We start from the raw sequence: 72,089 nt of genomic DNA, 5'->3' as shown, positions 1-72,089 counted from the left end.
ATCAAGCTTATATGCAAATTTCAGTCATTTTAGTTAAAAAGCGACGACCTTTAAATCTTAATAAATGCACGACCGGGCATCCGATTGACGAACGGTCTGAACCCCAATGACTAGGACAACCTCCCGGACAAAAAAAAATTCGCCCCCCGGGGTGGTCCGGTACGTAAATCGAGGCGGGCGTCCCAAATTTGGGTATCCCGTCCAATATTTGGGCCGTACACACTTACTAGGGTGCCCGTACGATGGCCACCCAAGAACCAAAGGACGATCGCCCACTGTATGGTCCACATGTACCCCTACGTGGACACCCATGCCGCCCCAGACCAGATAAGGTACATGCGTACCACTCCTTTCTCGGACAACTGACACCGTACCTTTCCCCTAGACCCACGCAGGCCACTGATCCATAGCCTTTGACGGTACACCATCCTTTCTTCCTTGCTTTGCGCAGCGCCCGTACCTGTACCCCTCAGCTATATAAACCCCCGGGGTGCTCCACAGGCGACACGCATTTTCTGTGCAACGTATGCCCTGTTGTGCCATCGTCCGTCCGTACCGCCGTCCATCCCTATGCAGCGTACTTGCTGCAGTACAGCCGCCCCTTGCAGCCGTCCCTCTCACACCCCCTCATTTGCCTCTTTTCAGATAAGCTGATTTTCCTCCATCCCCCTCTTGCTGAGAGGAGGTAGTGTCCTTAACTCTTCTCTCCTCCCCCGTGTGAATAGACTTACAGCAGCCCTCATAGCCCTCCTCCACGTTTTTGGTCTTAAGGACATCTCACAATCCTCCCCCCCATTTGCGTAGACTTTAATAAGGGATTTTTGCCTTCCTCACAGCCCTCCTCCACGTTTTTGGTCTTAAGGACATCTCACAATCCCCCCCCCCATTTGCGTAGACTTTAATAAGGGATTTTTGCCTTTAGATAGAGTTCATACGCTATAGTCTTTTGCTCATACGGTGAGCAAACAATCTCAGAATTGAGATCCGACTGAAGCGTTTCGACCGCAACAACGAGCCCTACAAGTTGACGTCCAAGATGGCCCCATCCCAAAAATGTCAGAATATTGCCCCGAGAGGAGCACGCAACAACGAAATTAGGGAAGATGCTCTCAATGCGGCTTCAACCCTCCCTCTTCAAGCTCCTCAAGGAAATGGTGGCCAGGTTAGATTGGTTATATTTTAAAGAAAAGTTTTTGTTATATATATTGCTAATAAATGTGTATCTTTTCCTTTTTGAAATAATGACATAAAATTGTATGAAGTTACGAATTGTGTGATGCTATATTTAATAAATTGCATTGAAATTGTTATCTTTAAAGAGTGCAAGTTTTCTTGGCTTCAACGCTAACTCCGTTCCGTGCTTGTGTAGCTGGGCGACGTCGTTAGCAAAGCCCGGGAATGGCCTAAGGTATCCCTCGTACCATGAGAAGAATAAGCGTACCATGAGAAGAATAAGGTTCGCCGATTGAGGCGAGAGGTTATGATGCTGCCTAGTTCTGAGGGCCCAGGCTAGTGTGGTAAATAAGTCCACCCTAGTATACAGACATCCCTCCAAGAGACGGGAGGATCGAGCGATGGAGCCTAAGAGGGCGACAGGCCGGCTTGAGTCCTCGCCAGCGATTTTGAAAAGGGTCGTAATTAAGGAACATGTTTATTTATGTCAAACAGTGTGGTAGGATTAATTAGAAAACAAATTGACGCGTGAGTAGGGTGGAAAGTGGGAGGATGGAATGCCCCGATGGCACCATCCTACGTGTTGAGATATCGAGCTCGTCTAGTGAGGCGGTGGCCACTGCCGCTTGGGGGATAGGCCCCACACTTACACCACTGGCATGATTGGTGAGATCTTGGGTGATATGCGGCCAGTGGGATGACAGGCTGTGTGACAGCCACTCTAGAGACTGGCATAGTTATAGCGCCAGCTCATTTAGTCGGGTTCACACTATAGAGAACCCGTGTATGTATTTGGTTGAGTACCTTTCATATTGTGTGTACTCTTATTCTTGTATATGGTGTGTTGAGTGTTGAGTAGAGAAGAAGAAGATTTTCAGCCTCTCATCTTGTGTGTTCTCTATTAGGGTTTTGTGAGTGTGTGTGTGTGCTTGCAAGAGCTCAAGCTCTCTTCCCCCCTGCATCTTTTCATGGTATCAGAGCCTGGTTCGTGCTAAGGGCTGAGCTGCAAGCAAGAGAACCACAGGAAGCGGTACGAGAGGGTAAGAGCTTCAACTACTCTTCCCTACTGTGTTGGTGACTATACCCTTGTCAGGAGCTCTACGGGAGGCACCGGCAAACGATCTCCGATTGAGGAGCTTTCTTCGCGGGAGTGAAGCTATAGGGCAACTATACAGTCCTTCGGACTACAATTTCCGGGCCGAAAACGCGTTTCGGGCGCGTCTGGACCTCCATTTTTCAGAAAGCAGGCGATTTCGAGTACTGCGGGTAAGTCATCAATTCTCTGCAGAACTCTGTTTTACGAACTGCAGGAAGACAGATTGACTGTGCAGACACTGTGGGTGCTGCAAAGAGGTCTACAGTTGCCATTAGGTGTATGTATGTGCATTTAGGTCACTGGTTGTGACATTTGAGAGTACGACAGTACCGCTATGCAGAAAATACAGCAGTTGTGCAGGAAAACCAGAGTGCAGTTTCTGGTAAAATTGTGTGTTTGGCAAGATGTCTAATGATGGCATAACACAGATTGTGGCTGAGAAGCTGGATAAGAATAACTTCCATGCTTGGAGGTTCAGGTTGACTAATTTCCTGATGGGAAAAGGCTATTGGGACTACATAGAAGGTGAACATGAAGAGACACCAGAGATACCGGACATAAATCCTACTGCTGCAGATGTGAAAGAGTTTAAAGACTGGAACCAAGGAGCCAGGAAGGTTATGTATTGGCTATCCATTAGTATACAGGACACCATGATTGGGCACATTCAGGATGCCAAGTCCCCCAAGGAGGCGTGGGACACCTTGGTAAAGCTTTATGAAACAAATACCAAGGCACGTAAGATACAGTTGAAGAATGAACTTCATACTATGGAGAAAAAGAGCATGTCTGTGAATGACTATGCATTGAAGATAAAGGGTATTGTGGAATCCCTTGCATCTATTGGTGTGTCAGTAGATGATGATGACAAGGTGGAAGTCTGTCTACCTGGTCTCGGGCCACAATACAAGGCGTTTAAGACGTCTATTCAGACTCGGGAAAACATTCCCAACTTTACAGATTTGGTGTCTATGCTGATTATCGAAGAGAAGAACTTGGGTGAAGACCAACAGTCTTCACAAAGCAAAAACAGTTCAGAGCAACAGGCCTTCTACACGAGTTCAGGAAGAGGACGAGGTAGAGGAGGCCGTGGACGCGGTCAAGGAGGTGGCCGAACAGGTAATCAGAATTATGGTCAGCAGAGCAGCAGCAACAACAACAGTCCCAGAATCAACAACAACAACAACACACAGGTGGAAGAGGCAAATTCAGAGGCAGGGGGAGTCAAAGAGGCCGTGGAAATTGGCAAAGGCAGTACAATGATGCACGTGAATGCTATTATTGTGGTAAGACTGGACATGTGCAGGCAGAATGTTATAAGAAGCAAGCTGACATGCAAAATGGGAAAGTGCAGCAAAACAACTATGCATCCTCAAGCAGAAATAATGAGGATAATGAAAGGTTGTTTGTTATGCAGTATGTTGTGAATGCCATGTCTGAAAATGTTGATGCAGCACAAAAAGATAATGTATGGTATGTGGATTCAGGCGCTTCGAACCACATGACGAGTCATGGGGAGTGGTTCAAGGAGATGAAAAACCCGGAAAGACCAGGTTTTGTGGAAACAGGGGATAACACTGCTCATCCAATTGCCCACGTTGGAGATGTGCCATTGTCTATGCAGGATGGCAAAGTGAAGTACCTTGCAGATGTACTTCATGTACCGAACATAACAAAGAATCTGGTTTCAGTTAGCCAAATGATTGAGCAGGGGTTACAGGTTCGGTTTAACCCTGATGGGTGTTATGTTGAAGATTTCAAAGACAAGTGCAGGTTGGTTGCAAAAGGCAACAGAGTGGGCATAATGTTTACGTTGGATGTAGACATGCCTGAAATGAGTGCTGCGATGTTTGCAAATGGTTCAGGAGTTGTTGCAGACACAGACATATGGCATAAAAGAATTGGACATGTAAATGTGCAGAGATTGAAGTCTATGCAGACAAAAGGAATTGTGACAGGGCTGCCAAAATTTAAAGTGGAAGGTATGCATAAAATCTGTGAAGCATGCCAATTTGGGAAGCAAACAAAGCATGTGTTTCCACGTAACAGATATGTGAGCAGAAATGCACTAGATGTTGTGCATTCAGATGTATGGGGTCCTACGAAGACCGTGTCTATGGGAGGCTGTAGGTACTATGTCACTTTCATTGATGACCACACAAGGAAAGTGTGGGTATATTTCATGAAGGAGAAGAGTGAGGTGTTCACTCACTTTCAGAATTTCAGAGTTTTGGTTGAAAAGCAAACAGGGAAATATGTTAAGTGCCTAAGGTCAGATGGAGAGGGAGAATACTTCTCCAATGAGTTCTCTGAATTTTTGAAGACGAATGGTATTCGGAGACAGTATACATGCAGATACACTCCGCAGCAAAATGGAGTTGCTGAGCGGAAAAACAGGCACATTGCTGAGATTGCGCGAGCATTGATGGAAGAGATGAATATGCCGCATTGCTATTGGGCTGAGGCTGTTTCTACAGCAGTATACATCATGAACAGGACTCCAACTGCAGCCATACATGATGTAACTCCAGAGGAGAGGTTTTGTTGCATGACAAATGAAGATTAATACAAGGATGCAACAAAAAAGATACTTAGGGCTCTTGTAAAGAGTTCCACTTTGTAGATGAATGTGGGAGAGGGCTTGACAATAATCCCACATGGGAACTTTTGGGAGTTCTAGAATTTTTGTATAAAAGGTGGCTCATTTGAGAGCATGGACACATTGGGCAAACTCATGTTTGAGCTCTCTTGAGACTAGCTCTCCCTCTTCTTCCATAGAGGTGCAAGCTCTTCTCTCTCCCCATCTACATTGTTGTAAGTTCTATTCTTTTGTTAATTCAATGCAATGAGTTGATATTTGTCTCTCTTCTCTTGTCAATTCTCTAGTATGCATGTTTCTTATTGATAGCTTCAAGAGTTGTGTGCATGCTAGGGAAATGAGTATTTGAGAATGAAGAATGCTTTGATCTTGTGTAAGCAATAGCTAGGCTTTCTTCTTGTTTGGATGTATGGATGAGTGGAATGTGGAGTTGAGTGAGCAATAGCAAGATTGAGCTTGAGTGTGTGTTGAGTCTATGTCAATAGTAGTAGTTTTCTTAACATTCTCTCCATCAAATGGATAAGCTTTTGTGCACCGGTACGGGTTGAATCCCTAGCTCCGAAAGGGATGCAAATCCCATTGGATTGAGCTAAGTGTGGATCATACTACTCTTGCTACAAGTGAGAGAGTTTTTCCGTCTCTCCATTGGCGCCGCTGCCGGGGAGAAGACTCAAAACCGGTTGAGAAGCTTGCATTACTACCACTATTTCTTTTTGTTTTGAGGTTTAGGGCATTGAGTGTGTGATCTCAAGGGCGCCTTGTGTGTTTTCGTTTTTTTGATGAGAAGCAAGAAAAAAATTTAAACCCCATTGCGGTTGAGTAATCCCGTTTAAGTACTTTCTGTTTTTGTATTTTTGTTGCAAGTTGGCGAGAGATAGGTAGGAAGTAGTGAATCGGCTTTCTTTCCTTTACTGTTTTGTTGTTTTGTAGTTTTGTGGGGAGTCGTCGCAGCAAAGAAATAAAAATATATATATATATAAATATATATTTATTCGCAGAAGCGTTGTAGCTGTGGGTGGCTGGCTTATACCTTGCAGTGCGGGTGGCCGGCTGAATGGGAAGACTGAAGGTGAAGTAAAGGGGCACAAAGGCCGGTGTGATGTTGACTGGCCGGCTGCAAAGGTTGGTCAGCAGTGGATCTGACGTGGCCGGCTGCTGCTGCAGCTAAAGGCCGGAGGCCGTGAAGGAGAAAAAGGTGGCGGGGGTTGTGGTGAAGAAGAAGGGGCGTCGATCAGCAAGTGCTGGAGATGGGGACTGGCTGAGGCGCTGGGCAGGAGCATGGAGGGAGCGGGTCGGGGCCGGTCCGCAGTCCCGTTCGGGGTCGTGACGAAAGAGGTGACTGGCGAAAGGCAGGGGTGGCGCCACATGGTCACGTCCGCGACCGCCCTTTGCCACAGCTAGCGGGTAGGCGAGAACTCACGACGGCCGCGCAGGGCTCGACTGCACGAAAGTCTTCACCAAAACATCCAGGCACTCCAGACTCTGGCAAGCGCACAGGCAACGGTCGCCGTTGCCACGCTGCCTCGATGTCCCTCTCCTGTGTGAACTCTCTGCTCCAGGGTAGAAGAGGGTGAGAAGAGCTGGTGGCTGCAGCTGAGAGCAAGGAAGCGGTGGCTGTAGAGCTGTGAAGGAGCAAAAGGAGTGAAAGCAAGGCGTGGAGGCGACTAGTCGGCGAGAGGCGGCTCTGCAGGGCGACAGTGTGTGCAGCGTGGAGAGAAGCCGTAGGCGAAGGGCTATGGAAGGCTTGTAGCGGTGGTGGCCGTTGATGAAGGAGCTCGTGCAGATGTTGAAGGCTACCCACGCACGCCCAGCGACGAATCCGGAGCCTGCAAGCTGTGGCGGATAAGATAACTCCTGATGGATATTTGGCGAGATACATGTCCACCATGCATTGACCCTGATAGTACTCGACCAGATCATCGCGGGGGTTATAGTGCTCCTCCGTTTCAAACACATTCTAGGTACTTCTATGCTCCCTTAGGTGAAAGTTGCTGTGGGCATCACTTTGTCACATTATTCTATCAACAGCATCACCCATTTCCACATTGTCAAGAGTGTGCACGGCTTGTATTAGAAGAAGCTTCACATATTTGTTGGATATGCCGCTCTTACTTTAGACGATATGGCACGGGCTTAATGAAGCAAATTGTGGGAGTTACACCCCAATGCCATAATCTTCTTAATGTGAGAATACCAGAGAGAGGACCAAATCAACGTAGATTACCTGTGGAGGTTCAAGCACAACAATGGAGGGATACAAGCCTAAATGACTTGCAACCACCGATCTTGCAAGCCCTCCTTCCCCAAGCCTCCACATGTCAATATTGGATCAATATGAGTACCTACATTGCGCAGTTCCAAAATCGAAACTGTCTGATTAACCTTCCCATAGAACCAATGCCATACTTTAGTGAGGAAGCACTCCTTCCTCTACCACCTTCTCCAGCGGCAGGTTTTTGTGAGGGGTTGTCTCTGCATCCTGAGGAAATTGATACCATCTTTCCAGCAGACGAGGACACGGATCCACCACCAGCGCAAGGGTAAGTTCAACGACTCCACAATAAGATCGACAAGCCAGGGCACTTTTCTCCCACTGGGTTTTTCCCCTCGGCTATATTCGGTGTTTGGCACCAATGGCAAATTTTATTTTTTTTCTTTTCTTTTCGTGTTTGTTAATAAAAATTTTACAGAGATCTCCGTAAAAAACAAAAGCATCAAACACGCCCCAATAGTCCACCTATCGTGCAAACAAATTAGGAAGGGGGGAGACATGCTACGCTTACAAAGATCAAGGAGGAGTAATCTGCACAAAATCAGCAATGCATCAATGCAAACGAACAACATCAACAGGGCACTACAACAGGTGTATTCAAATCTTAATCTTTATTTCTTTATGTGCTCTTATCTTTCGAATATATGGTTTGCATGATCACACAATGTTGGCTGGTTTAAGTTTTTGATTAGTTGTTAAAATATGGTGAGTGAATTCTAGAGTCTTAGAAGACTTAGGAAAAGATATTTCTATCTAAAGACAGTGTAGGATATATACCAAGGGAATATGACAAGTTCTTATGCTTTCAAGGTATATTAGTTATCCCTAGTGGTGGCTACCTCTTAGATATGAGCTAGGTGCTAGGAGTAATAAAAATTTACGAAAATGTACCCTAAAAAAATGTATATCCAAAATAAATTGAGACATGACGTGTCTACAGCCATGAGAAATGCTTGGTAGGACCTGGGGTTGTCTTAGCACCTTGGGGCCGATGCCTTGGTTTCCATGGGGTGAACACGGACGTCTAGAAGCTTCAGAAAAAGACCTTTGAGGAATCTATCGCCTTGATGGATGTTGGTACGACTCTGGGGTACACTATGGGCCCTCGAGACCGATGCCCTCATCTTCATGGGGTACTCCTTAGGTCATAAAAGAAAGAAAAAGGGTCTATCGCCCTTGAGATACTTAGCGGTCTTTAGATTCTCTTGGCGGAGGTCTCTTGGCCATTGCTTGGGTCTCTTTGGGATAGAACCTTAATCTTTATCACCTTCTACACACATATTAAGAAAAAAGAAAAAAGAAAAAAAAAGAGTTCCAATCACCTGTGCTCATATTTAGGAGTAGGTTTGCCACTTAGGAATAACTTACATACTTGTAGGACATTGAGACTGCGGTCATAACCGGCAGTGTAAAGCACACTTGCCTTTGCATAGAATTATCTACCACTTAAGTCTCATTTGGACTAGTCTTTACTCACCTATTTTAGGACTCATTAAAACTTTAATCAGCCTTGCACTTGTATGCTCACGTGTGAAATTATCATTGCTGATTTTTCTTTTCTTTTCTTTTCTTTTCTTTTTCTTTTTTTAATAAAAGACTTTAATGTATCAATTATTTTTTGTTGCAGCTCTTGCTACTACCGCGCTCGAGGACGTGCGCAAAATAGGAAGGGGGGAGTGTTGCATGACAAATGAAGATTAATACAAGGATGCAACAAAAAAGATACTTAGGGCTCTCGTAAAGAGTTCCACTTTGTAGATGAATGTGGGAGAGGGCTTGACAATAATCCCACATGGGAACTTTTGGGAGTTCTAGAATTTTTGTATAAAAGGTGGCTCATTTGAGAGCATGGACACATTGGGCAAACTCATGTTTGAGCTCTCTTGAGACTAGCTCTTCCTCTTCTTCCATAGAGGTGCAAGCTCTTCTCTCTCCCCATCTACATTGTTGTAAGTTCTATTCTTTTGTTAATTCAATGCAATGAGTTGATATTTGTCTCTCTTCTCTTGTCAATTCTCTAGTATGCATGTTTCTTATTGATAGCTTCAAGAGTTGTGTGCATGCTAGGGAAATGAGTATTTGAGAATGAAGAATGCTTTGATCTTGTGTAAGCAATAGCTAGGCTTTCTTCTTGTTTGGATGTATAGATGAGTGGAATGTGGAGTTGAGTGAGCAATAGCAAGATTGAGCTTGAGAGTGTGTTGAGTCTATGTCAATAGTAGTAGTTTTCTTAGCATTCTCTCCATCAAATGGATAAGCTTTTGTGCACCGGTACAGGTTGAATCCCTAGCTCCGAAAGGGATGCAAATCCCATTGGATTGAGCTAAGTGTGGATCATACTACTCTTGCTACAAGTGAGAGAGTTTTTCCGTCTCTCCAGGTTTACTGGCAGAAAACCAGATTTATCTCATCTGAAAGTCTTTGGATGCATTGCATATGTGCATGTGCCAGATGAGCTGAGAACCAAGCTAGATCCGAAAGCTGAAAAATGTGTGTTTATTGGATATTCCCTTGAGCAAAAGGGATACAGGTGTTATAACCTTGCTACACGTGAGTTGAGGGTAAGCAGGGATGTTGTATTTGATGAGATGAGCAGCTGGTATGCTGCTGAAAAAGAAGCTGTTGGGACTGATGTGAGTGGAAGTGTGGTTGCACAGAATGCAGGTCAGCAATCACAGTCTTTGAGTGGACCAGGAGAGTCCTCATCTAGTGGGTCTGTTTATAGACCATGGAGTGGCAGGCTGCGTCATAATACCAGCTCTGCAAATGTGATTACTACATCACGTAAAGGAAAAGAGAAAATGGTTGAGCCCCTTGGTATGCCTGACATTTCTGCAGGGCATTCTCATGTTGATGGAGAGTCTAGTGGCTCAGATATGAGCCTTGATGAGGAGCTTGGGATCCCAGCTATGAGAACACCTGGTGTAAAGAAGGCTATGGAAGCCATGAATGAAAAGCTGCGAAGATCTGGGAGAGTGAAAAATCCTGTGCAGAGATTTACCTATGATGGTTATGTGGCACATCACTATGCATATATGGCAAAGGTTGTGCAGGTTGTAGAGCCCACATGCATTGATGAGGCTGTTGGAAATGTGTGTTGGGAGAAAGCTATGGATGAGGAGATGGATGCACTATATGGAAATGAAACTTGGGATTTAGTGCAATTGCCTGAAGGCAAGAAAGCCATTGGATACAAGTGGGTGTACAAAGTTAAACATAGCAGTGATGGAAACATAAACAGGTACAAGGCTAGATTGGTAGCCAAAGGATATGCGCAGACATATGGGATTGATTATGAGGAAACTTTCAGCCCAGTTGCCAAGATGGCAACGGTGGGAGTTGTGATAGCAGTGGCTACGTCAAAGCAATGGTCTTTACATCAGATGGATGTAAAGAATGCATTCTTGCATGGGGATTTGCAAGAAGAGGTGTATATGTTGCAGCCACCTGGTTATGAGGATGTGGGTCACCCCAAGCATGTTTGCAGGTTGAAGAAAGCCTTGTATGGCTTAAAGCAAGCACCAAGAGCATGGTCTAACAAGATTTCTGAATATCTTGTCACTATTGGCTTTCATGTAGCCAATGCAGATTTCTCATTGTATGTGAGACATGGTGATAGAGGGGTTGTGCTTGTTGTCATCTATGTAGATGACTTGATCATTACGGGGGACCATGATGCAGAGATCTTTGATGTAAAGATCTTGCTTAGACAGAAGTTTGAGATGAAGGATCTGGGGGAGCTTAGATATTTCTTGGGCATTGAGGTGATTAGGTCACCACATGGTATTGGATTACTGCAGAGACAGTATGGCTTGGACATGTTGTCCAAATATGGTATGACAGGCTGTAAGCCTATTTCTGTGCCATTGGATCAGAATGCCAAGTTGAGTGCAGATTCAGGAGAGATCTTGGAGGATCCTACTATGTACAGACGCATAGTAGGAAGTTTGATCTACATGACGATCACCAGACCAGATTTGAGCTATGCTGTTGGGTTGGTGAGTCAATTTATGCAGGTTCCACGGAAACCGCATTTGGATGCTGTGAGATGCATACTGAGGTATGTGAAGTCTACTTTACATTGTGGACTATTCTATGAGACTGGGACAGAGATATGTGTACATGGGTACACAGATGCTGATTGGGCTGGTAGTATCTCAGATAGGAGATCTACTAGTGGCTTCATGTTTTCTTTGGGGAGTGCTGCTGTGACTTGGAGCAGCAAGAAGCAGCCTACGGTTGCTCTATCGAGTACAAAGGCCGAGTACAGAGGAGCTGCTATGGCAGCATGTGAGGTAGCTTGGTTGAGAAAGCTACTTGGAGGTTTGGGTCTATCAGTGGATAGACAAGTTATCATTTTCTGTGACAACATTAGCAGTATACAGTTGGCCAGGAACCCAGTCTTTCATGCTCGTACGAAGCACATAGAGGTCCACTACCACTTCGTCAGAGAGAAGGTCTTGGCAGGAGACCTTGACCTTGTTTATGTCAGCATAGAGGATCAGGTAGCTGACATTTTCACCAAAGCATTGGGTACAGAGAAGCTCCGCAGATTCAGGGCTTCGCTTGGTGTACATGAGATGGAGTTGAGCTCGAGGGGGAGTGTTGAGATATCAAGCTCGTCTAGTGAGGCGGTGGCCACTGATGACCCGCCTGGGGGATAGGCCCCACACTTACACCACTGGCATGATTGGTGAGATCTTGGGTGATATGCGGCCAGTGGGATGACAGGCTGTGTGACAGCCACTCTAGAGACTGGCATAGTTATAGCGCCAGCTCATTTAGTCGGGTTCACACTATAGAGAACCCGTGTATGTATTTGGTTGAGTACCTTTCATATTGTGTGTACTCTTATTCTTGTATATGGTGTGTTGAGTGTTGAGTAGAGAAGAAGAAGATTTTCAGCCTCTCATCTTGTGTGTTCTCTATTAGGGTTTTGTGAGTGTGTGTGTGTGCTTGCAAGAGCTCAAGCTCTCTTCCCCCCTGCATCTTTTCACTACGGACGGGTGGACCCGATTAGTCGGGTAGCTTTCCAACAGATTAAGTGAAAGCCCTACGCTAGATAATTAGGTTCTTGGGCAACTCTATTCTAGAAGACTAGGTCAGCAGCTGTGTCTTGCATGGATGAGGAAGAAAGCGTTGCCTCTAGAAATCAAGTCTAGTGGTTGCCCAATTTATGATAAATTACCCTATGGGTGATTTGACTTTTAGAAGATCACGCTTCCCCTATGGGATAGGACTAGGTCTTACCTATGAATCGTATCCTTGAATCTCTACATGGTCAAGGTGTTGATAAATAGGAAATTTTCTCCAAGTTAAGACTTAGTGGACTATCTTAAGTGTTTCTCCTATTTTAGAAGGAGGAACCTTACAATTGGTATCAGAGCCGATCTTAGCTCTTAGGAATTGCCATTTAAGGATTGTTTTGCAATGAATGTTTTACCTAACATAATGCTAATTAGTGAAAACATCCTACTAAAACAAATAAGTTGAATTGATGTTTGAATGATTGTAGGAAGAGGAAGATGCCTACTCCAAGTTTCTAGTTTTCCAATACATCTTCGAGACTGCTAGTCACTCCTCGAATTTCGAGTTCCGTGACACCATGGTGCAGATACTAGAGAAGATGTCCCTCCCTCATTTCTCTTGTATTGAAAGAGGATGGGGTAGAGATTTCTGGAGTCGTGGGACGAGATATTTCTTCATCCAAGCAGATCGAATTGGAAACCTCACCACCGACCTTAAGCGGATTCGTTGGATTGAAAAGTTGAAGATGATCCGTTTATTTTGGTTCGTCTCGGTACCCCCCAGGACCAACACCTCCGTGACTATAGATGGGATTCGCATACCTCAGGATCGCTGGGTGTATGACAAAGTGATGTAGATCTTACCTGCTGATAGAGTAGTTGTGTTGGGATCTACCCCAATCCAGAGTCTACCACCCTTACCATCAGTTTTTAGAGTCTTAGAAACTACAGCGGAACCCCCATATTTCACCTATGTGGACCGCTCTACCCTTATGTCATAGTCAAGCCTAGGAATTTCCCTTGATAGCAAATAAGACTAATTGTATTAGTCTTAGATCTTTGTAATAAAACTTGTCCTTGTAAATATTTAGAAATAAAATAATTTCAATGTTTTACTCTCCAAAAATAAGCGTTGTGCAAATATGAATCTTGTAATCTTAAAATTGTTTTTACAATGATGGCCAGGACGATCACCCTCCACTTTCCAATGCGCTTTACACTGATACCCAGGAGAAGAAGCTCCTGCTCAAGCAAATGCAACCTCCCTCCTTTAAAGGAGAAGGTTCAAAGGTTGAGAAGGATGCTGAAGTCTGGATTGAGACGATGGATGATTATTTCTCTGCCGCCGCGATATTGGAGTAGCAAATCAGTCTATGCTTGCACGATTTCGCCTCATCGGAGATGCTAAACTCTCGTGGAAACAATGGTGCTGTGACAAGGAAGTCACCGAGCATTCTCAAACGTGGGAAGACATCAAGCAGGCAGTGAAGGAAAGATATCTTCCCCCATCCCATGAATCCATAAAGATGAATGAGTTTTTTAGTCTTAGGCAGTGCAACTTATCTCTTGAGGACTACTATTCCAAATTTATCACTCTTTGGAAGTATGCCCCAGCTATGACTACTTCCCAACAAGTGGCTCGTTTCTGCCAAGGACTAAATGAACCCTTAGATTCCCGCCTTGAAGCAATGAGGCCAAGCACATTACAGGATGCTCTCATACGAGCAAAGCCCCTTGTGAAAGAAATGAAGATTGACAAACCTAAGCATCAAAAGAGATCTTACCCCTGAGGCAAATCCTAAAGATCAACCCTACAAGAAACCCCAACAGAATTTCCCCTACTACAACAGAGGGCGACAAGGCAACTCTTTTGTCCCCCCGCTCGTATGCTGCTTCTTCCAGAGAAGGCCCTCTATGTTTTGAGTGCAATGAGCCGGGACACTTTAGAGCCAACTGTCCCAAGATGGCAACATCATTTTCCCAACGTAACAGAGGAAATCAAGGCCGTGGAACCTCTATCAACCAAGGTGCAAGAGGCGGTAGGCGTGGCAGAGGCCGTGGAGGAGTAGTTGCTAGGACCGCCTGTATTATAAGTGAAGAACCGACCTTGGAAATGGCTGAAGAAGAGCGTGCCACCGTCCATACGGCAGTAGAACACCAAGGTCCGAATAAACAATTTGGTGTAATCCAAACCCCAGCCACTCATCACAGTAAGCCATTTCAGCTTTTGATTGATTGTGGCAGTACCCATTCATTTATTTCTCCTAGGTGCTTGCAAAAATTAAACTTGAGTCAAAAAACAGCTAGAAGAATGACTGTAGAGTTAGCCAGTGGGAAAGAAGTAGTATCTCACCACTCTATAGGGAACCTTAATTTTGAGCTAGGTAATGAGTAAACTCATGGCCACTTTAGAGTCTTGCCACTAGGAATTTATGATGGAATCCTTGGGATGGATTGGTTAATTGCAAACAAAGCTAGCATTCATTGTAACCAAGGGAGTATCACTTTTGAAAATTAGCATGGCCAAGTAATATCTTTTCAGGGGATAATAGGAAAACCTAAACCTAGGGTAGTGAAGGCAAAACATCTTCTCAAGGGAACACATAAGGGTCATCAAGTTTTCTTAGTCAAGCTCAACAAAGCCATTGAACCTAGTATGGAGACAGAACCCTCTTGGCTCCAAGAATTCTCTGACATCTTCCCTGACGAGCTTACAGGGCTACCACCTCCTCGAGAAGTCGATCATGAAATCGAGGTGATCCCTGGAGCTCAAACCATCTCAAAAACGCCCTTTAAATTGTCCCTTCCTGAAGCCATTGAACTTAAAGAGCAACTTTCCCAACTCATTGAGCAAGGATTTGTACACCCCAATAGCTCTCCTTGGGGGGCACCTGTTCTTTTCCAAAAAAAGAAGGACGGAACTCTCCGCTTCTGCATAGATTATCGAGGGCTAAATCAAGTCACTGTCAAGAATAAGTATCCTATCCCTCGCATCGACGAACTTCTTGATAGGCTAAATCAAGTCACTGTCAAGAATAAGTATCCTATCCCTCGCATCGACGAACTTCTTGATAGGCTTCATGGGGCCAAAATCTTCTCAAAAACAGATTTGAGGTCTGGTTACTATCAGATCAAAGTCAAGGAAGCAGATATACCCAAGACAGCCTTCAATACCCTTTATGGCCACTATGAGTTTACTGTAATGTCATTCGCGTTAACCAATGCTCCTGCAACCTTCAACCGCCTAATGCAAGATATATTCCATCCTTACTTGGATGAATTTGTGCTTGTTTTCTTTGATGACATCTTAATCTACTCCAAATCAATAGAAAAGCATGAGGAGCATGTACGTAGAGTTCTGCAATTGTTGCGCAAACACAAACTCTATGCCAAGAGTCTCATCTCTGGAAAACTTCAACCCTTGGATATTCCCCAAATGAAGTGGGAGTGCATTAGTATGGATTTTGTCACAAGTCTCCCCAACTGTTCAAGGAGGATATGACTCCATTCTGGTAGTAGTGGACTTACTTACCAAAGTAGGAGGATATGACTCCATTCTGGTAGTAGTGGACTTACTTACCAAAGTAGCTCACCTTATACTAGCAAAGAAGACCTTCAAAGCTTCTGATGTTGCTCGAATCAATCAAGGAAGTCCTCAAACTTCATGGTCTCCCAAAAAGGATAGTAAGTGATCGTCGGGTTTCTAACTTCACTTCAAAGTTCTGGCAGTCCTTATTTCAAGCCTTGGGAACTCAACTTTGCTTTAGCACAGCTTATCATCCAGAGAAGAGATGGCCAGACTGAGAGAGTCAATCAAGTAATTGAAGACATTCTCAGAGCATACTGTGGACGGGAACCAAGAAGGTGGATTCAATACCTTCCTCTGGTAGAATTTTCCTACAATGCATCTTATCATCAAAGCATAGGAATGTCACCGTTCAAAGCACTCTATGGGCAAGAACGCTTGTCTCCTCTAAATTTCTCTGATCCGACCATAAGAGTTGAGGCATCCAGGAAAATGCTCGAAGAGATGGAGGAACAAACCAAGGCAATCCAAAAGGATATTAAAGCTGCCCAAGATCGACAAAAGCATTATGCTGACACCAAGAGGTCTGAAAGGATCTTCAAGGAAGGAGACAGAGTTCTTCTACGAGTGCGACCCAAACGAAGTTCTCTATCACTTGGGAAATATAAGAAACTCAGCCCTAGGTATTGTGGTCCCTATACAATTATCAAGTGTCTAGGTAAAAGTGCCTATAAACTCCAACTCCCAGTCCATATCAAAGTCCACAATGTATTTCATGTAAGTTTATTAAAACCATATGTACCCAGTCTCGATCATATTCTTGATGATGAACAAGTTGTCATCCCTACTCAAGGAGTCCTTAAATTACAGCCCAATAGCATCATAGATTTTAGAGAAAGGCAACTCCGAAATAGAACTCTTGTAGAACATCTAGTACAGTGGAAAGATTACCCTGAAGAAGATGCAACTTGGGAAGATAAAGCTACACTCTTAAGGGATTATCCCCAATTCATGACGAGATGAGGACATCTCGATTTCTTTAAGGGGGGAAGGATGTAACATACCCATCTTCACTAATAAAGAAATGTTCATGTAATAGATAAATTTATGAGTTTTTATGGTATAAAAATCAATGATTTTATTATTTGAGTCATTTCTACTTAGAATATTTAAATTCTGAGCCCAAATTTAGAATCTGTGCGCGATTTTACCCTAGTATAGGATTTTATAGCATCCAAAACGGACACTGAATCAAGCTTATATGCAAATTTCAGTCACGACCTTTAAATACTTAATAAATGCACGACCGGGCGTCCGATTGACGAACGGTCTGAACCCCAACGACTAGGAGAACCTCTTGGACAAAAAAAAATTACCCCCGGGGCGGTTCGGTATGCAAATCGAGGCAGGTGTCCCAAATTTGGGTACCTCGCTCCAAAATTTGGGCCGTACACACTTACTAGGGTGCCCGTACGATGGCCGCCCAAGAACCAAAGGACGACCGCCCACTGTATGGTCCACATGTACCCCTACGTGGACACCCATGCTGCCTCAGACCAGATAAGGTACATGCATACCACTCCTTTCCCGGATAACTGACACCGTACCTTTCCCCTGGACCCATGCAGGCCACTGATCCATAGCCTTTGACGGTACACCGTCCTTTCGTCCTTGCTTTGCGTAGCGCCCATACCCGTACTCCTCAGCTATATAAACCCCCGGGATGCTCCACAGGCGACACGCATTTTTTGTGCAGCATATGCCCTGTTGTACCATCGTCCGTCCGTACCGCCGTCCATCCCTATGCAGTGTACTTGTTACAGTATAGCTGCCCCTTGCAGCCGCCCCTCTCACACCCCTTCATTTGCCTCTTTTCAGATAAGCTGATTTTCCTCCATCCCCTTCTTTCTAAGAGGCAGTGTTCTTAACTCTCTCTCTCTCTCTCTCTCTCCCCCCCCGGTGTGAATAGACTTACAGCAGCCCTCACAGCCCTCCTCCACGTTTTTGGTCTTAAGGACATCTCACAATCCACCCCCTCATTTGCATAGACTTTAATAAGGGATTTTTACCTTTAGATAGAGTTCATACGCTATAGTCTTTTCCTCATACGGTGAGCAAACAATCTCAGAATTGAGATCCGACTGAAGCATTTTGACTGCAGCAGCGAGCCCTACAAGTCGACGTCCAAGATGGCCTCATCCCAGAAACATCAAAATATTGCCCCGAGAGGAGCATGCAACAACGAAATTAGGGAAGATGCTCCCAATGCGGCTCCAACCCTCCCTCTTCAAGCTCCTCAAGGAAATGGTGGCCAGGTTAGATTGGTTATATTTTAAAGAAAAGTTTTTGTTATATATATTGCTAATAAATGTGTATCTTTTCCTTTTTGAAATAATGACATAAAATTGTATGAAGTTACGAATTGTGTGATGCTGTATTTAATAAATTGCATTGAAATTGTTATCTTTAAAGAGTGCAAGTTTTCCTAGCTTCAACATTAACTCCGTTCCGTGCTTGTGTAGCCGGGCGGCGTCGTTAGCAAAGCTCGGGAATGGCCCAAGGTATCCCTCATACCATGGGAAGAATAAGGTTCACTGATTGAGGCGAGAGGTTATGATGCTGCCTAGTTCTGAGGACCCAGGCTAGTGCGGTAAATAAGCCCACCCTAGTGTGCAGACATCCCTCTGAGGGACGAGAGGATCGAGCGATGGAGCCTGAGAGGGCGACAGGTTGGCTTGAGTTCTCGCCACCAGCGACGACTGACGATGAGGTGTATGGTCCCGTAGGGTTTTGCCCGTAGTGGCTGGAAGGCCGAATTCTAGATCATTGGCAGAATAAAGGAAAAGAATAAGAGAGCCGGTTTGGCTTGTATGGAATTGATTCATGTATCAACTTTTTATATATATATCTTGTCTTTGGTATGATTGTATTGTGTAAAAAGAATGTTAAAAGGGCCGTAATTAAGAACATGTTTATTTATGTCAAACAGTGTGGTAGCAAACAAATTGACGCATGAGTAGGGTGGAAAGTGGGAGGATGGAATGCCCCGATGGCACCATCCTACGGACGGGTGGACCCGATTAGTTGGGTAGCTTTCCAACAGATTAAGTGAAAGCCCTATACTAGATAATTAGGTTCTTGGGCAACTCTATTCTAGAAGACTAGGTCAGCAGGCGGCTGTGCCTTGCATGGATGAGGAAAAAAGCGTTGCCTCTAGAAATCAAGTCTAGTGGTTGTCCAATTTATGATAAATTACCCTATGGGTGATTTGACTTTTAGAAGATCACGCTTCCCCTGTGGGATAGGACTAGGTCTTACCTATGAATCGTATCCTTGAGTCTCTACATGGTCAAGGTGTTGATAAATAGGAAATTTTCTCCAAGTTAAGACTTAGTGGACTATCTTAAGTGTTTCTCCTATTTTAGAAGGAGGAACCTTACAATGAGAGGGGAATAATTATAAGATCAGGAGGGGAGGTTCTTACACCTGCACACCTCAAAAGCTAGAGGGAGGAATCTTACACATACCTTACCAATTTGAAACTCCCTAGTATGCCGTCTAGGAAAAATGAATAAAATCCTATAGAAAAGGAATAAGATGGCCTTATCCCAGACTTTCACATACTAAAATCTGTCTCTATATACCTGAGACTACATCAAGGAATAACTCTTTTCGAGTACATCATTAGAAAAGAATTTGAATTATTAGCACCTTTCTAATGATAACTACCCAATAAACATAATAAAGGTGGGGTAGAAAAATAACCCACCTAGATACATAAGCAACTAGGTATCCAAGTTGGAATATGTACAAAAGTACAAGGAACATAGTCCAAAATTACATGCAAAAAACAAAGGTAAATGCTACCTTCAAAGCACATGAAATTATCCAAAAGATCAAAAGATTCTAATAAAACCATGGATAAAAGCATAAAAGCTTCTCAAATCCATGAAAACCATAGTTGATCATAAAAATCAATGCATGCCATCTAATGATCATTAATCATGCCAAAAGAAGCATTTAAAATTGGTGGCCAACTCATCAATTCGGAGTATATGAACGTGGTGTCGTTCAAGCAAAAATCCAAAGTAAGCAAGTGAAACACATGTGTGTAGCACTCATTAAAAAACTCCTAGACACAAGTGATCTAGGCAAAACCTGATGAGTCTAATAAAACTTGGAAAACATCCAATAAAAATCCACCAAAACAAACAGATCAACTAACCCATGATATAAATTGTCTTAGGCTTAAGAAATTAAGCATAGACCACACTTAAACAAGTGCAAAATAAATTATCATGGAAAAGTGTCAAAGGTGAGACACACTTTGAATGCAAATTATAGCCATCAAAAGTATGGAACATGTCCAAAAAGAATGACTAAATAATGGTAAAAAATCATGAAAACATCGTTCAAAAATAATCCAAATAGAAATATCTACTAATACGAGGTATAATCGTATTAATGATATGCGAATAAATCGCATCTATCTAATGTCAGCGCACGAGAAAACATACTTCAATATTAAATAACCCTCGAAAATATTAAATTCTCGAGAAAAAGAATTATCATGATTTTTTTTCAAATTTTCCTAATTTTATAGGGCCTCATAATTTTGAATTCCATCAAACCTATCTTATGGCATTCCAAACCTATATGTTTCCAGAAAATTTTTAGCAATTAGATTTGCCAAAATACCATTGATATTTTAAAAATACTAATTTTTAAGATTTTTAAAAATAATTTCTAAAAAATTTCTATTTTTTCCTGAGAATCCCATCGTTTATGAAATTTCCAATTCCACCACCGACAATTCTTAAATCCAATGAAAATTTATAATTTTAATGGATTTTTAAAATTTTTGGGTCAAAAAATATATTTTTAAAGGAATTTGAATGGTCACACGGGCGCTCGAATGGACACACCACATGCCAAACACCAACCCCACATTTTCTAGAAATTTAAAATAACCTTTGTCTAAATTTCCACTAATTTTTAAGAGTTTTTAAAAATTTTTAATTTACCCCAGACGCATTAGAATACAAATGGTCAAAAAAATCAGAATCCCAATGGTTCTCCCAGAATATACGGAAATCCAACAATTTCAGGAAAATGAAAAGACCAAAAAAATCGAAATGTGAAAGGTCAAAAGTTTTCGGAATTCGAAAGGTAAAAAGATTTCCCGAAATTCGGAAAGCCGATAGGTTTCCCGGGAATGCGAAAAGCCAAGAGTTTTTTTCCAAGCTTTGAAAAGCTTTTTTTTAAGAATGAAAAAAACTCTTTATATATATATATATTTTTAAAACACCTTACAAAAATCAATTTTGGGGGGGGGGGTGGTGATTTTTTACCCAGCACTGAAGCGCGCTCCCCCCCCCTCGCCTGTGCGAAAAAAATGAGAGAGAGAAGCCATCTCTCTCTTCTCTCCTCCTCTTCATCTCCAAATCACAGACTCTCTTTCTCCACCCCATCTTCTCTTCTCTCTATTAAGAGAGAAGAGAGCCTTAATTAAGATTACCTTAATTATAATTAAAGTTTAATTATGATTAAAATTTAATCAATTTGTGCCTAATAAGAGGCGTTCACACACGGGAGAGAAGAAATAGGAGAAAAACTTAGATTTGAGAGGCGAAGAAGATCCCATGCACACATGAGATCATTCCATGCATCAATTGACTACCCCACTCTGCATTTTAGCAGAAATTTGGCAGAAAATCGAAAGAATATTCGTGAAAAACTCGCAAAAATGCATTAAAAATACATTTTAAACCATAAAAATGCTTTAAAATTTTTTAAAAAATTAGAAAAAATTCTTAAAAATTATAGAAATTTAGAGAATCCATTCTACCAAAAATATCCATAATAAAGTATGTGATATTTTGATATAAATTTCCATTAATACTTATTTTAAACCATAAAAATAGAAAAAAATAGCATTTAAACTCACGAAACTCCCTCGCAAACGTTGATTCATCCATTGAATAGAAGAAACACACATTCCAATTGCCATATTGATGATCCGCATGATAATCATAAACACAAATCAATAAAATAATATTTTTATTTAGTAAATATTAAAATTTAGTTTAAAAAATACCAAAAATTACAATAAGAAAGAAAAAATAACAACAATTAACACTAGAGATTGCTCTGATACCACTAAAAAATCCTAAGATTGTTATGCATAAACATGCATAAATCAAGCATAATCTCATCCACTCGACCACCCCCGAGCCCAAGGGATGCATACATGAATTATAATGAAGTACATCATACCTTTACCTTGATGTCCCATACCATCAAGAGGTATGACTCCAATCCAACAACATGTAGCTATAGTGTGAAATAGTAGGAAGGTGAGTAGTTACAATCCTCTACACAAGAGAACATAACATAACCTAGCCCAGCCTAGCCTCCCTTGAGTGTGCCCGATGCCCCTATTATATAGGAGAGCCCTCAAGTGACTCTTGACTCTCCATTTTCCATGTGTGACCCTTGGATGCCTGACCCTAACCTTAACCCTTAAGGTTAGTCCTAACCCATGCTCCACTAGAGCTTTTTCCCATGCTCCCATGCTCACAAGCCTAATGTGGGTTAGCCTCCTAGTATATGCACACATAATGTGCATATAACAATTATTATGCATTCGGGGTGGTTGGGTGGGTTCTAGTTTCTTGATTGGTCTATGTGGTGCACTGAGCGAAGAGTAAGAACTTGTCTCATCCTCACTTAATGATGTACTAGAACTTGTTTTATTCTCTGACTTCCTTTGGTTTGTCATTTTTTCACTATGTTTACCCATGCGACGAGATCAAATTTCTTTTGGGTTTTTGTATCCTGTGTCGCACATATGGGTGTTGAAGTTTGTGTGGTGGTCTTTGAGGTAGATGCTTCTGCATCATGTATAGCTTTCGGTTCTGTCGTGTTTATGTACCCTTTTGGGTTTACTTCTACCAACTCCTTTTCCCCGTCTTTTACTTCGACCTTGGTTTCGACAGTTTGTTGTTCTTTATTTTTCTTGGGTTTAGAAGGTTTTGTTTTCTCTTTTGGGTTTTGTTTTCAAGCATGTTCTTCTACCCATGTTGAGGTATTGTCTTTTACGTTCTTTTTGACTGTTTGTTGTGCCTTGGCTTCTAAACGTGTAAGCAAATTCAATGGCACTATGGACAATTGCCCATTTTGTACACTTAAGATGTTAAGAATTGTATTTTATGAGATAAGTTGCATTGAAGCAACTCGTCTTGGGCAATCTTGGAACATGTGATCAATGCCACACTGTTCACACATTGGTCGCAAGGTGTCAATGACTATGGGCATGGAAGTATTCCAAACTGTGCAGTCTGCCACCTTGTGAGGTCTAGGAAAATAGAAACACTGAAGTGTCCGATTAACTGCCTCCTGAGCAGTTTCTACCCTTTGGATTGTTTCTATTTTGTGCACGAGAGGTTTTGAGTCCATCGTAGATGACACGGGAAACTTCTTAGTATCATGATCAAAGGTTCTACAATATATGTAGTATAGAAAAACAGGTGCCTTGTATGCACAATGAGGATTGGGATGGTCATAGTGATTACATTCAACACAAGGCATTTCGCTCGTCATTTTTATAAGCATTAAGGATGTTTGGTTTTGAAGGTTTTCATCCTCTCTTAGAGATGTTGGTAAGGTTTTAAGCAAGGCTGCATAAAATTCCAGAAATGTCAATTCTGAGATCAATCTTTCTTTTGCCATTGCTTCACTTGGTTTAGATGAGGAACATCTCGTAGCATGATCATCTTCTAGCATGTTATTATCTAAACGTATTGCTTCTTTGCAACATTGATCGAATGTTTCCGTATTGGACAATGATCAAGTTGTGTGTGTAAGCTGTTATTCTGTAAGTCCATCATGAAACATCTCCTCAATTGAACATCGTTTAATTTTTCCCATGACTCACAACGTGAGTCCAAGAGTTTTATCCGAAGGATAAAATCTCTAATGGATTCATGTGGTTGAAGCTCAATTGAATAGAGTTCTGTTACTGCACTCTACCGATCACCTTGTCTGGAAAAGCCATGTATAAAGGCCGATTTCAAGGTTTTGAAGTTGGTCTTGATCACCCCGCCGTCATTAATGCAATGAACCATCGACTAGCTTTTCCTTCTAAGCATAAGTTCAACTCATGTACCTTAGTGGGGCAGTTGGGATCTCCAAAGGCTTCACATCTCTGTTCAAACATTTGAATGAATTGAACAGGGTCTGTTGTTTCGTCAAATTTGCCCATAATTTTAGAAATTTGTACGGCCGTATTTCTGTATGAGTCACTGAGGTCGTATGTGAGTGATCTTGCTGGAAGAGACTCACTAAGTCCTTAGGCCAACCCCCTTCCTAGACTAGTCAGTATATTCAAGGTGTGGGCATCTAGGAAAGAGTTGGTACTTATAGGATTTGCGGGAATGTCAGGCAAAGGACCAAAGCCTAGTGGGATCGAAGTTATAAGGGATGTAAAACCTAATGACACGCTTATTATAGGCATGGTCAATGGCATGGGGAGGTGAATTGGCGGCATGGATCTCAATGGCTCGAAGATGTCAGCCACCATTGGGTTTAGTCCTTGTGTAATTGCAGACAATCTCTCTATTGTGGCCATGTCAGAGTGCCTAAATGCTCCTTAATGAGCAATCACAGTTTTTTTTTTTGCTTTTTTTGCTTTCCCATAGCCCATTACAGCCTCAAGAGGCTTGGCGTACTCTTCGTTGGATCAAATGGGTGTTTGTTTGCCTAATTAGCTTAGGCGCTAATACGCACGTGAATGACCTTAAGAGATATTTTTCTGAAAAAAGTGCTAGGAACTTCCTAGATGGAAGAGGAGGTTCTAAAACCTATTTTCCATCACTATCTCAAGATGAAAAAAAAATTCGAGAATTTTTTCCCTATTTCGCAGCACGTTTTTGAGAGTGTTCCAAAAGGAATTTTGAAAAACTCTGTATGAGGGAGTTGTATTTTTGGAGTACTACAACTTTGTTTCCCTGAGCCATCCGTGATTTTTCCGTTTAGACCCTCAAAAAGTAGCCCAAATATGGCTCATCGTCATTTTCGCACTGTTTTTTATGATTTTTATGGTTTTTGGACTGTTTTTTTGCCTCGATTTTCGGGTCGAATTTTGAGGCTGTTGGTTTTTTCCATGTAAACTGTTTTTTTGGCTGTCCGCGTTGAACTTCTGTTTTTTCTTTGGGCCGCGTGAACCTGTTTCACGCCATGAAACTCTCTTCACTCGTAATCCGAACTTTACGTGGAAATTAAATTTCAAAAAAAAAATGGCCGCATGAACTTTTGTTTCACACTGTGAAAAACTCTTCAGTATAAACTGGACTTCACGTGGATTTTTTTTTTACCACGTGAGCTTTCGTTTCACGCTGTGAAAAACTCTTCATGCGTGATCCGGACTTCACGTGGAAATTAAATTTTAATTTTTATTTATTTATTTTAAATCACCGTGTGAACTTCTATTTCACGCCGTGAAAAACTCTTCATGCATGAACCGAACTTTATGTGGAAATTAAATTTTCGATTTAAAAAAAAACCGCGTGAACTTCTATTTCACGTCGTAAAAAACTCTTTACGCATGATCCAGACTTCACGTGGAAATTAAATTTTGATTTTTTCTTCTTTTTGTCGCGTGAACTTCTATTTCACGCTGTGAAAAACTCTTCACACGTGATTCGGACTTAACGTGGAAATTAATTTTATTTTTTTAAATCGCACGTGAACTTCTTTTTCACGCTGTGAAACACTCTTCACACGTGAACTGGACTTCACGTGGGATTAAATTTTGATTTTATTTTTATTTTTATCGCGTGAACTTATGTTTCACATCATGAAAAACTCTTCACGCGTGATCCGGACTTCACGTGGAAATTAAATTTTGATTTTTTCTTTTGGAGTCTAGTGGGAAATATGAATTTTCCTTTTTGGGGGGAGTATTTTTTGAATTTAGAGTGAAAGGGATATGGGCATTTTCCCAAAAAAGGTAAATGGAATCAAAAAAGTCAACCCTTTAATGACACACCTTGCACCCTTCATAAATGACTCCCAAAATGGACAAATTGACAACTCATGAGCATCTTCTCATTGAATGCTCATTAGCCTTAATGAGTTATGTAAAAAGTGATTAAGAATTAATCTAATATTAATTCTTTCACTAATCTTTTCCTCTATTACACTAATCAAGGACTCTAATTAACCACTAATCCTTAATTAATTCACAATTGAGCACACCATTGGATAGAGCAAGGAAAAACTAATCTATGTGCATCAGCAATTGTATAAATTAATTTAAATTAGGAGATTAATTAGACTCTTAATCATAGTCTCCTTTTTTTTTAAAGGTAAAATTAAGCAAAGAGAGTCAAATTTCTCCAATTGATCAAACAATTGATGTGATTAGGTGTTTTGATGCATCTATATGCTCTCAAAACACTCAAAAATCCCAATTTCGACTACTTATATGATCAATTTAGATCTCAATTAACACATTTTCTAAATTTTTAACCTCTTGATCAAGATTAATCTCCCTTAATGACAAAAACCAGTCCATTAAGAAAAATTAGTCAAATTCAAGGGTTTTTTGATGGTTTTAAGAAATTTTTTGAGAGATTAAGCTACTCCTAATGCTTGCTAACACTCTAATCCAAAGAATTTCAGCAAAAAACACACAATTAAACTAAAATTAATCATTTTAATAGAGCTAACATTCACTAAAAAATGCATTTTCTTGCATTGTTTGATGCAATGGATGCAAACTAAGCCTAATACAAACCATGTGCAAGCCCTAAGAACATGAAAAACCACAAAAACAATAACAAAAACAACAAATTAATCTAAAAATTAAGTAAAAATCATTCTTTTCAAAAACAAAAATAAAAAACAAAAAAGAGAGCTATTCTACACTAAATCTCACACAAATCACCATCAAATCCACATCTTTTTCATGGAAAACCACTAATCAAGATAATGAGCAATGGGTTATGCGTAGATTAGAGACAAACGATGGAAAAAGCCAAGGGATGGTTCCCCGATATAGCGGCGCCAAAAATGTTAAGGCTTACCCTAACCCTCCTTGAAACACATCCAAAAAGAGATTACCTGGTGAACCGCAACTGTCGTGATGAGTAGGATCTTTCCAATGGCTGAGCTCGTAACCCTTGAGGTCTCCAAGCTCTATAACTCCTTGAGAAGCAATTCCACCGCGTCTCCCGCGAGCGTTGTCACACCGTCGCATTGTACTACGGGTCCTCGTCCCTCCTCTCATCTCACTTCACTCACACACACTCACTAGCATGCTTTAGGGAGAGATATTAGTAAGAGGATTAGCAAGAGCAAGAGTCAATTGCACAATGGGAGAGTATGTTATATTATGAGAGAAATTCACTTACATATATGGCCATAAGTGTTCACACTCACTTAAACTATGGCCGACCGGGCACTTTAGGCTCATAAGAGGCCTAAGAGGCCTAATGCTATTACAATGACTACTCTCATAATATATCCATGAATTAGATCACTTAGGACTTCATCCTAACTTGCTACCACACACTCTTGAAGCGAAAATCGCCATAAATACTCTGTCACACCATTTACGGGCACCCGTCCAAGTTGTAGCTTTGGACACTATTGCTTCATATCATGAATGTATGACCTTTTGGTGTATCTACCGTGACTCCTTGATGTAAGATAATGGTGGTAGCTCTTGTTAATCCTAGAATTAGATTAACAAATGTCACTAGTCTAGATTAAGTACGTTAAGTATTTGACCAAGTTATTAAATGTATCCCAAAGCATAAGTTCATTCGAAAATTAATATAGTTGTGTTCTTCTATGACCATTGGTATTTAAATAGCCTTTATATTTTTTTAACAAATACTGTCTTTGTCTCTCTCCTTTTCTTATGTTCTCTCTCTCTCTCTCTCTCTCTCTCTCTCTCTCTCTCTCTCTCTCTCTCTATTGCTAACTATAAAGAAGATCATGATTGTTATTGATGTGAATCTTGATTCTATTTTATGTAGATTAGACATTTTAAAGTTGACCATTGTTGATATTTGAGACTACTATTGTTGATGACAATGGGTATCCAACTTACATGCGACGAGATGATGGTAGTTTCATCCAAGTAAAGAATCATAGGGTGGACAGTCAATGGTTTGTTCCATAAAACCCTTTTCTCTTTATGAGATACAAAGTCCATATTAACATAGAAGTATGCTCTACCATTATAGCAGTGAAATATTTGTATAAGTATGTATATAAGGGACATGATAGAGCTACTATATAGAGTTGCAAGATACACATGGGGTTATTGATGAGGTTAGTCAATATCTGGATGCACGGTATGTGTCTACATAAGAGGCAAGTTGGCGCATATACCAGTATGATCTATAGGATGAAAAGCTAGATATACAAAGGTTGCATGTTCATCTCCCCTTGCAAAATCATGTTATATTTAATGACCATGATAATTTGTGCGATGTAATTGGTTGTGATAGGAACTAAAGAACTACTCTCACTAAATGGTTCAAAGCTAATTAATTACATGCAGAAGCAAATAGCTTGCTGTATGTTGATTTCCCTTGCCAGTGGGCGTGGAATTATTCTCTTTGGTCATGGAATAAAAGAAAAAAGGGAAATGTGATTGGATGTATGTATAATGTTAGCTCGAGTACAGGTGAGCAATATTATTTACGTATGCTACTCACAGTGTGTGTAAAGGCTGCAAATCTTTTGAGGAAGTACAAACAATGAATGGGCAGTTGTATCCCTATTTTAAGGCTGCATGTGAAGCAAGAGGAATGCTGGAGAGTGATGATGAGTGGTATGTGTGTCTTCAAGAAGCTACATTTCAGAAAATAGGATTCCAGTTGCGTCAGCGTTTTGTCATCATTTTGGTTTTTTGTAAGCCTATATCTCCCAGATAGCTTTGGGTCAAATTTTATGCCAAACTTTCAGATGAATTTTCCATGGCTTGTAGAGAAGGTGTGTTGACGTTGGTGTTTGTTAATCTATAGCTAAGAATCAAGCTCTGTTACACTTGTAAGATCTCTTATAACAATATGGAAAACGTCTACATGAGTTTGAAGGGTTGTCTCTTCCTGATAGATTAACTATTGCTACTATTAACAATGGGTGGTTGATGGAAGAGATGATGTTTGATGCTATTCAACAGGCTGATTTGGCTCTTTCCATGGAAAGGAGTCTTAATAGTTATCAATCTAGAGCATTCCATACCATCCTCATGGCCGTTAATATAAACAATGGTGGTGTTTTTTTCCGTGATGATGGGACCAAGCGGATCAGGCAAAACATATCTATATAATGCCTTGCTATCTCGATTACATGGAGATAATTAAGTTGCTTTGGCATGTGCATCTTCAAGAATAGTTGCATTGTTACTTTCAAATGGATGCACTACACACTCACGTTTCAAAATCCCATTGGTTTTGAATGCTTTTAGCACATGTAATATTAATAGCCTATTGGCCGAGATGTTGAAGCTTGCAAGATTGATCATTTGGGATGAGGCTCCAATGATGCATAGGTATGTATATGAAGCATTGGATAGGACATTAAAAGATATCATGCAAAGTGATATAGTTTTTGGTGGTAAAATTATGCTCTTTGGTGGTGACTTTAGGCAAATCTTACCCGTTGTTGCAAAGGGATCACGTGAGGATATTATTGATGCAACCTTGGTGCCGGTCATATATTTGGAGACACGTGAATGTTTTAAAGGCTTACTGACCGTTCCACACTCATACGACTGACCATTCCATACTAAAGCCATGGGTGTTCTCTTGTAAGTGTACAGCCATACCAAACCCAAAAAAGCTTTTTTTTCCAAAAAAAATAAAAATAAATTTCGAACAGCCGTTCCACACTTGCCGCGGCCATTTCACACTAAAGCCACTTGCCGCAGCCATTTCACACTAAAGCCACAAGCGTTCGCTTGTGTGTATGGCCGTATAAAAAAAAACTTTTTTTCCCAAAAAATATGTTAAAAAAAACAAACGGCCATTCCACACTAAAGCCATGGGTGTTCACTTGTAAGCGTACGGTTGTACCAAACCCAAATTTTTTTTAGAAAATTCAAAAAAAAAATCGAACGATCGTTCCACACTTGATACACGGCGTTCCACGCTAAAGCCACGGGTGTTTGCTTGTAAGCGTACGACCGTACCAAACCCAAAAAACCTTCTTTTAAAAAAAATAAAATTGAACGACCGCTCCACACTTGCCGCGGCTATTCCACACTAAAGCTACGGGTGTTCGCACGACAGTACTAAACTCAAAAATAAATATATTTTTTTTTGAACGACCATTTCACACTTGTCACCGCCGTTCCACACTAAAGCCATGGGCGTTCGCTTGTGAGCTTACGGTCGTACCTAAAAAAAACTTTTTTTTAAATTTTTTGATTTTTTTTCGAATGGCCGTTCCACACTTGCCGCAGTTGTTCCACACTAAAACCACGAGCGTTCGCTTGTGAGCATATGGCTGTACCCAAAAAAATGTTTTTTTCAAAAAAATAATTGAAAAAAAAAAGATTTGAACGGCCGTTCCCACACTTGCCCCCACAGGCGTTCGCTTGTAAGCGTGTGGCTATCCCAAACCCAATTTTTTTAATTTTTTAATTTTTAAAAAAAATGAAAATAAAAATTCTAAATCTTTAGAGAAGCTTTTGGTCTACCTCCCTCACTCACTAAGGTTGTTTTTACATGCATAAAATGCCTCAAAAGACCATTTTAACCTTAAAGGTGCATTAACGCGTAAGGCAAAAGCGAGCTAAAACTTCTATTTTGGGCCTACGCACGCACCATTGAAGCTTTTTTAAGCTTCCCCGCACACCATGGACACCTTTCGGTCGTGGTTGCATGCCCCCAATGCCTTCATTCCATTTGGCGGCCACCCGATCCCAATTGCACATTCACATGTGGTCGCCATGCCACACATGCTTAACCAGGAGGGAGAAACGATCTTCAAAGAGCGCTTATATAGTGGGACCCCTCTCCATACATGCATCCCAACGTGGATAGATGCTCCAAGCACATTCACATACCCTCTTCTCTATCCACCACATGGATCTATTCCCACCCCCCACCCTTCAACCACCTCCCCTTACGCCACAACTTGACATTCCAACCTTAGCACAAGCTCTAGGAAGAGGAGTGTCACAACACTTGCACCCACAAACATCACATACAAAACCTCTATGGGTGAAAAATTTCAAACTTCTCCCAAATTTCCATGGAGTTGGAGACCTCGTATTCCACATTGAGGTCTTTAACCAAATCTGTTCGGCATTTGAAATTTTCGACGATGCAACCAAAGTCCATCTCCTTGGACTCAGCCTTGAAGGCAAGGCCATGCAATGGTTCCAATCCTTCGACCCTCACCACAAAAGCGCTTTCAATGCAATGAGGGAGGCCTTCATTCTCATATTTGCACCTTACGGGCCCAAATGGAGCCCCATCATCCAACTGTTTCAATTGGAACAAAAACCTGAGCAAACATTACGTGACTACATCGCTCACATCAAGTACCTTGATTCGCATTGCGAAGAGAGGGAAAAATTGAGAGATAAGCAATTAATGGACTGTTTCCTCTTGGGCTTGCATAATCCAAGGCTTCATGACCACCTGTTGGTCAAGGACCCCTCCACTTGTGATCAAGCCTAAAAATAGGTGATCTTTCTCGATGACAACATGTGAGACAACTATTCCATGCAATTGGCCACCACGCCAATAACAACCCAAAGCTCATTTGTAACGTTACCTTCCTCCCCTCCCAGGCCCCAAACCTTATTGGTGGCAACACCACAAAATCACGACTCACACATGGCACCACCACGACCTTCTCCTGTGCCCATCTTTCCACTCCAACCGTTGCCTCTTCAGGCAAACCCCATTGCTTATGGAAAGATCCTGACCCGGTCCATAGCTAAACCTGTGGAGCCCATGCGCTCTACCATCCCCCCGAGGCACCCCTACCACCTCATCTCCCTCTGTTGGTGCCTCACATGGACCCTAAACCACTTGTGCACACTAAAGGTGCACCCACAAGGAGACCACCTCTTCTGTGTTTCCTCTTCCATGAACCCTATAGAGTGACAGACTACCCTCAAAAGAAACATCTGTCAATGCAACCACAATGTCATGGTGGCTGTGGAATGGACCATTACTATAAGGATTTCCCTTTGCAATCAGTTTCTCATTCCACAGTTGAAGACATGCCATCCCTCACAACGTGTTGAGTGTTCAACATGGGAAGATATCCACTATCCCATTGAATGTCGTGACACGGTTGTTGCAAGCCAAGCTAAAGAAGGCCACATCCCAAAAGAAACAATGCTCTAAGCACATTGGCCACCGCATGGGCTCAACAAAGACCACATCATCCTCCTTCGTGCAATGATCGTGCCGAACTACCCCTCCCCCATGTAGCCCACCAAAAACTCACTAAATGGGAAAAATGGTTAGCCACATATCCTAATGCCATCCTTGAGAAGCAACGTCTTCAAGAGGCCCAAGCACTAGTAGAGAAATAACAGTCTCAACTTGAACCGCCACCCATTTTCTTAACCTTTGACCCCATACTGGAGTGCACGTCGTCCCCCATTGAACCTGAACTTCCACATCGGGTCAGGCGGCATAGGAGCCCCCACAATTTCTTCTAGGCTAAGGAAGATCCGTTCGCCACCCAACATGATGTTGACAAATGACGATTTTTCCCCTTATGTGCCTCTTCATCCTCCTATGCCTATTCCACAAAACCAACCCAAATCCCACGTTCACATCAAACAACTCGATGCAAACACTGACATAGAGCCCGATAGAGACTCACGAGGTCTGCACACCAAATTTGCTGAGGTATTTTATCCTCCTACTGCTGCAACCACCTCTCGACCTCCACACCTGTCAAATAAGGATCAAATTGAACTTCCATATACTATTGTTGGTCCACCCTATGATCAAGGCCCGCCCCTCAAGAAGCCCCTACTCATCATCAACAAAACCTGGTCGGCCTCTCTGCCTTCCTCCTAAATCCACATGCCCATTGGAAAAGGTATTCCAAATTTATGGAATGACCTTTGGGATTGGATGGAACAAAAACTATAGGCTTATGCGGAGGAGGAAGCTCCAGATTCCTTGGATGAATCTGAGCCCCATCATTCAGACTTACTCCATCACCGCCGCCCACAACACAAAGGTGCACCAATGATTCATGTCAATGCACTGGGATAATACTTTGAAGGTAATGACACAAACCCAGCATTGCCCATTTCCTATAACGAACATGTGGTCAAAGGTATCCTGGATGGAGGTGATGGTGTAAGCATCCTCACACAAACATGTTGGGAAAAATGGGGCCAACCATGCCTTGATCCCACCAAGTTGGTGATCAAGCTTGCATACGGGAACTCTGCAAAACCCATGGGCATAGTGCACGACCTCAAGGTCAAAGTCTATGACATGAAATTCCACCTCACATTTGTGGTCATGGACTTTCGTAATGCCGTCTATGATGCCATCTTGGGCCGACCCTTTATGAGACAATCCCGTTGGCTTGTAAGTTTCCATAGGTGAAACAAAAGAAGCAGACATCCTTGGAGGAAGTTGGGTCTAGAACACTACAAGTACAATCAACTTTGCTGACAACACAGCTACCCTCCAGCTTCCCCAGGGCAAAGTAACAATGATCCTCTGGGCGGGGAGTGCTTTGACTCTGATCCTCTATCCCCACCAACTACTTTCACAAAGGGTATTCTCACACCCTCCCCAACAACTGGTAAGTCTTCCACTGCCCCTGAACTACCACCAGAATTCAACCCACTCCCGGTCTACACTAGTGCAAGCCCACAAATATCCTATGGTCCACACTAATCTCATATTCTTGGAGGCATGGAAAGCTCTTGGAAAACCCACACTAACAAAAGAAAACACTTATATTCAAATTTCACATGAAATACGTTTAATGAGTGTTGGGTCTTTCATTCCTAAAATTTCTATTGGAAATAACTAGTTGGAGTGCAGATTTCACGTCATAGATGCAGGTGCACTCCAAGGCCAGATTATCATTGGAAAAGAGTGAGTTGATGTCACTCACTGCCAAATCAATTGGCTTGAAGAAACGGCCACCATGGAAATCAATGACCAGAAGGCCACTGTCCTCTTGTGTCCCCAAGAGGAAATCATCCACAAACCCTCACCCTTGATTGCCCTTCCACCTCATGCCCCGTCCTCATCAACCGAAAGTCTCCCTTGTTCCCCCACCCCATGCCTCACCAAAGCCGGTCAATCAGCCACTGTCAACACCATCCACCAATGACAATCAAGCCTCATCTCATTGACATTGCCTCTCAACTCTACATCCTCGACCACCCACACTGCAAGCACCCCGACCTCATATCTTTATCCTCATGACAATCAATGGTGGGTGCCAAAGAATATTCTTGCCGCGCTCAAGGATTCTATGATGGATGCACAGAATTATGGATCCCCAGATGGCCATCTCTAAAACCCAAGAACAAAACACTAACTAAGACAACAACCACCAACCCTAAGACAAAGCTTCAACGTTGGCTAGTCCCCGACCACCAACCCTAAGACAACAACCACCAACCCTAAGACAAAGCTTCAACGTTGGCTAGTCCCCGACCACCTGTTACAAGTACAAGGATACTATGAAGGCAACACTCGCCTCTGGCTACCCAAGCATGCTGCTTGTGCTCATCCACCACAACTCCCCAAGAAGCCATGACAAAAGGTCCCACAACCACAAGTTCGGCAACCCCAAACATAGCGAAGCAAACAACGCTGGGTGCCTACCAATGTGCTCTAGGCATAAGGCTTCCATGAAGGCAACACACACTTGACACAATCAAAAGCCTCTTCTTCGCGTCGACAACCACCTCATAGTTTAAAGCCTTGTCGGACAAAAAATCCGGAAGCCTCGCTAACCATGGACCTTCATCACTCGGCAGTGTTGGGCTCCCAAAAGTCTTTTAGAAGCTCAAGGCTTCCATGATGGCAATTCCATCATTTGGCTTCCAAGGCATACCCCTCAGTAGTTTGCCCAAACCGCACCCACCACCTATCCAATCGACAAAGATGGTTTAGCGACGATCAATGGGTAGGCAAGTCCTCTCCTCAACAACAAAATCCTCCAATCTTGCCCACACCCCACCCATGGGCACTCCAAAGCTGAATTCACCCAACCCTTTCAACCCACGGAGCCTCCTCCCCCACGAAGATCCACCCCTCCCCTCGACTTCGTCACCATACCAAGGGGAAGTGCTACAAATGGTTGAGCTTATCCAACCACTCAAAGATACCCTCAAAGATAAGCTCACAAATCTAGCCAAATGGGCTACTCATTACAAAACCCTCTTTAGGGGTGCTGACCAATAAAAAACATGTCAAAAAAAATAAATAAATAAATAAAATGAAGAGATTCTCTAGGTGATTAGGACCACGGGCACACCTTTTGCCCTCACCCATGCACAACACCTGCAAATCTCACTGGGCTCTATCCTATGCACACACACCACATAAAGCTTCATCAGACAGCCATCCAGGTACATCTCTGGGGATGGGGGGACCATGGTGGGCGCAAGCGTAGCCCATGATACGACCCATCGCCTGGATCTTCTTAATCACCCCTACTGCACCCGAATAATTGTGCTTCATGTCTAATCAATCCTACCCAAAACTTATTCGGCACAACATCTATGAATCCTCGACATCGACTACCACTCCTATCAACACAGGATCCTAGCTCCATGAGCTACCATGACAGAAGAAGACAAAGCATAAAAAGAAAAAGAGAGAATACCGTAACTTGATGACTCAACATCCACGGGAGCCACGATACCCATTACGGTGTCTTGACACAGATGCTAGAGCTTCATGAACATCGCCATCAATCTACGCATCTCGGAGTACAAGTAGTCTCCATGTGTGTTGCCTCTTTGTCCCTCCCCTCTTTGTCCCTCCGGGGAAGTCCCCCCTTTCCATTTGCTTACTAACCCCATTTTTTTACTAACTCCAATTTAATCATACCACCTACCACTGGGATATTGGTCATTAGGTATTCCATGCTAGTCTACTCATTCAAGTACTCTAACTCCTCTAATGCGATGTCCTGCTACAAAGGTGATAAAAAAAAGAAAAATACCCAAAAAAATAAAATAAAGAGTACTACTGGGCACATACAAAAAAGAAAACTCTAAGAGCCCGTACGACTAGCTGGATACTTAATCACCAGTACTCCACTAACTTCTTTCCATCATACTAACTCCCCCATCCCCTCTCATTTTCGAAAGAGACAGGAGAACCAACCAAGTGCGACCTTCCCCGCGTGCCGCACCAACCTCTCACTGATCACTCACGAGGACACGATCGACTTCAAGAAGGGGAGTATGTTAACCACATATTGGTTAACACGTTCTTATGACAACTATGTCCACACACTTATGTAATGGGTGCCCGTGCTATATTGTAAATCTCGTCATTTGATAAGGGAAACACCCTAAAGACGCTCCCAAGTATTGAGCTTTGAAGGACAGACATGAGGTCCTTGGTCAATTGGCCAATCCATAGAGAAAAGCATTGTAACTATGTTTTGGGCGCCCCAGGTCACTTACTCCCAGGCAGCCTAGTGGGAAAAAGGCTTGGAATTATAAAAGCCAATTTCTCTTGTTTGTAACTCATTCTCCCATTTGTGCAACAGAAGTGGAGTGTTCTCTCTCTCCCTCTCTCTTGTGCAATTCTAATCTATCATGTGTGGTGTGCTTAGGGTTAGGGTTTAAGAGTGATTAGTGCTAATCACTTATTCCCTCTTGCTTCCTCTCTCTCTCTCTCTCTCTCTCTCTCTCTCTCTCTCTCTCTCTCTCTCTCTCTTTCTCTCTCTCTCAGGCTAACCAACGCGATCCTCTTCCACCACGGAGATCCCACACGATCTTCATGAGAGAGCTTGCATCACCCATTGGATTAGAGCAACCACCTCGGTGACAACGAGTGCGGGAGGACGACAGTGTGATGAGAGGCTACGGTGGAGCTCTCGAGCCATGCTTGAGCTCGGTGGATAGGCAACTTCCCACAACACAGTTAGGGTAGGGTCTCCTTAACACCATGGGAACTCCTTGCTAAGAACTCCTTAACACCATGGGAGGATTATGCATGCTTCATCAGAGACCGTGCTATTCTTGCACCATGAAATCAATATGTCGATGAGATTAATGAAATAACCTTGGCTGCATTACTTGGTCTTGAAAGAGAATACCTCAGTGCAGATTTGGTTGTTTCTTCTGAGAGTGACATAATATTGTATACAGTTGAGTACTTGAATAGTTTGAGTTCGGGTGGTGGTTACCCTTCTCACCGTTTGCTTTTAGACGAATGCTCCTATCATGCTCCTCCGTAATTTGGATCCTCGGCGGGGACTTTGTAACAGTACCAGACTGATATGTAAGCAATTTCACTCAAAGAAAATAAAAGCAGAAATAATTACAGGCACAAACATTAGAGACATGATCTTCATTCCAAGGATAACATTCATTCCATCAATGCTTCAATTGCCTTTTGATATGAGAAGGAGACAATTTCCTGGAGGCTAGCTTTTAGTATGTCAATAAATAAGTCCCAAAGTCAAACATTGAGTGTGTTGGGACTTTATTTGGCCACACAAGTATTCACGCATGGATAGTTGTATGTTGCGATGTCAAGTGTTAGATCATCAGATGTGCAGTGAAAGTGTGTTTAAAAGATATCATGGACCATGAAAGCAATAATGAAGGTACAAATAAAGTCTACACAACTAATGTTGTCTATAAAGAGGTACTACAAATGGCATCTAGAAGAATGTAAATGTAATGTATGCCCATAAGGCAGCCTACAAATGCTAGAGACTACATTCGTAACTATCGTTGTATCAATCAAGCAAACATTCGGAAGGAGAATGTTCGCAAAGATGTGGCATGTGCAATCTATGTTATCTTTCAATAAGTGTGCATGCTTTCAAGTTGATTGATGTTTCTTTTAGATTGACATTTTTTCTTTAGTGATACGAAGACATGAAGATAAATAGGAGTTGAATGGTAAAATTCCTGCAATTTATCTCCCACAAACACTGGCATTTCCATTGCTGGTAATATTGAATTAATATATATAAATATACTTACATTGTCTGGAATAAATGGTTGACATTGAGGTAAAGCCACCATGCAAATCCAGAAGTATAGAGTGCCCCATCTATTGTTGAAGGGGTGGTTCAAAATTTTGAGATGGCTGTAGGGGCATAGTGAGTTCTTCTTTGTTTTTATAACATTTGAATAAGAAAACGTTTGCTTTTGACTTGCTTTCCTTTATTGTGGCATTATTAATTTTTCTTGCTTAGTTCAAAATACTTAACGTCCTCCATAGAGAGAGAGAGAGAGAGAGAGAGAGAGAGAGAGAGAGAGAGCTCATAATAATGCGTAAATGATTAGTGAAGGTATTGTTGTATTTTATATGATAGCTAATATTGCATAGGATGGATGTGGCAAGGAGATCATTTTCATTTATTTATGGTGATGGACAAGATATTGAAGGTATTGGTCCTGACGTTTGCTATAACATAGTCATCATTATTTACTATAATCTATTTAATTTTCATGGCTCAATTGTAGACCCTCCGTCTTGGGAAGGATAAGCTACAACATCTCTAATTATCGAACTATTAGAGTGTACAAGTGTATTACGGTATAAAAATATGCTTTTTGGGGGATTTTTTACGTTTTAATGCATGTAAAAGATGATATTATAAATTTATAATCTAAGATTGTAAAAAGATTGCGGATGAGCTTCATGTACATGTAATGTTTATAGGCTATGAAAAGCCTAGCAAGGTGCATAGGCACTGGACAATACATAATTTTCCGATTTGGCTGTTACAAGCCTGTTCAAATGCCATTTGTCTCAAATGTTGATCCACCGAATGAGTTTTGTAAGGTTCTATCTTTCAGTTTTTTTTCTTTAAAATTATATCTTGCCAAAGCCAATGTTATTGTCTTATATATATTTTTTGGACAGATGGCGGCGAGGAGCATAGGCTTCCAAATAGAGATAATCCAGTCACTCGAAGATTGTTTTAATGGTTTGCGTACATGTGTTTGGTTGTCGCCACTACCCTGGGTTGGAATGCTAGATACATATGTATGCTAATTTTGGTGTCTGTTCAAAGAAAACCAAGTGTTTTGGGAGCTTTGATGCTTGTTGCCCGCAGCCTCAACTTATTCTTGTGGGATTGAAAAAAATATACAATATATACCGTATTTTTTCATAAAGTATGGTTATTTTCAATTTTCTTGCATCATAAGTGAGGAAGTGTGTGTGTTTCCCAAAGTGTGTAGCACCTTTAGGGAAGGCCTCACCAAGGTGTGAAAAGACGGCTTTGGCTTGTCTTTCACATGTTGACACCAACTTCGATGGGAAAGCATATGGAGGCCTCGTAATAAGTGTGTCCAAGTTTGTCCCATCCGATTTTTATTTAGTTTAGTTTTTAACGGACCAGCTTGGATAGTAACGCAGGAGGCAATAAATCATCAAGAAAAAAATAAAATTACATATATATATATATATATATATATATATATATATATATGCTAGGTTTTATGAATATAAATACAGTTTTATGCTAGGCTTTAAGCACATCGAGATTGCTATGTAGTAATTGATATCTGAGATGATGCTGCTTGATGGGTTCTCACTTCTCAGTCTGTTTCTTTGCATGTGTGGCTTGCTGGGAAGCTTGATAATCTTTGATGTGGTGAAGCAGCTATGGTGGCATCCACACAGAGTTTCCATGGCACTCAAGGGGCAAGGTGTTCATGGACCCCCTCATGCTGGCATCATCAGTGGCCACCTTCCCCACATCTTTGCCATGCGAGCTCATGCCATGGCACATGACATGCCCTCCATCACGCATTCCATAGCATCTCGAATCTTCCCACATGTCTCTGCATGGACCAAGCTCTATGGTATGTATGAACCAGCCATGTTAGTACCTTCCAATCCATATTAATGGTTTGAAGTATTTGTTCATTTAATCACTTGCCATTATCACTTTAATTTGATCCTATTAAACGGTATGCAAGCTCTTAATCCACATGACAATCTGCTTCTTAATTTACAATACATGCAATTAATCCCTAGAAAGGTATACAAGCTTCTAACCCACATGGTAATCTGCTTCTTAATTTACAACACATGTAGTTAATCCCTAGAAAGTTTGATCTTGTAGCTATGATTTTTATTTCATGTTTTTGAAGGGCAAAAGAGAAAAATGAAAAACACATTGACATCTAAATGCAGGAAAAACCTTCACATTTATGTGGGGGCCGGAAGTGAGGCTCGCAGTGACAGACCTGGATATCTTGAAGGACGTTCTGTCACCCAAAAATGGGAGCCAGTGGGGGAAATCACCAGTTATGATAAGCCCTTTGCTAGATGTTGTTGGCAAAGGATTGATATGGTCAGAAGGGGACACATGGATCCAGAGAAGGCGGATCTTCGCACCAGCGTTTCATATGGAGAATTTGAAGGTTGCCAATTAGTTTATCCTCATGATGCAACAATTAAACAGTTTAGTATTATTTCATTGGGGCACTTCAATTCCCACAAAATTATAACACTAATTGCCTCCCTTGGCCAAAAATATTATGTAACAATGACTTCTGTTTAATAAAAACATCACTCCCCAATATTCTCTTTCTTTCCATGATTTTACCCAACACACTCTTTATTCCACCCTTTGTTGGAGTGCAAGGGAGGGGTGAGTCATGACTCCAACTCACATCCATGTGGGGTAACCTAGAGCTCTACAAATATTTTCTTTGAGACACACATGACAAAATGTTCACACATCACTATACATCTAGGAATGCACATATGACATATACATAAACCTAGTTCAAAAACATGTTTTACCATTACAAATCCCACATTGTTTAAAGGCCTTTGATGCCGCCAATGGGTGTGTTGCCTAGTGGCTGAGACCGGAGACAACGAAGCCAACGACAAAAGCGTTTCTCTGTTCGAGTCTCAGAAGAACGAGCGTGCTCGTTTCTGACCCTGGCTCGAAAAACAAAAAACCTAGTGGTGTGTGTTTATAATCGAGAAGCCCATAGCCTCTCCAGTGGCATCCAAGCCTTTTTGCGACCATAGTTGTACCACCTTTCGGACGGCAGACCAAGCCGCCTTTCGGTGGGCACTCAAGTTGCTACTACAGAAGGATCTGCCCAAGGAAAAACCAAAAAAGGCCTTTGATGCCTCTCATATCCTTTTGCGAGCAACCGGACAACAATGCCTTTGTGGGTATCACTATGACATTTAGCTTATTATGTAAACAACGCATAGCCAACTTTCTGGTGATGTACTTGTCCATGCACAAGTCCAAGGTTCAAACCTTTTGGCATTTACATATAATAATATAATTAATCAAAAAGAAGAAGAAGAAGAACACTGCCAATTTTGATCCATCTCTTTTTGGTTCAGGGTTTAACAGGACTCATGCAACAGTGTGCTGACTCATTGGTGGATAGTTGGTTAAGTAGGATTCATGAAGAAAACAGCAGAGAGATTGAAGTGCATCAGGAGTTCATCCACTACTCAGCAGATGTAATTGCAACAACCGAGTTTGGAAGCAGTTTTAAAGGCACCATGGAAATTCTTCAGCATCTGAAGCAAATTGAGAATCTTTTGCAGAAGGGCATGCCTTACATGTGGATCCCTGGCCACAGGTATAGTATGAGACTAATCATAAACTCTCCAAATTCTATCCACACTATCATGCCACAAACCATGTGGTCCATTCATTAATGCCCCATAAATTGTTTTGGATTGAAGATATATTCCAACAGGCGAGAGGCGGGAGATATGGAGGATACAAAAGGAGGTGAAGGGGTTGCTTGAGGAGCTGGTAAATGCAAGGAAAATGAAGATTGAGCAAGGGTTACAGGGTGACTGTCCAGGGCCTTATGGCCGCGACATGTTGGGACTGATGCTAGCCAAAAACAAGGAGTGCCCGAGCAGATACACTGTGGATTGGATCATGGATGAGATCAAAACCTTCTTCATTGCTGCACATGAGACAACTGCCTTGTTGCTCACATGGACCATGATGCTGCTGGCCATGAACCCATCCTGGCAGGAAAGACTCAGGGAAGAGGTGATTGATGTGTGCAGATGCGGAACGCCGAGCTTGGAAGATCTTGGCAAGCTAAAAATGGTGACCTTTTTTATATAGGCTGCTGCAGCCATCATGCTCACTCAATATATCAAATGTGTCAAATGCTAAACAGCATGAATCTTCAGCAGCATTACTGACATATATATGGTTGATCTGTGCAGATGACAATGGTGTTGAATGAGTCTCTTAGGCTATACTCACCAGTTGCCGTTGTGGCAAGAAAATCTCTCAAAGGCATGCAGCTTGGGCACTTATTTGTGCCCAAGAACTGTGGGTTCTTCATTCCGTTACCTTACATCCATCATGACAAGGAGCTATGGGGGCAGGATTCCGATGAGTTCAGGCCAGAGAGGTTTGCATTGGGAGGGGCAGGCGCATGCAAGCATCCCATGGGCTTTGTGCCCTTCTCATTTGGTGGGCGGAACTGCATTGGCCAAGCATTTGCCATGATGGAGGCCAAGATTGCATTTGTGTCAATTCTGAGGCAGTTCAGGTTTAAGCTCTCACCGCAGTATCGCCATGCACCTGTCACGGGCGTAACTCTCTACCCAAAACATGGCGTTCAAGTCATCCTAGAAAGTCTCACATAGATTTTATCATTTAAAAGCCAGCTTGCTTACCTCTATCAATGTTAAGACGCCATCTTGCTTGCCTATCCATGGTAAGACACCATCAATCAACTTATCGTGTATTTTGCTAGCCATTATTATTATTATTATTAAGGTTAGATAGCACATAAGGCCTGTTGTTATCCACATCTCAAGTGCTGCTACATATAAAATTGTCTTTCTATCAAAATGAAGTGAGAATTGTCTTAACCACAAACATCATAGTGCACGTGAATGACATATGGTGGACAAATTTCAAACATTGCAAGTTTTTTTCCCCTCTCCTATAGAAAAAGAATTGTCTAACTAAAACTCTTAAAATTGAAAAATCCAGTAATATCTACTTCACAGAATGCATATATCCCCGCCCCCCCGCTCTCCCAACCGCCTTGTGGACTTTTAGATGTGTGACATTTGTTTCACTACTAGATGTATTGGTCTTTATTAATTACATATTGGTTAACACATTCCTACAACACCTATGTTCGCACACTTATGTAATGGGTCTCGATGCTATATTGTAAATCCTATCATTTGATGAGGGGACCACCCTAAAGACGCTCCCAAGTATTGAGCATCGAAGGACAGACAAGAGGACATTGGTCAGCTGGCCAATCCATAGAGAAAAGTCTTGTAACTATGTTTTGGGCACCTCGGGTCACTTACTCCCGGGCGGCCTAGTGGGAAAAGAGGCTTTGAACTATAAAAGCCAATTTCTCTTGTTTGTAACGGATTCTCCCATTTATGCAATAGAAGTGGAGTGTGCTCTCTCTCCCTCTCTCTTGTAACTCTAATCTAGCATGTGTGGTGTGCTTAGGGTTAGGGTGTGGGAGTGATTAGTGCTAATCACTTATTCTCTCTCTCTCTCTCTCTCTCTCTCTCTCTCTCTCTCTCTCTTTGTGTGTGTCTTGAGTGATTAGGGCTACCAACGCGATCCTCTTGCACAGAGATCCCACACGATTTTCGCGAGAGAGCTTACATCACCTGTTGGATTAGAGCAACCGCCTCAGTGTGACAACAAGTGCGGGAGGACGGCGGTGATGAGCGGCTACGGTGGAACTCTTGAGCCATGCTCGAGCTCGACGGATAGGAAACTTTTCACGACACATTAGGGTGGGGTTTCCTTAACATCTTTGGTGCTGCTACTACCGGCGGCGGGGAGTGCCATCCGTTACTTGTCTATGCCATCTTTGATTCGAATCTGATGGAGCCTCCATAGCCCGGTGTCAGCAGGTAGGCTCTTTGGCATGCGGTTTTTTGATTTTTTGTTGTGTTTTGATGTTTTTTTTGGAGATTCATGTATAGCTTTGTGTCTAGAGTAGGATTATCACTTGTTTGAGTGAAAAAACTTGAGATTTGGGTGATTAGAGAATCAAAAGGATTTTTACTTAAACTTATATCGTTTTTCTTAATTTTTAGCTTAATATTTTTCTTTTGCTTAATCCCTTAGCATAGGTAGGTTATTATTAGATAGAACACTAATATAAAAAAAGCTTAAAAAACCATAAACTATCTCTTAATTTTTAATAATTATCACTAATCTACTAGTTAGTGTGATTAGTAGACTTAAAGAAAGAAAAAAACCAAAAAATTGAGTTTAATTACTTGTAATTAGGCTAATTAGAGTGGCATTAGTGTACTAAACACTTGACTTAAAAATATATTTAGTCCACTCCAATTAGGTCTTAATTAGCAAGAATTAGCACTAATTTGATCTCTTTTGTCGATTTTTTTTTGAGTGGATTAATTGGAGATTTAATTAGTAAAATTATTTAGGGATAATAACATCTTTGGATTAGCTTAAACGTTACTAATCTACCTATTAAATTTTCATGCTTAAACTCTTCACCAATTAGGAGTAATTTGAGGGTAAAGAAGAGAGTTAAGGAGTTATTAATAGTGAAATTAAGGAGATTAATCTTTAGTTAAGTTTGCGTGTCTCTAAATTAGTAAAAATCCACTAATTTAGAGATAGCCTCTAGCTTTAGCCCTTTCCTACCTACCTTGCATTAATGAGGGAGTCTTAGTTGTCTCCCACTCACTTCCCTCCAATTTGAAATTCAAATCTCAAATTCAAATTTCAAAAGGTACCATGACTATTCCATTCTAAAGCGTTGTGGGCGTTCCATTCCAAGTGCTATGGTAGTTCCATTCCCAAGTGTTGTGGCCGTTTGGATGTTCCATTCTAAAGTTTCTGACGGCCATTCCATTTTAAAGTTACTGCCCGCGGGGGCCGTTCCATTCCAAGTGTTGTGGCCGTTCCATTCTAAAGTTGCCCACCACCACGACTGTTCCATTCTAAGTGCTATGGCCGTACCATTTCAAAGTGCCATGGCTATTCCATTCCAATTGCCCTGACCGTTCCATTTATAAGAATATGACACAGCAAAAAAAGATAGCAAGAAGACAAAGCACAATAGACAATGCAATAGATACACAATGGAGAGAATTTAAAATTCTGATTATACCAAAGAGGTACAAGTGTTGGTGCTGTCCACCCGTGCGCTCTCAAGTAGAGCTTAGATGGTGATCTAGACAGACTCTGGATGGAGTATGTATGAGGTGTAGAAGGGGGTGGATACTCACAAGTATTGGATGCCTTAGCTCATGGCAATCATGTCCATATATAGTACTGTAAGTGGTATGGTAGACGCATATACAACTAGGGCAGTTACATTGCATAAACACGCTCACTGCTCGCGCATCAAGAATGCAGCCCACTGACCATCGACCATCGCCCAATAATGATGGACCTAGTATCCGAAGAAAATATTCTAAGGAATATTCCTTATACCGTGGCCTAACCATCATCAATGGTCACAATAATGACCCCATCGACATCTAAGCCGGGGTTCCCACTAAAGACATACGCACCATGGCTACTCCTCATAATGGGGGCCTAACAAATGTGCATTATACATCAAAGTGAGATACATGCTGAGAGGCGGGCATTGAGTGTATACTAACACCCCCCCTCAATGTCCACCCGAAGGATGAACTAGGTTTTTTGCCCAACGCCAAGTCGATGAAGATGCTGAGTGAGTTGGTCGTTCCCAAAAGCCTTGGTGAAGATGTCGGTGCAGTTTTGCTCTGTAGAGCAATACTCCAGCTCCACTATCTCATCCTCTATCAACTCCCGCACATAATGATACTGAATCTCAATTCATGTGAGCATGAAACACAGGGTTCTTGGAGATAGCCATGCAACTTTGATTGTCGCACCTCAAGACTGTAGCTTCGCTGATCTGAACTCCTATGTCAACCAAGATTCTCCTCAGCCATACTACCTCACATGCAGTAAAGCAAGCTGCCTTATACTCAGCCTCTATGGAAGAAAGTGCCACTATAGGTTACTTTTTGCTGTTCCAAGAGAAAGCACAGGAACCAAGCGAAAAACAATATCCAGAAACTGATTTCCTAGAATCACAATCTCCTGCCCAATTTGAGTCACAATGACTTATCAGAGTGTCACCCATGCTGTAAGTGATGCCATACTCAAGAGTACCTCTGATGTACCTAAGTACCCTCATCCCTTCCTTCCAATGACTCTCTCGTGGCTTGTTGGAAAACTTTCTCAACACACCAAATATGAAGCTGATATCAGGTCTAGTGTTAGTGAGAAAAATCAAACTCACCACCAACTTCCTGTACTTCTTGATGTCAACAAGTAATGAAGAATCCTCTTCATGTTCACTTCCATTGGCGTAGACACAGGCTCACATTTTGTCATCCCAAATGCTTTGAGAATCTCCCAAGCATACTTTTGCTACGAAATGAAGATTTAACCTGACTCTTGCTAGACCTCAATCCCCAAATAGAAATGCATAAGACCCAAGTCTGTTATCTCAAACTCATGGCTCAGCATATCCATTGTCTTCTAGATCATCTCTTCATTGAAATGTTTAAGTCATTTATATACAAGACAACCAAAAAAATCTTGCCATGACTTTTTAGAACATACAAGTTAGCATCAAAAGCACTTCTTATAAACCTAATCTTTTTGAAAAATTGGTCTATCCTATGGTACCATGCCCTTGGGGCCTGTTTCAGCCCGTACAATGCCTTCTTCAGCCTGCAAACTTTGTTTCCTGATCTGGGCATCTCAAAACCTGGTGGTTGAGCTACATATACCTCCTCCTTGAGATTGCTATTCAGAAATGTTGATTTGACATCCATGTGAAAGACTGGCCACTTTTTGTGAGCAGCCAAGGCAAGTACCGCCCTGATAGTTGTCATACGAGCTGTGGGAGCAAAGGTTTCATCAAAGTCGAAACCCTCTACTTGTGCAAATCCTTGGGCAACCAACCTAGCTTTGTATTTTTCAAGTGAGCCGTCACCCTTATACTTAGCTTTCCAAACCCATTTGGTACCAGTTACCTTTTTGTTTGGTGGTCGGTCAACTAGGTCCCAGGTGTTGTTTTTTATGATGCTGTCATACTCAAACTGTATCGTAGCTTTCCACTTTGGGTTTTCTAAGGCTTCATCAAAGGTGGTTGCCTCCTTAACTGTTCCCATTATCTCAGCCATCAAGGCCATATTGACAATGAGATCAGATGCTCTTCTTTGCTCCTCTATTCTCCTTGATCTACATGGTCCATCTACTGAAGATTCTGCCTTCTCAGGTACTAGATTACGCTCATCAAAGAGCTGTTGTGCCCACTTTGGAAGTGGCTTTTCTTGTGGTGCAGCAGCAGGCTATTGTGATGTGTGAGAGTCTTCATCCTTTGAAAACTCCTCCTCCTTGAGAGGAAATCTGACTGGTGGGTTGGCATGGTGGACTATTTCTCCGGCTGATGATAGAGTGGACGGACCTCTTTCCTTCATTGAGTTAGGTGTTCTCTGCAAATACCACATCTCGACTGGCCACAATCTTCTTTGCCTCTGTATCATAGAGTCGATATGCCTTTGACTCTTGACTATATCCAAGAAAGATACACTTCTTGCTTTTGGCATCTAGCTTGGTCCTGGATGCATCTAGAATATGTACATAACATTCACAGCCAAATGTTCTAAAATGAGAAACTAAAGGTTTCTTACCAGAGTAGGCCCCTTGAGGTGTAACATCCTTGAGTACCTTTGTGTAGCTCTGATTGAGGACATAAATTGCTGTGTTGACTGCTTTAGCCCAAAATGTATTGGGCAAACCCTTTGCCTTCACATGCATCGAGCCATCATGAAAGTTTGATTGTGGCGTTCTACAACACCATTTTGATGAGGTGTGTGAGCAGTGGGTGGTGAGTTGGAGCTTGATGCCATTCTCCTTGCAGTAGCTATCAAATTTCGTTGAAAAGAATTCTCCTCCTCGATCTGTGCAAAACTTATTCACCTTCTTTCTTGTCTCATTTTCCACAAGATTATGCCATTGTTTTGACTTGCCAAAAGCTTCAGTCTTATCCCGATGGAAATAAACCCACATCTTCCTACTGTAATCGTCGACTAACAACATAAAGTAAGAAGATCCCCCTAATGCAATAGCAGACAGAGGATCATTTTTACCTTACCCTAGGGAAAATTGAGGGTATATGTGTTGTCAGCTGGGTTGATTGTACTGGTAGAGTTCTGGACCCAGCTTCCTCTAAGGATGACTGCTTCTTTTATCTCACTTGTGGACCATGTAGAACTTACAAGCCAATGGGTTAGAGACAATTTGGATAGTTTGTGTAAAGGACCCAAGTCTTTGTATGCGTTGTGTCCACCCAACAATTGAACTTTGGCATGGGTAGTTTTAAGAGATGGTTTGTTCAAAGAGACCCATGTTTCCCATGGCAAAAGTTTGTGGCTAGCTATTGGGTGATAGAGCAAGGCAGGTTTCCGTTGCATATTTCTGCCAAAGGGAAAATCTATCCAGACCTATAGGGTGGTTGTTGCAAGTTGTGGAGCTATGCTTACACTCATCAGGGTGTTAAGTGAGGCAATGGCTGTGTAGGATTCATGAATGGTCTGGCCATTTGGGAGCATGAATTGTGTGCCGAGTTTGCAACCTGGAAGGTGTCAAGTGTAGCAAGGAGTTTAAGCCAATCGTGCGGTCGACTTTGTCACTATTGATAGAAGTGACCATGCACTAGGCCAAGGGATATTATAGAATTCTCATCCGCAAGCTTGATCACCAATGTGGTGGGATCAAGGCATGGTTGGCTTCACTTTTCCCAACATGTCAACATGTTTGTGTGAGGATGCTTATGCCAGCACCACCATCCAAGATGCCTTTTGTCCACATGTTCGCTATAGGAAATGGGCAATGTTGTGTTTGTGTCATCACCTTCAAAGTATTGTCCTAGCGCATTGACACGAATTGTTGGTGTACCTTTGGGTTGTGGGTGGTGGTGATGGAGTAAGTCTAGATTATGGGGCTTAAATTCGTCCAAGGAATTTGAGGGAGCTTCCTCCTCCACAGAAGCCTGTAGTTTGCATTCCATCTAATCCCAAAGGTCATTCCATAAATTTGGACTACCTTTTAACAAGGTTCCAATGGGTATTTGGATTTTGGAGGAAAGGAAGGCAGAGAGGCTAGCCAGGTTGTGCTGATGAGTAGGAGCTTTTGGAGGGGTGGGGCCTTGATCATAGGGTGGACCAACAATAGTATATGGAAGTTCAATTTGGTCCTTATTTGACAGGGTGGAGGTCGAGATTTGGTGGCCGTAGGAGGATAAAATATCTCAACAAATTTGGTGTGAGACCTCGTGAGTCACTGTCAGACTCTATGTCACTATTCACATCAATTTGTTTGATGTGAATGTGGGATTTGGGTTGGGCAGTTTGTGGAATAAGCACTGGGGGATTTGGGGGCACATGTGGGGCAAAATCGTTGTTTGTCATCATCATGTTGGCGAATGGATCATCCTTGGCCTTGAACATTCATGAGGGATCTTGCCTTACTTGGTGCGGAAGTTCAGGTTCAATTGGGGATGGCGCGCACTCAGGTACGCGGGGTCACAGGTTACAAAAATGGGTGGTGGTTCAAGTTGAGCCTAATATTGCTCTACCAATTCTTGGGCCTCCTGAATACATTGGTTCTCAAGGATGGCATTGGGATATGTGGCAAATCATTTTTTGCATTTAGTTAGTGTTTGGGGGCCCAGCATGGGGGAGTGCATTTCAGCATGATCATCACTCACACGGAGGCAGATGATGTGGTCTTTCTTGATCCACTATGGATGGTAACCCGATCTTATCCATGGCCAACATGCTTAGAGTGTTATTTCTTTTGGGATGTGGCCTTCTTTATCTTGGCCTGCAACTGCATGACGACATTCAATGGGACAATGGATATCTTCATATGTTGAACACTAACACGTTGAGGGATGGCATGCCTTTGACTGTGGAGTGAGAAACTGATTGCAAAGGGAATCCTTATAGTAATGGTAAATTCCACAGTCATGAAATTGTGGTTACATTGGTAGACGTCTCTTTTGAGGGCATTCCACCACTCTATGGGGTCCAACAGAGAAAACATAGAAGAGGTGGTTTCCCTCTTGCGGGTGCACCTATAGTGTGCACAAGTGGTTTAGGGTCCATATGAGGCACTGGTAAAGGGAGATGAGGTGTTAGGGGTGCCTTGGGTATGGCAAAGTGCATGGGCTCCAGAGTGTTGAAAGATTGGTAGAGGAGGAGGAGACACACACACAGGAGCAAACCCTAATGTATATTGCAAACCCTAACCATAGAGGGAAGCCATGTCCACTCTCACACAAAGCATAATGCACTAATCCATAATCCACACAACTCACAATGAGTTGTGTCCACACTCTACTAACCCTAGCTAATGTCCACACACTATGACCAGCTGGACACGCGGTCATTTATGTCTCACACATGTTCCTACCTAATCTGCCAGCACATAGCATAGCTGGCTCACACTGACATCGAGCTTGAATCTCAACAGCCCCTCTCAAGCTCATGATGTACTGCCGATGAAGATGTAGATGAGCTTGGGATATCAAGACTCTCAACACTCCCCCTCAAGCTCATCCCATGTACTCCCAACATAGTCCGGAAGTACTCAAACTTCTCCCTGCTAAGTGGCTTCGTAAAGATGTCTGCCACCTGCTCATCAGTCTTCACATACTGAAGATCAACTGTACCATCCAGCACCTTCTCTCTGACAAAGTGATAATGGACCTCTATGTGTTTGGTCCTCGCATGAAACACTGGATTCTTTGCCAACTGTATACTGCTCATGTTGTCACAATGAATGACAACTTTCCCATCAAGAGGCTCACATAAATCTGCCAAGAGACTCTTTAACCATATAGCCTCACAAGTAGCAATGGCTGCACCCCTGTACTCAGCCTCTGTACTGGATAAAGCAACTGTAGGTTGCTTTTTGCTACTCCAACTCACCACAGCACTTCCAAGTGTAAAAGCATATCCACTAGTAGACCTCCTGTCATATGCGCTACCTGCCCAATCAGCATCTGTGTAGCCATGTATGTCCAAGCTTTTACCACTCTCATAGAATAAACCATAATGTGCTGTGGTTTTCACATATCTCATGATGCGTCTCACTGCATCCAAATGTGGTTTCCTGGGGCTCTGCATAAACTGGCTCACTAGCCCCACTGCATAACTCAAATCTGGGCGTGTGATAGTCATATATATGAGACTACCAACCATCTTTCTGTACATAGAAGGATCATCCAATTCCTCGCCATAATCAGCCCGCAACTTCACATTTTGCTCCAATGGTGTACTCATAGGCTTACACCCTGTCATGCCATACTTTGCCAACATATCCAATGCATATTGGCGCTGTACTAACCAAGTACCTGCATGATCTTTCACCACTTCAATTCCAAGGAAGTATCTCAACTCACCAAGATCTTTCATGTCAAATTGCCCACTCAAAGCTTTCTTGACATGCATCACATCTGCACTATGATCACCTGTAATAATCAAGTCATCCACATAGATGACTAGTAAAACAATCCCATGCTGTGTCTTCTTCACATACAGTGAAGAATCTGCTGTAGAAGTCTGAAAACCAAGTGAGATAAGATATCTGCTCATCTTATCACTCCAAGCACGAGGTGCTTGCTTTAGACCATACAATGCCTTTTTCAACCTGCATACGTGAGTGGGATATCTAGGGTGTACATACCCTTCTGGCTGTGCCATGTATACTTCCTCTTGTAGATCTCCATTCAGAAATGCATTCTTGACATCCATCTGATGCATTTCCCAGCCATTAGCTGTAGCCATAGCAATGACTGCTCTCACTGTGCCCATCTTAGCCACTGGGCTAAACGTCTCATCATAATCCAATCCTTGGGTCTGTGCATAACCCTTTGCTACCAATCTTGCCTTATGTCTTTCAATAGAACCATCAGATTTGCACTTCACTTTGTAAACCCATTTACATCCAATAACATTCTTATCCTTTGGTAGTGCAACCAAGTCCCATGTATCATTATGGACCAATGCGTCCATCTCCACATCCATTGCTTTTTCCCATACATGCTCTCCAATAGCCTCTGTATAGCATGTAGGTTCCACATGCTTCACCATAGATGTCATGTATGCATAGTGCATAGCAAAATCTCTATATGTCAACCTGTCAACAGGATATCTAACTCTCTGGGATCTCCGCAATGCATGCGGGTCACTCTGTACACCTGTGACTCTAGCATGTGGTGGCACATATCTGTCCTGCCTCGCACCAGCAGGTGTGCGTAAAACAGGTATGCCAAGCTCCTCATCCAAACTCTCAGAACTAGACGACTCATATCCTGTGATTCCAATTCCTTCGACTTTCTTTTTGCCTTTATCCATAGCACTACTCCCAGTGCTTACACTCTCATGCCTTAAACGTCCTGACCATGGACGTACACTGCTACTCTCAGCTTCTGCTGCTGGCCCAGACATAGTAGTAGAACTAGAACTTGCTTGTGATGGCAAGTTCACAGGCACATCTGCTTCCAGTGACTCAATAACACCTTCATCTTTTGCTTTATACCAACTAGCAAGCTCATCAAACACCACATCACGTGAGATGACCACTTGTCTAGTTTGTGGATTATAACACTTGTAGGCCTTTCGATCCTGTGCATATCCAACAAATACACATTTCTCTGCCTTAGGATCCAACTTCCTTCTTCTTTCATCAGGCACATGCACATAAGCTATGCATCCAAAAACTTTAAGATGTCCAATGTCTGGCCTGTAACCTGTGAGCCGCATCTCTGGCGTGGTTCCATGAATGGCTGCTGTAGGTGTTTTGTTCAATATATAAACTGCAGTAGCACATGCTTCTGCCCAATAGTAATCTGGCATGCTCTTTTCATTAAGCATCGCCCTTGCCACTTCACATATAACTCTATTCTTTCTCTCAGCCACACCATTCTGCTGAGGTGTATACCTGCAAGTCAGCTGTCTCCTTATTCCATGCTTCCTTAAGAAATGCTCAAAGGCCTTTGAGGTGTATTCACCACCTCCATCTGTCCTCAGACATTTAATCCAACAGCCATACTGCTTTTCTGCAAAAGCTTTGAAATCCATGAATTTTTCCAATACTTCACTCTTCTCCTTGAGAAAGTATATCCATGTCATCCTGCTAAAGTCATCAATGAATGTAACATAGTATAAACTGCCTTTGATAGATGGGTTTTGTGCAGGACCCCATACATCACTGTGTACTATCTCAAGTGGCCTGTTACTCATATTTCCTTCTCTAGGAAATCTCAACCTTGCCTGCTTCCCAAACTGACAGGCTTCACAAACATGCATATGTCCATCATATTTGAACCTAGGCAAACCATTGACAATGCCTCTTGTTTGCATGTTCTTTAATCTCTGTATATTGACATGGCCAATCCTCTTGTGCCACATATCAATATCCTGTACCACATTCCTGCTCTTTGAGAACATGGCTGATTTTAGCTCAGGAATTCCAGCATCCAGCTTAAACAGTCTTCCTTCTTTCTTGCCTTTAGCAATCACTCTACATCCATGTTTGAAGTCTTCAACGAAGCATCCATGCTCATTGAATCTAACCTGTAATCCCTGTTCTACCATTTGACCAACTGAGGCCAAGCTTTTAGTGATCGAAGGCACATACAGCACATCTGACATAGACTTTGTCTGACCATTATGCATGACCAATGGTACACTTCCAACATGTGTAATGACATGCTGGGTATCATCACCTGTTTCCACATAGCCTTTGACATCCATTGGCTTCATGTGCTCAAACCATTCACCATGGCATGTCATATGATTTGATGCTCCTGAGTCCATATACCATGTACCATCATTCTCAGCATTTGTTGTCATAGAACCCACAACATGCTTCATGGCAAACAAATGATTTGCAGTTCCATCATTGCTACTTGATGCATAGTTACCACCATGTTGTGCATAGTTTCCACCATAATGACCACCACGTTGTGCTCTTCCCCCTCTCAAATCATTCTGTTTGCGAAAGCAATCTCTCGCCATATGACCATATTTGCCACAATAATGGCATTCAACATCTTGCATAGAATTTTGTTGGCCTTGCCAACGTCCTCGTCCACGGGGGTTACCTCTGCCTCGCTGAGGTGCATATCCACGTCCACCTCGAGCACCATATGAAGGCTGAAAATTCTGTTGTGGAGGCCTATCCTGCCATCCACGACCATTACCACCACGTCCACGTGATGCGAATCTCCCCCTGCCTCTAAAGCCTCTCTGCGAGTAGAAAGCCTGATTTCTGCCATCATCATGGCTAGTAGATGCATCCAGAAATGAATCACTGAGCTTGATTTCCTCAACCAATAAGAGTGAAACCAACTCATCGAAGTCGGGTAAACCTGTACTCCTCACTGAGATAGATGTATCAAAGGATTTGTATTCCTTGCCAAGACCACGCAAGGTAATATCCACCAAATCATCATCAGGCATGGGGGCATATATTGTGGCCAATGCATCTGCAAACTTCTTGATTTCTTGCACATAATCATGTATGCTCCTTTTATTCCTTTTCACATTGTGTATCTGCTGTCGCAATTGAGACTTGCGAGCACTCGTATCTGTATCAAACATCTTGACCAAAGTATCCCATGCATCTTTGGGATTCTCAGCATCCTGAATGTGTATGAGCATAGCATCAGAAATGCATATAGACAAATAATGCAGCACTTTGAATGCTCTCTCTGACCATTGCTTATGAGCAATAAGCTGCTGCTGTGTAGGTTGCCGAGGTAGCTCAGGCTCAGGCTCAGCACCTGTAATGAGATTCCAAAATCCTTTTCCTTTCAAGAAACTCTTTATCCTGTACTTCCATGCCTGGAAGTTCTTCCTATCCAGCTTTTCACCAACAATCTGAACTGGATTGTCCGACATGTTGCTCAATGCATACACCTTCCGCACACTTCAAATCTGTAAATGAGCCTTCCTCAACTCAACCACACTCCAATTAATGTTCCAGATACTCCAAGATAGCCAACAAACTCCAATTTTGATGTAGAAAATCAACCTGTAATCATCCAAGATGAACTGACTCACGCAGTGCGGGATACCCTGAATTGACACGCCTTCCAAGGCTCCAAATCGCAATGTAATGGTGCAATCAAGTATAGGCAACTTGCATTGACACCTAATGAACCTCAATGTTGAGTATCAACTCCATCTGACATGTGTAATTATCAATTTTTGAAAACCCCTTTTTCTATTTTTGAAAAAACCAGAAAAACCAGTAATGATTTGGCTCTAATTTCTTCAATATTTCACCAAATTGAGCAACCAGGCATTCATTGGCTTAGCAATAGTGTCCATCAACTCCATGTAAGAGGAATTTGAAACACCAAAGATTAATTGCTCAATTAAAATGCTCTGTTTCTCTGCAACCAGTGGACAGCCTATTTTAATCAGCTCATTCCCAGCTCAATTAAGCATCATTGACCAAACAAATCACATAGCCCTCTTCTCCAAGGTGTAAAGCATCCAATTGCTAAGGAAGTTGTGGAAGATATCAATCAACTAATGAGAAATCGATCTCCTCGTAGTCAAAAAACCAGATTTCTGCCCTGTTTCCTCTGTATGAGCTGCGCCGTCTGCAATTAGGGGATTTGGAAAGGTTTATAATGTTATTTGATGATGGTTATAGGTGCCCAACACACCTAGGTATATGTGTAATCCACCAATGATTGGATTTTTGCCAAATACATGCTCCAAATGCTTCAATTTTGGGCTTCTTTTTTACTGTTTTGTGAGAGCTCAAAAACCAGAGTTTTCCACTCAATTAAATGCATGTAAATTGCTCTTGAAAAGTTGTTCAAGGCTTGCACATGGGTTGCTAATACATCCCTCTTTGACAAATGCATATGTCTTTTGCCAGAATCACACGTATTTCCACCATACATCAATGTTCCCAAGCTTTAATGGAAAGCTTCAAAAACCAGAATTTTGCTTTGCTTTGATTTGCTCTATTTTGCTTTGCTTTTGCCTGTTTCACCTGCAATCCGCTCAAGGATGTTTAGAAGACCTTACCCGGTAGGCCAAGCTTTCAGATCTGATAAGATTTGGTGTGCTCCAAGCTTCACAGCTCCAATGGACAGCTTCACAGCTTCTCTTCACAGCTTCTTCTTCTCCCTCTTCACTCACTCACTCACTCATAAACCCTAATAAACAGCACAAGGCTCTGATACCATGTTGAAAGAACGGTAGAGGAGGAGGAGACACACACACAGGAGCAAACCCTAATGTATATTGCAAACCCTAACCATAGAGGGAAGCCATGTCCACTCTCACACAAAGCATAATGCACTAATCCATAATCCACACAACTCACAATGAGTTGTGTCCACACTCTACTAACCCTAGCTAATGTCCACACACTATGACCAGCTGGACACGCGGTCATTTATGTCTCACACATGTTCCTACCTAATCTGAAAGCACATAGCATAGCTGGCTCACACTGACATCGAGCTTGAATCTCAACACAGAGGTTTAGCAATGGACCATGTTTGAATCTTTCCATGAGCAATGGGGTTTACCTGGAAAAAGAGACAACGGTTGGAATGGAAGATTAGTACTAGAGAAGGTCATGGTGGTGCATTGTGTGAGTAGTTAGTTTGGGGTGGTGCGTTGTGTGAGTAGTTAGTTTGGGGTGGTGCCACTAGTAAGGCTTGGGGCCTTTGGTGGAGGAGAGGAAGGTAATGTTACAAATGAGATTTGGGTTGTTATTGGCACGGTGGCCAATTGCTTGCATGTTGTCATCGAGGGGTGCTTAGTCTTGTGAAACTGGATGAGCGGTTGAAATCGTAACAAATGGGTACCTCTTGTTCACTACTCTCTCTCTCTCTCTCTCTCTCTCTCTCTCTCTCTCTCTCTCTCTCACTACTCTCTCTCTCTCTCTCTCTCTCTCTCTCTCTCTCACACACACACACACACACACACACACACACACACACACACAATTCACATGTAGACTCTCTTTGCAAGATATCGATAAAAGTCACTTCCATACAGGAGACATTGAATACAAATTCCATGAAAACACCAATAAGGGTGCTTGGTTGAAATCATAACACATATGACATTTCTCTCTCTCTCTTTCACTCACTCACTCACTCACTCACTCTCTCTCTCTCTCTCTCTCTCTCTCTCTATATATATATATATATATATATATACATATATATATATATACATATATATATATATACATATATATACATATATATATATACATATATATATATATACATATATATACATATATATATATATATAAAACAACAATAAATGTTTTTGACAACCAATGATATGGTCATCTCTATGACTCATATTCCATGTGAGGCACCAGCACTACTTGAAGTTGCATGATGTTGCTAGTTTATGTTGGGTCGTGGAGCCCCCCCCCATTTAGATACTGATATGGGTTTGTTATGTTAGGCTGAGGTATACCATAAGGGTATGGCATCATTGCTGGGTTCTACTCGTGGTGGTGGTGGATAATAGTTGTCGGGCTATATATTTGGTAGCTCTAGGTGGTGGTGGATAGTAAGAAATTTTTCGAGATGTAGAAGTAGCACCATGTGGTACATATGAAGCATGCCCTGGCAACCATTGGGGTTGTCCACACACTAAGGTTCCTCCAATGAAATATGAGGTTGTGTGCTTGCTTGAATAATTTTCTTGGATTCTTTACCTTGAAACCACGTGGCACCCAGGTCTATGGACACATCTTGCAAATGAGCCAACTCCTGATTATAGCACAGCTAATCATTTTCTATGCTTATATATAATGTCAGCAAAGCTCCTTGCATGCCTTAGCCATGACACCAGTCCCTGCAGAGCAATCTAGTACTAGTTTCCCTTCCATTGTGAAAGTACCAACAAGGAGCCACCTACAAAAATGAAGAAAAACTTAAGATCAATGTCTTACATTGTATTGAATCATTACCAATAAAAAACACGTAGTGTTTATTCTATACCTTGCAATCTCAATAGGTCATTCAGTTGCACCTCGTAGTGGTTGATTATCTATCCCCCTAATATAAATAGCATGCCTTCCTTTTAGGTGGAGTGACTCACTCAGGAGTTCAGTGTAGTGTGTAAATCTAGAGGTTGTAGCAGATGCATCCTTACCATTCACTCTCATATATGTTGGAGGTCAGACGCTTGGTGGGTGTCGAACAAACACCGCAACAATCAATATTATTACCTACACACTCATGACATACACCTCATTTGTTTGAATAATAATTTAGAGTTTTCTTTTAATTTCCCAATACTAGAAGAAAAGAACGCGGTGGTTCATACCTTTTTAAAATCTATCTCATCAGAGCGACGGTAGCTCTCCTGCAACTCAAGATATAAAGTGCGTTGTAGAGCGAAATCATGTACTCTGGCTGTCTCCACTACATCACCAAAATGATCACCCAATGGCAAGTGCTTACAAAGGCTCCATCCTCTCTTAAGAACTCATTGGCAAGAACACATGCAACCTCAACAAGTTCTTTATTCCAAATGTTCCAATGAGGGACTAGCGGAGTGTCCTTGTCTACAGGCAACCCTATGGGAAAATCTGCCCACACCATTGAACATCCTCCCAAAGATGAGGGCTGGCTTCCTATATTTCCAAACTTATGTAATACCCCAACAAACTTTGCCAGGCTATTGTAAGGCCTGGGAGCCAAGTTAATATTAGAACCCTGTTGGAACTACAAATACTTATGTTCAAAATACAAGCTGGGGTTTTCATGCACTTACTGTGAGATGTTTCTGTCAATTACTTTGTCGGCTATATTAGTGATGTTTCCCAAAATAGCCATGTGTTTCGGTGATATATTTTGAAACACTTATATACAAAAAAAAACCAAACATGGTTACACAATTAAACCATGATTTAAAGGAAACAATTAGAACATGTATAAAAGAAGGTTAGTGTCCATTACTACTTGGAGTACTGTCTAAAGTATTTGTGTCATTGTCTTCTCCTCCTCATCTTCCATGTGATCATCCTCCTTTGAATCATCATCATCCTCCTCATCTTTTCTTACAACCTTTCTTTTCTTTGTGACTTTATTCCTTTTTTGTGGACTAATTCTTTCCACATTTGGCTTGCCACCCTTTTTTGGTGCCAAGATTAGTTGCACCTTTGCCTCCCCCACTTGCATCTTTTGAGCGACATTTGTAGGAAATGCTTCCCCACTGCCTGCCTTGGTTACACCTTTCTTGCCATGGCCTGTAGGTTGCTTGGATCCCTCAGCTCTAGACCATTTAGGTTGATGTAGATCTGCTTCACAAAAATATGTCAAATAAATGGTTAACATGGAGCAAAGCATGGATAATACCTTTCCATAAGGCCTCCTCGTCGGGGGCGGGGGTGTGTGGGGGGGTTATGTCCCATTGGCATAATCTAACCACCATGGGCACAAACTCCAGACCTCTTGTTTGGTAAGTTCTTCTATCCAAATTTATAGATATATGTCACTATCCTCAACCTCACTCAACACCCACTCATCTACAGGATGATGAAGCTCAGGGAAAGATACTATGTCCCTCATCAAAACCCATCGCTTGGTAATAAATAGGATAGTTCAGAAGTTGTCTTATCAGCATACCTATACCTAGTGTACAATCTCATGTAATGAAATATTCTATTCTAAGCATACCTATATATGGTGCGTCTTGTTGTACATATGAGGTGTGGCTAAGCCAATGCTATGACCAAAGACCACATTATAGGAATTCATTCACATGGTGTCTAGGCCGAAACATCAAAGGCATTGTTTGATAAGATGAAAGCAATGATTCAAAAAGTAATTAAAGTAGATGTATAGGTGCTGGTCCAAGGAAGGTGCAAATGTGTGTTGCCAAGGAGTTGGTGCTAACTTCATTAGTCCAAGAAGGAGATCAAGGACATGATCTTGGCAATAAATAATTCAATAATGTGCTAGAAGAACTCGACTTGCTAGTTGAGAACAAGTGGTGAGTTAAATTACAAAAGCATTTGTTAAGGCCATATATAAAAAGTGATTAAAATTTTCTTTCTTGTAGGTTTTGAAGGTCAGTAGCTCACGCACGCCAAGGACCACCTAAGTCATCGTTTGGCTCTATGATGACTTGCTACATTTGAAGAGGGATTGAAATTATGACTTCTTTAATGGAAGCTAGTTTCCAGGTCAAGGGAATGAAACTGAACGTTGTTTTTGTTTTCAAGATGTTTTACTAAAGAATTAGCCTCAAGTGTCGAACTCATCAATAGAATGAGGCATACAGGGAATGGTGATCTAAGAAGAGATTGGAACCAATTAAATCACACTAGAAGCATCATGGATTGGCTAACAATGGCTTGTCGCTATCTAGAAATAATGGCTTTTGAAAAAAAAAACAGGTTTTTGTTATTATCTCTTTTAGCATATTGACTTTTAGTTGTAGCTTGTAGGAGCTTCTAACTGTTGTAACTTGCGAGATGAAAGAGGAGGACAAGACTTCCCAAGTATTGTTTCGGGAGTGCATAAATAATGTCATGGTGGCTCACGGATTTGAAAAGGCAGACTTCTTTGGTTTCATGGATGAAGCCTAAGAAAATTGGAATGCCATTAGATAAGTCTATAATGAAGGACAAGAAATGAAAGGTTGGGAATGCTCATGTTTATTTCATTGGGCACACAAAGCTTAAATATACATGCCACAAAGTATGTTATAAAATACTTCCAAGGCGTACATAAGAGTATGTGCAAGAAGTGGGGAACCGAGTCAACAAAAAAGGCTACACTAGTTCAAGGATGATGTATCCGACAATGGTGGCATAGTGTGGAAATGTAAAAGATTCAGATATACTTGCCATGGATCTTTGGCTGAGCCAGTGGCAAGTGCGCATTGCACATTGGGGCAATGTTATGATTTCGGTATGTATAAGAACCATTGTCTTTAAAACCAGTGTCTTTATTGATGTTTCTAATATGTCTCTAACTATTTCATAAGTGGAGAAGAGTGGTGATCAGTTATGTACACCACGAACAAACTTGTCAGAGTCTAAACATGGAAGCTGGTTAGCCGGGGAGGGTTTCAAACAAAAAATAACACTTTACAATGCATGTGTATTAGACATGGCTAATGCTTTATTACAGAGTGCAAAGAAAAATTCATACATGATGGGCAAGCATATCGGAGCAGGTCCAAGTCTTGAAAAGATCATTGAGAGGAAAAATGCGCATACTCTAAGCCCAACACATGTAGATAAGGATTTTGTAGCCATGGTTGCCCTATTTATAATAGGGTGGTTCCTTGGTGTATTGTATTGTATAGTACACAAGGGGCCTTTCTTTTATAAAGACTGATAAGTTAATACAAAATTTAAGTGTTAGCTTACCTCATTTATTAAGAGCCTTATCCATTTGTGGCTCGTCATCTCAACAGCAAAAGCGGCTTGTCATCAGGCAGAAGCGGCTCGTCTCATTAGCAACACCTGAAGCTCATCAACACATCGACAGCCCTCCTATCTCACACACATTGCCATTACAGCCTCGTCAGTAGGTAAACGTGGTGGCAAGGTGAGTTTTTGCCCCTTTCATCCTCCCCTTCAAGGTCCATGCTGCCCCTTTTGTGTAAGATTCCTCCCTCCAACTTTTGAGGTGTGCAGGTGTAAGAACCTCCCCTTTTGATCTTGTAATTATTCCCCTCTTTGAAATAAAAGAAAGATTCTGTTTTTACCCTATTTTGGCCTAGAGAGAGAAAATGTCTAGAGAGAGATAATCCAAAATTGAGATATTTTTGGATATAAAAATCCTCCTAGTGTCTAAAATGGTTTCCCCTGAAACAAAAATTCAAAAAGAATTTTCCAGTGTGCATTTGGAATTAATTGAAAAGAAGTATAAAGGACCTTAGCCTAAGGGTCTAGATTTTCAAAAAAATTTGGATTATGGTCCAATTAAGGTTCCTATGGGCCAATAAGATCAATCCAAGTGTGGGGATGAGATAAATCCAATTTATAAAAGAAAACCCCCCAAAAATGAGTAAATACTCACACAAGATGAAGAGTTGACTAAGGACAAGGTTTATTAGTAAAAAAACTATGAGTATTACTAAAAAAATGAGATATTTTGGGCAAATTTATTGAGAATTATCAGTAATAGCATCGGAGCTATGGTAAAATTTTTGAAAAATAAACACATAAATTATTTTCATTTATATTATGAAAAGAGGACTTCCTACCATATTATGAAAAGAGGACTTCCTACCATATTCTAGGATTAATCATCCTAGATTAATTGAATGATTCTCATTATAATCATGGAAAATTTGATTTTTTAAGTTTATACATAAATAGTTAAATACAAAAAAGAGAAATTTTTAGTAATCTATTTTTATGTTAAAAGAGTAATCCCCCATGACAATGGAAATCCATGTATTGTGATACTAAAATAATGTATATTTTATTAAAAAAATTAAAGAATTATTCTAGTTAAATTTATCTTTTTGTATAGATAAGTTTAAATGATGAAAGAGGAATTCCCACCATATTAGAACTCAAATATTTAAATGAGGAAAGTGTAATTCCTAGTGTAAAGGAATTAATGGCGATTTTTATTTAAATTTTAAGAGAAAATTTAGTTAAATTTATCTTTTTACCTAGATAAGTTTAAATATTAAAACAGGAATTCCTATGACATTTGTTTAGATGGGAAAAGAGAAATTCCTAGCATATTTAAATTAATGAGTATTGTATTTAAATTCAAAGATGAATTTTAGATAAATTTATTTTATCTATGAGAAATATTTAAATATAAAAAGAGAAATTCTTATGACATTTGGAATTCCATCATTTAGATGGGAAAAGAGAAATTCCTAGCATATTGGAATTAATGAGTATTCTATTTAAATTCAAAGATGAATTTTAGATAAATTTATTTTATCTATGAGAAATATTTAAATGTAAAAAGAGAAATTCCTATGACATTTGGAATTCCATCATTTAGATGGGAAAAGAGAAATTCCTAGCATATTGGAATTAATGAGTATTGTATTTAAATTCAAAGATGAATTTTAGATAAATTTATTTTATCTATGAGAAATATTTAAATGTAAAAAGAGGAATTCCTATGACATTTGGAATTCCATCATTTAGATGGAAAAAGAGAAATTCCTAGCATATTGAATTTATGGGTATTTTATTTTAGATGAAATTACTTTATGAATAAAAGAGGAAACCCATGACATTCGAATGCAATTAATTAAATGCAAAAAGTGGAATTCCCATGGTATTTGAGATCCAAGAAATTAAATGGGAAGAAGAGAAAATTTTAGTATAATTTAATTTATGATTACTTATCAAAAGTGAAAATATGGGTAGAATTGATTTCTCTAAATCCCATGAATTCTTTTATTTCAAAAGAGGAATATTGAATATAATTCATTTGAGAATGAATATGGAACTAATCGTCGCTCGAGAAAAAGAACCTTTAATTAGGCCAAGCAATTGGCAAAAATTTAGTAAAAGTCCCATTATCGGGATCAACCTAGAAAAAAGCTATTAAATAGGAATAGCATGTGTATGGGATGTGATAAGATGAAAATAGGATATGATAAGATGTGGTGTAATGAGAATAGATGTGGATGTGTATGTGGAAGAATGGATGTGGATGTGTATGTGGAAGAATGAATGTGGAAGAATGGATATGGATGTGTATGTGGAAGTATGAATGTGGGTGTGTATGTGTATGTGGAAGAATGGATGTGGATGTGTATGTGGAAGAATGGATGTGGATGTGTATGTGAAAGTATGAATGTGGATGTGTATAGATGTGGATGTGTATGTGTGGATGTGGATGTGTATGTGGAAGAATGGATGTGGATGTGTATGCATGGATGTGGATGTGTATGTGAAAGAATGGATATGGATGTGTATGTGGAAGTATGATTGTGGATGTGTATGTGGAAGAATGTATGTGGATATGTATGTGGAAGAATGGATATGGATGTGTATGTGAAAGAATGGATATGGATGTGTATGTTAAAGGATGTGATGTTGATGTGAGTGAATGGATGAGATGTAATGTGATGTTATATGAATCGGATGTAAATGAATGATATGGGATGTGAATGGATGAGACGTGATGTTATAGGAATCGGGATAAGAATGAATGAGATGAGATGTGAAATGAATGTGACGAGGTGTGATGTAAATTGAAATAGATGTGAATGAATGAGGTGTGATGGGATGAAAATATGGGTTGATGCGAGTGGATGAGATGTGATGAGGGTAAATGAGGAAAGATGTGATGAGATGAAAAATGATGTGATTGGATGAGAATCGGAATACATATGAAGTGGATATGGATTAAGCAATGTGGACAGATGTGGAACAATGTGAGAGACGAGAGTTCATTATAGAAGCTGTATTTATGACCTGTTTTTAAATGATTGTTTTATGTCAATAATGCTGGGGAAGCATTTTGAGCGTCTTGAGTGTTAAAACCCTAAGATCTCTCTAGATAATTGTTATGCATAAAACATGCATAAATCAGGCATAAACTCAACCACCCAACCACCCCCGAGCCCAAGGGATGCACACATGAATAATGAAAGAAATACTTCATACCTCTACCTTGATGTCCCATACCATCAAGAGGTATAACACCATCCAATAGCATGTAGCTAAAGAGTGAAATGGTAGGTGAGTAGATATGGAACTCTACACAAGAGACCATAGCATAAGCCTCCAAGCCTCCAAGCTCCAAGCTCCCAAGCCCCCTTGAGTGTGCCCCATGCCCCTATTATATAGGAGGGCCCTCAAGTGACTCTTGACTTTCCATTCCTCATGTGTGACCCTTGGATGCCTGACCCTAACCTTAAACCTTAAGGTTAGTCCTAACCCATGCTCCACTAGAGCTTGTTCCCATGCTCCCATGCTCACAAGCCTAATGTGGGTTAGTCTCCTAGTATATGCACACATAATGTGTATATAGCATAGCACACATAATGTACATATAACATACTTCCCCTCTCTCAAAACATTGCACTCTTGCAATGAAAAGAAGAAGAACTGCGTTGAACAATCTCAACCGACTCCCAAGTCGAATTCTCAATTTCCCTATCTTTCCACCTTATTTTAACCTCAGGGATTAGTCAACTACAAAGTTTCCTTTCCCTGAATTCAAGTACCTTATCAGGTTCATGTGGAACATAGGATAATTCATCGACTTCAACGAGTTCTTGAGGAGTAACTGTGTCATCCTCACCTCCGAGTTTCCCTTTCAATCTATCGATCTGAAAGACTGGATGAACTCTAACAATTGGAGGTAGTTTTATTTCATACGCAACCGTGCCAATCCGATATATAACTCGAAATGGACCACAATATCTAGGAGATAAATTCGAGCATTTTCCCATTGACAAAGTCTGAAAATCTTTAGGAACATTAAAATAAACCAACGCTCCTGGTTCAAAAGACCAAGATGAGCGTCTCCTATCAGCATAAAACCGTGCCCTATCATGAGCACTCCTGATAGAATCCCGAGCTTCGGTCAGAATTTCCTGCATATCTCGCAAGAAATCCCTCGATGCATCAAGCTCGATGTCCTTAAAACAACCGACATCAATAGGTGCCCTGAGTTGAAACCCATACATAAGTATGCACGGACTAAAATAATAGCCGTAAATTTAGAACTGTTATAGGCAAATTCCATCATTAGAAGATATTTTTTCCAATATGATGATTTTCTAGAGACATATGCACGAAGCATATCCTCTACAATCTGATTCATACCCTCTGTTTGCCCATCAGACTGCGGATGATCAGAGTAATTCACATTCAAAGTAACTTCCTCGTTGTAAACCATTCGGAATAAAGTAAGAAAACATGGCATTATAACAGCAGAAACCAGGGATTCATCGACGCCCCGACATATCCACATCTGCATATGGAATAATCAACGTCTCGAGTTATCCATATCAACATAGAGAATCATCAACGTCTCGATGAGACACATATGTCCATCCGTAAACCTATCAGGTTGATTGTGTAAATCACCTAAAGTACGGAACTAGAGAAAGAAATGCCAACAAAGGAAGAATCCAAATTTCCTTATCCGAACACAACAAGATAAACTTGTTTGAACTCTAAAGAAAGAGATTTCAACAAGTGAAAATGCCGATGAGATTACCCTCATCAAAACATGTAGGCTATAGATAAAAGATGTTTATCTAGAGAATGCCCACATTATAACTTCTAGTTAATTTAGAAAATAAGATTGTCTTTAAATGTTGAGGTCAACATGCTAAGTGATGTAAGCAAAGCAACAATCTTGAGCCCAAATTATCTCATAAGATAATATATGTGAGGGATCCCTAGCGTCCCATACCACCATGATACCACCCATACATACCTTAACAATTTGAAACTCCCTAGTATGCCGTCTAGGAAAATATGAATAAATTCCCGTGTAAAAGGAATAAGATGGCCTTATCCAGACTTTCACATACTAAACCTGTCTCTATATACTTGAGAGACTACATCAAGGAATAACTCCTTCTGAGTACATCATTAGAAAAGAAATTGTATTATTGGCGCCTTTCTAATGATAACTACCCAAAACACCATAAAGTTAGGGTAGACAAATAACTCACCTAGATATATAAATAACTAGGTATCCGAGTTGGAATATGTACAAGAGTATAAAAAATATACTCCGAAATTACGTGCAAAAAACGAAGGCAAATGCTACCTTCAAAGCACATGTAATTATCCAAAAGATCAAAGGATCCTTATAACATCATGGATAAAAGCATAGAAGCTCCTTAAATCCATAAAAACCATAGTTGATCATAAAAATCAATGCATACCATCTAATGGACATAAATCATGCCAAAAGAAGCATTAAAATTGGTGGCCAACTCATCAATCCAGAGTATATGAACGTTGTGTTGTTCAAATAAAACTCTAAAGTAAGAAAGTGAAACACATGTGTATAGCACTCAATAAGAAAAACCCTAGACATAAGTGATCTAGGCAAAACCTGATGAGTCCATATAAAACTTGGAAACATCCAAAATCCACCAAAACAAACCGATCAACTAACCCATGATAGAGGCTTAAAAAATTAAGCACAAACCACACTTTAATAAGTGCAAAAATTATCATGGAAAAGTGTCAAAGGTGAAACACACTTTGAACGTAAATTATAGCCATCAAAAGAAATTAAGGAACATGTCCAAAAAAAAATGGCTAAACAATGGTAAAAAATCATGAATACATCGTTTAGAATTAATCCAAACATAAATATCCATTAATACGAGATATAATCGTATTAATAATATGCGAATAACACGCATCTATCTAATGTCAGCACGAGAAAACGTACTTCAACATTAAGTAACCCTCGAAAATATTAAATTCTCAAAAAAAAGAATTTTCATGATTTTTTTCCAAATTTTTCCTAATTTATAGGGTCTCAAAATATAATAATTTTGAATTCCACCAAACCTATCTCATGGCATTCCAAACCTATATTTTTCCAGAAAATTTTTAGCAATTAAATTTGCCAAAATACCATTGATATTTAAAAAATACCAATTTTTAGGATTTCTAAAAATTTCCTAATTTTCCCTGAGAATCCCATCGTTCACGAAATTTCTAATTTCGCCCGACAATTCTCAAATCCAATGAAAATTTTTAATTTTAATGGATTTTTCTAATTTTCTGGGTCAAAAAATATAATTTTAAAGGAATTTGAATGGTCACGGGTGCCCGAATGGACACACCACATGCCAAACACCAACCCCACATTTTTCCAAAATTTAAAATAACTTTTGTCTAATTTTCCACTAATTTTCAGGAATTTTTTGAAATTTTTAATCAACCCCGAACGCATTTAGAATACGAACGGTCAAAAAATTTCGGAATTCCAACGGTTTTCCCGGAATACGGAAAGCCAAAAGTTTTGGGAAAATGAAAAGACAAAAAAAATTCGGAATGTGAAAGGTCAAAGGTTTCCGGAATACGGAAGATCAAAAGTTTTTCCGGAATTCGGAAAGCCAAAAGGTTTCGGGAAAACGGAAAGCCAAAGGTTTTCCGGAAGATGAAAAACCAAAAATTTTCAGAAAGAAATTTTCAGGAAATTTTCAGAGATTTTTATCTCAAAGTTCACATTTTCTGGCTTTTTTTCCAAGCTTTTCCAAATGAAATATCTTGAAAATATATATCTTTTTCTAAAGAAAAGTTTTTTTTTCTCAAAAAAAATTATAAAGCTTTTAACTTAAAGCTTTTTTTAAAAAATTTATAGAGGGGGGGGGGGGGGGGGGGGGGGGGGGGGCGACTTTTGGCCGCCGGCTGCTGCGCAGCCCCCCGCCGGCTGCTGCGTGCAGAAATCAGAGAGGAGGAGGGAGCTCAATCCTCTCCTCTCTCTTCTCTTTTTTCTATCCTCATACCCACTCCAATATCTGTCTACTCTTCTCTGTTGGAGATTAGAGAGATGATTAATTACTTATTAATCATAATTAGTGTTTAATTATGATTAATATTTAATTTAATAATCTTCTTTAAAATAAATTCCCACATATAAGAGAGAAATGGAGGTAAAAAATTCAGATTTTGAGGAAGAGAAGAACTTTACGCACACGGGAGAGCAATTCATGCATCAACACGCTGTCCCCTACTGAATTTCAGTAGCAAATTGACAGAAATTTGATCGCATTCCCGCGGAAAAAACCCGCAAAAAATGTATAAAAATACATTTTTAATCATAAAAATGCTCAAAAAATTCTTAAAAAATTAGAAAAAATTTCAAAAAAATTCTAGAAATTCAGGGAATCCATCCTACAAAAATATCCACCATAAACTCTATGGTATTTTTGTAAAAAACTCCATTAATGCTCGATTTTAACCATTAAAATAGGGAAAAATAGCATTAACTCACGAAATTTCCCCGCAACGTCGATTCGTCCATTGAATTGTAGTTACACACGTTCCAATCACCAAATCGATGATCCACGTGTAATTCATCAACACAAATCAATAAAAAATAACATTTTATTAGTAAATATTAAAATTTACTAAAAAAAATCAACAACAATTAAATAGAGATTGCTCTGATACCACTGTTAAAACCCTAAGATCTCTCTAGATAATTGTTATGCATAAAACATGCATAAATCAGGCATAAACTCAACCACCCAACCACCCCCGAGCCCAAGGGATGCACACATGAATAATGAAAGAAATACTTCATACCTCTACCTTGATGTCCCATACCATCAAGAGGTATAACACCATCCAATAGCATGTAGCTAAAGAGTGAAATGGTAGGTGAGTAGATATGGAACTCTACACAAGAGACCATAGCATAAGCCTCCAAGCCTCCAAGCTCCAAGCTCCCAAGCCCCCTTGAGTGTGCCCCATGCCCCTATTATATAGGAGGGCCCTCAAGTGACTCTTGACTTTCCATTCCTCATGTGTGACCCTTGGATGCCTGACCCTAACCTTAAACCTTAAGGTTAGTCCTAACCCATGCTCCACTAGAGCTTGTTCCCATGCTCCCATGCTCACAAGCCTAATGTGGGTTAGTCTCCTAGTATATGCACACATAATGTGTATATAGCATAGCACACATAATGTACATATAACATTGAGAATGAGATTGTGACGACCTAACTGATAAAGTTGCAATAGCTGACAGAGAGTCAACGGAGGACGTCTTGCGTAGCAAGGTCGGCCGAGGTCTTGACCAGCCTCGGCTCGATTTAAATGGTAAGCTTCTAGTATGGTGGATGAGGGACCAAGGAAGCGGCCTATGAGTGAAGTGCTAGGTGACCTGCGCGAAGGATCCTAGAGGGTGCTGACCATACGGTGCTCGGGCTCTGGGTCGCCGAAGATACCCACACGTGCATCGGGGAAGATATTGGAACAAGGAGTAAGAGTTATTTTCTGAAACCGAGCATGGATCTAGCTAATTGACCTTGCTAGTCCTCAACGGATGAGTCCATGGCCTTTTTTATACTAACCCATGGGACTGGAAGGGGTTAAGCTGGACTGATGGATCCGTAAAATGAGACTCAATTCTGTTATAGTACGATAGATGAAGTAAATCCCGGTTAGAAATTGTTCTATGGAAAAGAATCAACGGCTATGCCTCTCGATGGGGAAACAAGCGTTGGTTTCTATGATCCAAGTGCAAGTATCTTCCTTGATCTGACCAAGTGACTCACATGTTCGGTCAAATCAGTTTGGTCAGTAATGACCGTGACTACGTTAGAGTACAAATATCATGGAGGATTCGCCCGTGCTTTCTGGGCGAGGGAAGTTTTTCCAGGTTCGGGTTTTGAAGAACCGAGGGATTAGTCTCTTGTCCGGATATCCCTGGGCGAGGCCCTGAGTGAGGGATGTTGCCCTGTGCAAGGAGTGCTACTTCCGCTGCTAGCACCCCCAAATCCGTTGCGTGGAGGGGGCAGGGATCTTTCATTTTGTCTTGAAGGTCGTCAGGCAGGCTTTTTTTTTCTTCAATACTTTATTTACGCTTCCCTAAAGGAATATTCATATGAGCATCTCTCTCAACAGTTTGTTTATCAGCTCTATAGCCTATTCAATTCCAATGGCCAAGGAACTATCCATTGAAAAATTTAATGGGCGAGGCCTTCCACTAATGGTAAACTCAAGCCAAGTACATGCCTATGCTTATGTTCAAAGGGATATGGCCATATGTTAGTGGGAAGAAGGCAATGGATCCAACAAAATAAGATGAAGTTGAAGATGATGAACATGCCTAAGCAATTATCATGCTTCATCTCGACAAAGGTGTCACGTGAGTGAGATTTTTTAGATATTTTATTTTTGCAAAAGAAAGCTTGTGGAGCAAGCTAGGATTTTCGAAATATTTTATTTTTGTAAAAAGAAAGCTTGTAGGGCAAGCTTGGGCTAAAATAGCCATGTAACCTATTTTTTGATGGAATAAAATCTATAAAAATACTCAAGCAGGGATGCTTTTGGCACACACTTGGGAGGGCAGTTGGGACCCAATCTGGTGTTCTCGCATCTATATTTTTCTATTGGCGCGCTTCTCCAGGTCCTGTATACTTTCCCATTTCAATGGTCTTAAAGCCTAGAATACGCTTCGCCAAAAAGGTGTGTGTGCTTTTGGGGCACTCAGACGGCCCATGATCTATTGGTCCTCTGCGTGAAGAAGGTGCAAAGCAGCGCATGCATGAAGATCGAGTATCCACCTTGCACGAACGTCACATCAGAGCGTCCCAATGAGAGACACTAGGTCAGGTGTGGCGACAGAGTTGCAGCAGTGAGTGGCACATTGTCACCGGGAACCAACTGGTGGGAACGATGGTAGTAGACAACCCAGCACACACTATCATTGGGCACCGGCCGACATCAACAATGACAGCACACTTGCCAAAAATAGCACAAGCGACAGATGATCGCAAGACACCATCAATAGCTTGCTTATGTCTCTTAAGAGACAAAGACAAATGTAACGGCATTTTGTCCTTTATAGTACGGACGTTATGTGGGATAATCTAAGGCTGCATGGCAGCAAGAGGTGAGCCACAAGAGAAGAAAAAAAAAGAAGAAGAAGAGAAGAAGAAGAGAAGAAGAAGAGAAGAAAGAAGAAGAAGAAGAGAGAGGAAAAGAAGAAGACGAAGAAAAAAGAGCGATCATTGTTATATGGCTTTGACCAATCTTTCGATTCCATGGTTTTAGATATTTTCTCAGCTCTGCAAGAACTCGTGATTAGGATAGATTTTCAGATTATGCACTTAACTCGGACCAATGTTATTCTAATCTATGTGATTATTTCTTAAGTAGTTTATAGATACTTAGTGATATTTATCTGTGATAGATAACTTATCACAAATTGAGTGTTGGTTGTAAGTGAATCCAACCAACTGTGACATGTGTGATGTATGTAAGGAATGTATAAGTTTGAGTGAATCTAATCAACTCTTCTGAATTAATTCTTGATAAGGGTGACCTAGTGTGGTATAATAATTAGGAGCAAATATTATTGTTTAGAGGGTGACCCAAGTTGGTTGTGAGTGAATCCAACCAGCTGTGGCATGTGTGAAAAATGTGGTGTACATTGTGAATACATGTGATGG

General features: G+C 41.2%; 1 protein-coding gene across 1 annotated transcript; it reads left to right on the top strand.

Moving 5' to 3' along the window:
* The first annotated feature begins 39,200 nt into the window (after positions 1 to 39,200).
* LOC147639713 (cytokinin hydroxylase-like) lies at positions 39,201 to 42,772 on the top strand. The gene is made up of 5 exons (XM_086773082.1): positions 39,201 to 39,739; positions 40,074 to 40,303; positions 41,256 to 41,500; positions 41,607 to 41,988; positions 42,111 to 42,772. Exons 1-5 carry the CDS (start codon positions 39,445 to 39,447, stop codon positions 42,537 to 42,539), a joined length of 1,581 nt encoding a protein of 526 aa, XP_086629208.1. The 5' UTR covers positions 39,201 to 39,444; the 3' UTR covers positions 42,540 to 42,772.
* The last annotated feature ends 29,317 nt before the right edge of the window (positions 42,773 to 72,089 follow it).

Source organism: Cibotium barometz, chromosome 3 (assembly GCF_041138505.1).
Source record: "Cibotium barometz isolate CiBa-2024 chromosome 3, ASM4113850v1, whole genome shotgun sequence".
Lineage (NCBI taxonomy): Eukaryota > Viridiplantae > Streptophyta > Polypodiopsida > Cyatheales > Cibotiaceae > Cibotium > Cibotium barometz.
Note: the sequence above shows the minus strand (reverse complement) of the source record. Positions and strands in the feature narration are given on the sequence as shown.

Excerpts from the sequence above, each read along its gene's own strand:
- LOC147639713 (XM_086773082.1), top strand. The coding sequence starts at position 39,445 with ATGATGCTGCTTGATGGGTTCTCACTTCTCAGTCTGTTTCTTTGCATG. Across the intron at positions 39,740-40,073 it reads TGCATGGACCAAGCTCTATG|GAAAAACCTTCACATTTATG; the intron begins GTATGTATGAAC and ends ATCTAAATGCAG. Across the intron at positions 40,304-41,255 it reads TTCATATGGAGAATTTGAAG|GGTTTAACAGGACTCATGCA; the intron begins GTTGCCAATTAG and ends TTTTTGGTTCAG.